This window comes from Grampus griseus, assembly GCF_964374135.1.
Source record: "Grampus griseus genome assembly, chromosome: 6".
Taxonomy (NCBI): domain Eukaryota; kingdom Metazoa; phylum Chordata; class Mammalia; order Artiodactyla; family Delphinidae; genus Grampus; species Grampus griseus.
This window is the reverse complement of record NC_139000.1, coordinates 18,318,793-18,390,881: the sequence shown is the minus strand read 5'-3', so window position 1 is coordinate 18,390,881 and position 72,089 is coordinate 18,318,793. Positions and strand designations below refer to the sequence as shown.

The following is a 72,089-nucleotide window of genomic DNA, read 5'->3' as shown; positions in this document are numbered from 1 at the left end:
GTCATACAGTGAGTTTCTAACAAATCAAGGAAGGACATCCCGGTTTCCTAGCTAAGTTTTACTAATGATGTGAGCCTTTCAGGCACTGTCACCATGGTTGATTGCAGAGGCCCTGTGGACAAAATAGGGCTTGGTCCTTTCTCTTTCATTGCTTTCCATGCAAAGTATAAGGTCTTTTGCAGTTAACTCTCGTTTTTATGGCTAGAAACTCTTCCAGGGCTCACTCTGCTACTTTTCCAGGGTCTGCCCCTTCACTCTCTACTTTCTTCACAATGTTGCAACTTCCTCTATTTTCCTTAGACTTTCTTTAGAGTTACATTTAGTTGCGTCCCTGAAAAGCCTCTTTCCTTCAAACACGAGAGACTGAGGCAATGCTTACGTTCTAACACTTTCTTGCAACTTCCACCACAAAGGAGGGATGGAGGGAAGGAAGTGAGGCAGAGACAAAAACAAAGCAAGGACAAGAGGATGAATTATTGAGTTATCCACAGCTTCACAAGAACGTCCAACTGAGGGCTAGCTCATGGAGGTTGTCTCTGCAGAGGCATATAGAATCACTATTTATCAGAACAATTCAAGGTTGAGGGAAGAGGAAGGAAAAGCAATTTATCTGTTTAGCCTTTACTTGTGCTGTATCTCACCGGTCATAATGTTCTCCAAAGAAGTTAATTCTCCAACATTTCCAGTTAGCGTCATCTGACACCTCCAGAGACTGCTGTAGCAGTCAGAGCATCTATCAGCTTGTGGTCCCTGAGCGAGCTGGAGGCTGGAGCTGCTGGAGCCCACATCACAATGGAGGGTGACAGAGGCCATGCAGCATCCCGGTCCCTGCCCCTGGGGAAGGCTCAGACACTCAGATGTCCAGAGCTGAGGTGACACAAAAATCCAGGAAATCCTAGCTCAGATGATTGTATCAAACAGATCTGAGATGTGCAACTATAATTGGAAGCATCTGCATCTCATGGATGGAGAATATCAAAGCCCATAACTTAAAGAGGGGCCTTGAGAAAGCATTTTTCTATTTGAATCCTATGTTCCGCCAAAATATATCAACTGTTTATCAACCATATGCAATGAAGGATGAGAAAGGGTTAAACTAGACCTCAGCAGAGGAAACTCTGCATAGAGTTTCTGAGACCTCAATGTGAACTGACCTACTGAAATACTTGGAGAGGTGTGGTAGCCAGGCCCCAAAATGATCTTTGGTGATTCTAGTCTCCTGGTATTTATTTATACTCTTGTGTAGTTTCCTCCTGCATTAAATAGGGTGAATCTGTGTAATCACTAAGATATTTTGAAAATGATAGTGTGTGAAATTCAAGGCCAGGTCAAAAGGACATTACAGTTTGTACCATGCCCTTCCTTGGATCACTCAGTCTTGGGGAATGCCAACTGCTATGTCATGGAGACACTCAAGTAGTCCTATGGAGAGGACCGCATAAGGAAGAACCAAGACCTTCTGCCAACAATGAGCCTTCCCTTGCCAGCCATATGAGTCAGCTCCGTTGGAGAAGATCCTCCAGTTCCAGTCCAGCCTTTAGATAACTGCAACCCCAGATGACATCTTGACTACAACTTCACAATATCCTGAGCCAGAGCTCCCCAGCTGAGCTGTGAGAGAAACAGTGTGAGATAATAAATACTTACTGCTTTAAGGCATTAAACTTTGGGGTAATTTGCTGTACGGCAAAGAGAACTGATACAAGAGGAAAGGGGGCATGCACTAAACCTGGAAAAGTAGGCAGGAGTCAAATCATGTAGGGATTTGTAGGTCCCATTAAGATGCTGGAACTTTTAGAATGGCAGCAAATCATTAATGGGCTTTAAGCAGAGGAGTGAAGTCATCAGGTTTATGATCCTGCAGACCCTTTGAGATCAACTGTGTGCTTAAATTTCTCTTTCTTCCATGGCGCTGAATACAATGCTTTTGCATCAAGCATGACAAATGTAAATTTCAACTGGAGAATGATAGATTGAAGACAGTATAGGATCACTCAGTAGCAGCAAGAAAGGAGGATCTCTGGTTCCCAGACTAAGTAAAATTGATGGAATGCAATGTTTCCACTCCCCACCAAACCCATATGTATGGATGAGTGAAGTGCAATGGCTGCTGTCAAGCATGTTCAATGCAGTCTCTTTACAACGTGGGTGTGTGTGGTGGGGGACAGGAAGAACATCTGCCTGACAGACGTACCATGATTTTTCCAAATATATTTATATTCTTGGTGTGGGAGTTGGAGTAATGATTTGACCCCAAAATGTCAAAATATGTGAAATAAAACTATAGAATCATGTGGTCTTAGAGTAATAAAGAGACTATAGAAGTACTTTAGCTCAACTTCCAACTCGGTGTTGGATTCGTCTGTGGAGAGACTAATAATAGCCCTGCAATCTATTAACTTAGGCACTCAGCTGAAACCTTCCATAACATGGTCTGATTTACTGTTGAGGCACACCTGAGAGGTAGGTATTATTTTCACTTTTTAAACAAATAAATAACCAAGCCAAGGTTTAGAAAACCTAGGTCAGTGCTTCTCAAACTCCAGCATGCGTGTGGATGGCCTGAAGACCTTGTTAAACTCTAGATTCGGACTCTGCGTCTGGAGCGGGGCCCAAGGTTCTTCATTTCTAACAAACTCCCAGGTGATGCTAGCACAGGATGGGTAACACAACGTCTCAAGGTTGGGATGCGGCAGATTTAAAGCCTCTTCCGTCTGACTTCAGAGAGTGAGCTCTTAACACCCTAACAGCCCCTTCTCCTTCCCACTGAAGTGGTGGGTTATCCAGTCTCTACCTGAATGCTTCCACTTATTTGGAGCCCTCTACTTCGCCAGGTGGCTCTCCTTTCCAATTTTGAGTACTAACTATAAAGTAAAAGTTTTTTTCTTGTGTTGAGGCAAATTCTGTACCCATGCAACCTCAGTGGATCACTTGTTGAACCATTACTAAAGACGCACTTTCTCCATGATTGAGTTATTATTCCTTTGACTGCTCCAATTGTCAGGGAACCATGGAGAGAAGGAGGGGAGAATTTGGATACCAGCATACCTCGTGAACCCATAACGTTAGCTAGTGAATGATCGGATGAAGGATGGGAGACAGAGGTGCAGCATTCTAGAACAAGTCCAGGCATTTACTAATCTGAGCCAGAACTAAAGCAATGGAAATGTTGCAGGAACCCATTGTAATCAGGACCAACTTCCCCTTTTCACACTATGTCCAGTCACCAATAGGGATATGGCCTTGGACATATTGATAAATAAAACATATCATGAGTCATATCAATTAGATCCTCTCCATAAAAATGAGCCCTCTTGATTAACTGAGTCTACTCTTGCCCCCATTCATATCAGATAAGGCGTAACAAGTTGCCCATGAGAAAACGAGTCAGAGCTCTGGTGGACGGAATTCACAAGTTATAGAGTAGTGAGAGTAACTTTCCTATAAACTGGCTGTAGGCTCTCGAATACTAAGCTAAATAATTTAGTCTCCAAGAAAACAGAGCAGTATATAGAAAAGACATTGGGCTGGGAGTCAGAAAACCTGAGTTCTAAAACTGCCTATAGAGCTAATTTCTTTATGTCATCATCTAACCTGCAAAAAGAGAGCCTGGGTGGGAATCAGACCAGTCACTCATTCCTCTTCTCGATCGGAAATTCTAGGCATCTACTTCATAGACAGCAAGCGAAGCTTTGGGTTCCAAAGGAGACAGGCACTAAATATCTCACAACCAAGATCCGAACCACCAATTACTTCTCTTTCTAACAACAGCAGCAGGAAGAAAAAAAAAAAAAAAAATCAGGGATGTTAGAAAAAGAAACAGAGATGTTGAAAAGGGTTCTAATCTGTTACTCAATTTTTCAGGGCAGGATGTATTTCTCTCAAAAGCCAGCTGAGATAAAAGGCTCTCAGACGGATGGTGGCAACGCATGCTGCCTTGCCACTCAGTTCAGAAAATACTGAATTAATAGACACTTGGAAACCTCTCTCCACTCACAAATAGGAATTACGAGGTCTTTGATGTCCTGCTGATATTATATTGCTTCTTGATGTTCTTTGGGGAAATTTAAGTGTCTCTATCCTCGGCTGAAATGATATCTTATAATTTTTTCCATCAATAATCCTTAGTGACTTGTAGAAGGTGAGCCCTAAAATGTTGCCACCCACCATAGGGGGACCAAGTTTCCATTTAGAAGATGAACCACAAGAATTTTAGAAGCTATGGGCCAATTTTTACGGAGAGTTCTTGTTAATATTACTCACGATATATTTTCCCTCTTATTACTCCAAAGCCCTATCCTTTTCAACGACTGGAAACAGTGTGTATTGTCTGAGTTTAGTAGAGACAGAGGTTTGGGGAAATTGAGGCTTCTTGGGTGTGGATTCAGCACCAGGAAAGTGTCCCGATTATAGAATTGCAGGATCAAAAGCGTAGAAGAGCCAGTCATTTTAAAATCAGATTTTAGAGAGTGAAGGGCAAAGAGAAAGGAGGGGCTAATGTCTGTCAACACCAGCTACGTGCCAAACACATGCTAGCATCTTTATCCATGTTTACCTACGTCCTGAGAGGGAGCTACTCTCTGCTGTCCAGGTAAGGACATTAAGTGAGACTGCCACAGTTTAAATAACAAACCCACGTTCACACAGCTAGCCAGTTGCAGAGAACCAGTGGCTCCAACAGGCCTTTGAGATTTAGAGTCTAGACTCCTTTCAACATTACTGGCTCTGCTGCTTGTTTGCTAAGTTCCCTTGGATGAGTTACTTAACCCGGGGAGCCTTTACTTCCTCATCTATAAAAGAAGGTGTGTAGGGTGCTTCGGATGGTTTTACCCCGAGGGAACAGAGTCCTTAGCAACAAATTAGCACACTAAAGACGGTAAATATTAAAGTTGTCAACATCATCATTATTGCAGCATGCTGCCTCTTTTAAACAAATAAACAAATACGTAAATAAAATATTAGAGTAATGCTAAGGCAGAGGAGGAGAGGAGAGGGAGAAGAATACAATGCCATTCTCTCCCTGAATCGTACGCCGACATGTGTTTTGACCCCAATGGTCATGAAGGTGACACTTCAGGACTCCACCATGTGCTCCTGGGACCATAGTCAAGACGAATGAGGGTAACATTCATAAATAAAATCCCACTTTGCTCCTTTTGTCCTTCCTCCAGTTACACCATCTCCTCCTCACTTCTTACTCTGGCCCCTTGTCTATTTGCATAAAGCCTCCTTATTCTCTCTTATCTCTGGATGCATCCTCATCTTGAGAGGTGGGCTGTAGAGTCAGGGAAGAGGTGGTCGTGATGTTGGTCAGATTCACGTGGGTGAGGAGAGCCCTCTACTCAGAGAGAGTGTAAAGGAGTGGATAGGTTGTACACTATCCAGAGTTACCTCAATTTAGCTTCCTAAACGGCCAGTGTTGAGTAGAACTCTGAATTATTTCCTAAAAGCTAAACCGGATTGAATAGGAGCACCCTTAGAAATCAACTAGTATCCTTGGTCCATTTTACACATGAGGAAACTGAGGCACAAGGCAAGGGGTTGGAGGCAAATGCTGTTCTGGCTGTCAATCTCTCTTTGATACACTCTAGCCCGCCAGCCCTATCTCATCTTCTGCTTGGAAATATATCAGAGTGACCTCAAGTATTTTGACTTGCCACTTTTGCTCTGTCAACCTTACCCCCAGGTTCCTGACTTGGGGGCTTCAAAAGATGCTCATCAATCTTACTTTCTTTGTCCACTTCAAAACCATCTAACTTTCCCCCAGATGGATTGCTCTTTTTTCCAATCCTGAAATTAAACCCTGGAACATTCTCCAGTAAGAACTCAACGGGGGGAAGTCAACCAACAAATACGTTCCAGACTTATAAAACTAATATCTTTGTATATATTTTATGGGGCTGTGTGTGTGTGTGTGTGTGTGTGTGTGTGTGTGTGTATTCCACAACATACTTCTTATCGGCGACCGACTTGCTTTCGAACACTGGACAAGTGAGTCCACGTTTCTTGTCTCAGGCTTTAAGGCCTTAAGGATGAGAGGGTTTGGCTAGATTGCTCTAAGCTTTCATCTTACCCTGGAAGTCCAGTGTACTTCTCAGTTGGTTGTTGTATTTGAGAATGCTCTCTTTTCTAACTGACCACCTTGGATCATCAAATGTACAAACCAAGTCGACTACCGAAAGGAGGTATAACCAGGTAGTAGAGGTGCATTTTAGGGAGCTCCAACCTAAGTTTTGCAGAATTGTGATAATTCTTTTCTTTCTTTCTTTTTTTTTTAAATAAGTTTTGAAGACCCAGGATTAAATGTCTTGGTAAAAATAGGTAGATAGATAGATAGATGATAGATAGATAGGGCAAGCTAATAAATTCGTTTTGTTTTCCATTTAGAAATGTTTGTGGTTTTGTTCGTGGTATTCCTTACCCCACCTGTTTTTGGAGATCAAAAGGTCCCCTTTTGGACCAAGGGAAAAAATCAGGTTTTAGAAATCGCCACACTTTCCCCACCCTCCCTCAGAACAGGCGGCAGCTTCGGCTCCTTGGATCTTGGCAAATTGCATTCCCCCTTTGTCCCTGAGGTTGTCCATGGGAGGACGTAGGCCATTGTCCAAGGCTTCAACCTTTGTTGGATTCTTGAGAAAGGGCTGCTGAGGCAGACGTGAGGCCTGCTTTTAAGTTTTCCCGCCTCAAGAAGTCTATTGAGAAGTTTTGTGTGGTTACTTGTGGGGGTCAGGCTTCTGATCTGACCCCTCGCATCCCCGGGTAATTAGAGCATGCAGAACAGCACCTCCTCCCTGGCTAATTGGCTCTCTCAATGAACCTTTCAGAGAGGAAGTTTGTCTATGACTCACTTGCCCTCTGCGGCAAACTTCAGGCCCCAACACATTCATTTGTCTATGTGATGGGATGGCGACTTAGGAAGTGATTAGAAGTGGGATCAAACAGGCTCCTGATTGCCCCATTAGGAATGGGGCCCATTAACTCTTTGAGAGCTCTCTACCACCCTGGTGGGAAACTGATTGCAACTGAAGACACTTTCTCAGGTTTGGTGATGCTAACAGGTTTATAACTCATTCCAAGAAAGTATGGTAGCTCCTGGAATCTACCTGGAAATCAACTGGCATGGTATAAAAACAGTGACATATAACTTGATATTAATAAACCCCTTAGAAAAAGACAGCAAGTGGCCAAGAAAGGGAGCTGAAGTTGAAACTAGTTATTTTAATGAATCGTAGCAGACACTGGGGTATAGGAGGCAATAAGGAGTCTGTCCTACAACTATCATTGTGGTCATCAGCTCTGTGGAGAGAGTTGTGCAGTTTGATTCAAGGAAGCGAGCGTGAGCGCTCCTAAAATATCCTATAGACACGAGACCTCCCTGTACACAATCCTTATAGACTGCCCTCAAGCCAGGCCACTCCATCTGGTAATGGCCACATTACATTTCCTGCTGGAAGAGTACGAAGGATTCTTAGCAGGCTCCAGTGCAGACAAATTAGGCCCCGGTTTTGTAGGTCATCTCTTGTTTTTCATGAATGATTTACATCTTACTTTCTTGGCCGATGACCAGTTCATTCACAGACTGTAACTTGAATCTTCCCTGACAGGTTGTGACTTTTAGGAGTTCTTAAGTGGTGACTTATGTGAGCAAGAAATGTTAACTGTTAAAAAATGAAGACAAACACCAGGCTGTGAAGGCTGGCTACTTCCAGGGTGCTGGGGAAGAAGGGAGGAGCGAGGGGGTGGGAAAAGAGTATTTTTTCTTTTTACAGCTTTGATTATATACTTCTTACGATGATGCAGTAATTTTTACTTTTAACAATGCTAAAAAAAACCTTTAAAATGTGTTTGTGTATTTTCATAAAGAGAATATACACAAGTTGGCTTTTATTAATCTTAGCTCTTTTACTCAATGCATCTTGTGTCACGTGGATTATTAAGCATGATATTTTGCTAATGACAGAAACATATTGAAGAGTTCATATAGGTCCACCAATGTATTTACATTTTTTTTTTTTTTTTTTTTTTGCGGTACGCGGGCCTCTCACTGTTGTGGCCTCTCCCGTTGCGGAGCACAGGCTCCGGACACGCAGGCTCAGCGGCCATGGCTCACGGGCCCAGCCACTCCGCGGCATGTGGGATCTTCCCGGACCGGGGCACGAACCCGCGTCCCCTGCATTGGCAGGCGGACTCCCAACCACTGCGCCACCAGGGAAGCCCTATTTACATATTTAATCTCAGTTCTACCTCTTAGTTGCTGGATAGTTTGGGGCAGGTAATTTATCCAATTTCATCAAAGATCCAAGATCTTCATCTACTAAATGGAGTTATTTCGTAAACGTCTTAGGGAGTTGCCATGTGGATTAAAAAAAGACAGTGCACATACAGTGTCCAGCAGGGCACAGGGTGCTATGGAATGGCTTTGTCAATGGAGCTAACGTTGGTGCTATCATTGTAGTTGAAAGGACCGCGGTCCAGGGGAGCTAAGCCAAGATAACCCAAGAAGAGAGAGAGGATACACTTCAGACACTCTGATTCCAAGTTTGCTGCCCTCCAGGACCCCAGGTGGGTCCTTCTGGATCCCTACTCTCATCTCGGGAGTTAAACAGAGCATGTCTGCTTTATTATCTCCACTTGATACAAGAAGAAATAAAAGAAAACTTTTAATCCTGGCTCAAATAGCCCAGAACGCTCTTCACAGCCTAACCAGTGCTACGTTGTCTCAGGAATCCTCCTGAGATTCACGAGGTACCAGAGATGATTTCCCCATTGGAGAGGGGGCAAATATTCTTGTGATTTTTCTCACCGTGGGCTTTTAACAAACTGAACCCCCTAGAGGAGATGGTTTGATCCCTTTCTCCTGCGTTGTGAGCTCTTTGGAAACATACATTAGTCATCTATTTACAGTGCCTATCACTTGTCTTAACCTTTGAATGGGCAATAATCAACATTTAAAATGAATAAATCCGTGAATATAGCATAGAGAATTTTCCCACCTAGATCTTAAACATTAACGGTGAGACAATCATATCCTTTCTTATATCCCAAGCAATGTGTGCTGTGCCTGGGGCATAGTAGAGACTCAATAAATGCCTGTTGAATGAATATAGCTACTATTCAAAAGTCTAAACAAAACAATGAAGGCATCAAGGCACCACCACTTCATTTGCTGCTTGCAAGGCATGTCCTTGGGTAATCACCCAGAAAGAAAGATAAGGCCGGACTTTGAATCTTTCTGGACCAAAAGAAAGACAAGGAGGGAGGGGTGGAGGCCATAGGGAGAGGAGGGACAGGATGGATTATGTGGACGGGGTGGAGAAAGAACGAGGAAGGAAGAGGAGAAGAAAGAAATCAGGTCGGTGCCCCTAAATCCTGCCTTATGGAAAGCGCACACAAGGGGCCGTCATGCAGATGAGCCTTGGCATGTGAAAGGGACAAGACCAAGGGCCAGAACTTTCTGAATTAACAATGGAGGTGCTTGTAACACACTCAGTGGAGTACGTGACAAAGACTTCTATTTTCAGCGCTTACTATGAATTCGTGCCAACTTTACACAGATGCACGTCAGCTTCCTGCCATCATTTTCTCTCTACACACACACACACACACACACATGCACACACGCATGCGTGTGCACACACACTCACACACACACACACACACACACACACATACATTTTTATCTTCCTATATATATACTTTGCAGGCAGCAGTATCTGCTGGAAACTTTTCTTAAGTTTCACATTCAGGCTCGTTTTCTCAGGTTCAGAGAAAAGACCAGGACTGGAAGCAGTTATGTTTCTCCCTGGCCACTTAGGACTGTGCTGGCTGGGAGCACTTAGATGCAAGATGCTCTGCTAGAAAGCTTACGGGCCCAGGGTCAGAAGACCAGGTTTCCAGGCCTTGGAGTTCTGCCACCACTTACCTGTAGACTTAGACCTATTCTATCTTTTTCTCTTACAGCCTCAGTTTTGCTCTTGTGAAAGGAAGAATTCAGAACAAAAAGTCTTTAAGGTTTCATCAGTTTAGAAATTTTCTATTTTGTCTTTTTTCCGTGACTACTTAGGCCCAGGCCTTGGAAGGACGGCACCCCATGGGCTGGTAGCTACTTTCATTGAGTGTGTTGTGTGGCTTCATGCTAAGGGCTTTATGTGCGGTATCTCACTGAATCCTCATAGCAACCTGGAAGAGGCCATTCGTCTTCCGTTTGGTAGGTAAGGGCTGGAAGCTCAGCGAAGTGAAGTTGGATCGTGCTCTTTTATTGTAACTCTTGAGATGTGGCCCCTTTCATAGGAATGCCTTCATTAGGTATCCACAGCATGAACTCTACACAGGTATCAGATGACTGCATTTCTTCCTTTCAAGTTCTCTACTGCATGGGGCACCCAGCTACACAAATAATGGTAGTGTAAAGGCAATGCCCCGTGAGTCATTTGTTGACGTCCTCTCCTCCAAGAAACTGTCTAGTGAGAAGTCCATACATATGCTGGGAAGTGGGAGACATACGGTTTACTCTTTCTCTTCGTAAGCTCACTGTCCATCCCTGAGAAAAACATTTCCTTTTCTTGGATTCAGTTGCCCCAACTGTAAATGAGGGGGCAAATATGGCACTGATCTGAGTCATTGTGGGCATTGGATAACAGCATACAAAGGCTCTGGTGCTTAGTTTAAATCCTAAGCCCTTCCTTTCTAGAGGTATGCCCTTTGGCAAGTTACTTAACCTCACTCAAATCCACTTATTCTAGCTATAAAATGGGAACAACATGACCCTGCAAGTTCTCTGCAGGACTTGTGTGAGTACTGAGTGAGCTAATGCATGTGAAACGATTAGCACCACCTCCGGATGAAAGTACTTGTGAGTTGCATGTTGTAGACCAGTTGGTTTCTAAGAACTCCCCGATACCTTTTAAGAATGGACTCTGTGTACAGATTTTGAACCCTGGGCCATGAGTAGAGTCATAAACTGGGGAAGGGCATTCTAGGAGGAGGGCTCAGCACATACACAGGGTGGAAGCAAGACAGCAAGTTACGTTGAGAAATAAAATAATTCCATACTGTTGGGGTACTGGGCATGTGTCCACGGAGTGGGGTGGGCCTCAGCGAGAAAAGAGACTGGGCAATCTGTAGAGCCTTAGGCCTCAGGTTACAGAAACAGGGCTGTATCCTGAAGGCGGCGGGGACCAGAGCGTCAGATCAGGTTTGCATGGTGAACTGAAGAACAGCGGTGACGTACATATTTCTACGGGGCACACGCTCAGCTGATGAGCTGGATTTATGTAGACTGTTGATTTGGAAATGATTTGGGAGGCTGGGCTCGAATGAGTGATGAGGTATCCTGGGGGCTCTCCCAAAACCACTTCTTGGCACTGTCACTGGTGGGATTCAGAGGGAAGAGAGAGAAACTGGACACTGGGAGGTCTGCAAAGAGCCTCTGCAGAGGGATGCTGTGAGCTGGACTCGGGCAGTGGCCCTGGGCACGGGGAGCAGCAAGTTCCAACCCACTTAGAGGCTGGAAGGGCAGCTGTCTCTAGCCTTGCCGCCAGTCTGGCCTTCATGCTTTGGTGTAGAAACCTGACCACCGAGACACTGATCCACCCCAGGGCTGCTCTGTGGACCTGAGGGCCAGCACCCGTGAAGGATGGTGAGCTCAGCTCCTGGGCCCCTAGGGACCATCGCTTGCAGGAGGAGAACAGACGTGCCAGGTAGGAGTTTCTCAACGCTCGTCTTCCCCCACCCCTTGATTTCGGGAATGCATAGAGAACCTCTGTGGTTTGGATGTGAGACTTGAAACTCAGGACTCAAATGAAGTCAGGCTGTCCGTCTGTTCTAAATTTAACTCCTTAACCACGTTTGGGCACAGTACCTTGTCTGAGGTTGTTTTCTACCCAAAATGTATAATGTCAGGGTGTGCCAGGGAGGGATGAGGGCGATGACGGCAAAGAGCCTAGGAGAAGAAAATACGAGCAGCTCCTGCAGCCAATCTGATTATCGCGTAAACTCCTAACTCCCCTCCGCCCGAAACCTCACTTGGTCAACAGTGACTAACTACAGGCAAGCTGCTTTCTTCAAACGGAATTGAACAAAATGACCATTTGAGTCTCTGCGCATAAGTGTGATTCTGTACTCTGTTCCTTTAACTTCTTTTAGGGGCATACCATTTGGAAAATATTAATAATTGCTATTTTAAGCATTCTCCATGTACAAAACACTGGGCTCAGCACTCCCTATGTGTTATCTCCTCAGGGAAACTCTATGGATTAAGTACTGTTATTAGCTTCCTTCTAAAGATTAGGGAAAATTAATCATTCAGTGATTAAATAACTTGCCCAAGTCCTCACAGTAAGTGAGGAGTCCTAGCCAGTGAGAAGGATCTAGACTTGAATTCAATATTACCTCAAACTGAACAGTACTGCATAGATTCCTAAGTTCAGTGAAGTACCTCTGTGGACCTCCTGAGCCAGCCCGCTACTCGTGCAGAGGTAAATAGCATCATCCCATTATAAAGATGGGGAAAAGGAGGACCAGAAACAGGTAGTGACGTGCCCTAAATCATGCAGAGAAGAAGAGAACAAAGGAGCAAGCACTGGAACCAGGACCCTTGTCTTCAAGAAAATGATGCAGAATAAACAGCCAGTTTGCTGTCAGACATCTTAAAAACAAACAAACAAAACCCTTTTTATTTTGAACTACTTTTAAACTTACAAAAAAATGGCAAAAATATATCAGAGTTTCCATGTATCTTTTTTTTTTTAACATCTTTATGGGAGTATAACTGCTTTACAATGGTGTGTTAGTTTCTGCTTTATAACAAAGTGAATCAGTTATACATATACATATATCCCCATATCTCCTCCCTCTTGCGTCTCCCTCCCTCCCACCCTCCCTATCCCACCCCTCTAGGTGGTCACAGAGCACCGAGCTGATCTCCCTGTGCTAAAATAGATAGCTTCCCACTAGCTATCTATTTTACGTTGGGTAGTGTATATACGTCCGTGCCACTCTCTCACTTCGTCCCAGCTCTCCCTTCCCACTCCTCGTGTCCTCAAGTCCATTCTCTACGTCTTCGTCTTTATTCCGTATATCCTTTACTCAAATTCGCCCGAGAGTAACATCTTATATAGTTAGAGTGCAACAGTCAGAACCAGAAAATGAACATAGGTACAACACCATTCACTAAAGGCTTTACTGAAGTTTCACCAGTTTGTCCACTTATGTGCTTTTTCTGTTCCAGAATCCTATCAGGTTCCCATGTTACAGTTAGTTGTTACTTCTTAGTCTCCTACAGTCTATAACAGTTCTTTAGTCTTTTTCACGACTTTGACACCTTTGGAAGGTATCAGTCAGTAATTTCATGACTGATGAACTGAGGGACTGTCCCTCGCTTTGTGTTTGCCTAGAGTTTTCACACGACTGGACTGAGGCTCCGCATCTGGGGCCAGACTATAACAGAAGTGATGCTGTTGCTTTCTTAGTGCACCATATCACCCGGCTGATGATATCTACGTGCCTTACTACTGGTGAAGTAACCTTGATCACTCGCAAAAGGTGGCTTCTGCTGGGTTGCTTCACTATAAAGTTGTTATCCTTCCCATCCCCGCCCCTGCAGGAAGCAAATATCTCAGAGGACGTACTTTGAGACTATATATCTCCTCTTTCTCCTCAAACTTTCACTCGCTGGTTAGCATCCATTAGTAAAACTTGTGTGCAACAAGTGCTATGCTGCTTGCTCACCACTGACTTTCAATCTCCCTTTCCCTCTACTTACATTAATGTGAATTCTGTTGTAAGGGAGGGCTGTCCATTCACTCCTGTCCATCTATCTAATCAAATATCTTTATATCCTCGTAAACTCATGGATATGTATTTTCGCCTATGGATTATAATCCAATACTATCGTTTTCTATTTTGTTGCTCAAGTTGTTCAGCTTTGGCCACTTGGAGCTCCTGTAGGTTTGCTGCCAGATCTCTTACATCACAGTGTTCCTCAACTTTCTTTTAATTGCAGCAGATGCCTAAAATAGAAATAGCTACGATTTCTTTGGTTCTCTTTTTCTCTTATTTCCTACACCCTCTTCCAACTTCATCCCTTGTTTCCAAAGTCTGTTAGTTTCAGCTCCAAAATGTCTCTCAAATCTCCCCTCAGGGTCTCTTCCCAGTTTGGAATGCACTACTTCTCATTTTAACCATGATGACATTTTGGTCTTTGTCTTTCCAGTCCCCACCCCCCCACCAATGAACCCGTTTTCCACACTGCAGCTTAAATAGTGTTCTGAAAATGTGAAGATAAGATTACCCCCCTACAAAGGCTCCTGCTTGCTCTCAAACAGAGAACTGGTGTTTTTTAGCTTGTTTGTAAGACCATCCATGATTTGGCCACAAGCAACTTCTTCAGTTCCATCTACTGCTTCTCCACCTGTTTTGTGCTCCCATCCCCTGAGTTCCTCACCTTTCCTATAACGTGCTACAGCATTTCATCTTTTCTGTTTTTGCACGTGCTGTTGCTTTCGCTTAGAATGTCCTTAATCTGGAAGATACGTTAGCACCCCAACTCAGAGCTGGTTGAAATCTGTGGAACCTTCAGTAGCTACCCATTGATTCAAAGGACCCTCAATTATTTTCACAACTCTTTGAAGACCTATTCTACATTTTTTTTTTCTGGAATAGAGAGAAGGAGGTCTTATGGAATAGCCTTAACTATTCTATTTGAGTTGCAATCTTGTGGCAGAGCCAACAGAATTGTGAACTTTGATGGAGGTTAAATCCATCTTTGTTGAGTTTTTCTCTCCTTTTAGAGGATAACACCATCACCACTCTCATTATTACCTCATCATTACCACCATTGCCTAGCCACTACTACCACACAAAGTTTAACACTACCACAATCACCATCAACACCACCAATAACTTTGCACTACCATTATGACTGCTACCACCAGTACCATCAAACCAACACCAGGACTAGACAACCATCACCTCACTACCACCATCACCATCAGTACTGGTAACCACCACACTACTAAACCACCAAGAACTAACTTTTACTGAGTGTCAAAAGGGTCCTAAGCATCTCACATATGTTAATTCATTTATCACTCTTTATATATACCTTTGTGCTGAGACATGAAGAAACTAAGCAATTGTTTAAGATTACTCAACTGGTAAATGCTGGAAAAAATAGAAATATTGAATATAAGTACTGAGTGAATTTAGATGTCTGCTAATTCAACTCTCATATTGTCTCGTATTTAACTTTCTTATTTTACAGGTGGGAAAAAACTGAGGACAAGAGAGGTAGGGAATGGCCCATATCTTGCTTTGACTCTTAAACCAGGACTATGTTCACTGTGCTATACAGACCCACTTTCCCTTCTGTTATTATCTGATATTATCTTTGGATTTTTCCCATTGTATAATTTTTTAAAGCATCTCAGACATGCATGTATTGGACCAAATAACAGACCAAAAGAAAATGAGTATAGAACCCCAGAAAAAGACTTAAAAGGTATAAGAGTAATTTTTCTTCTTCCCCAAATCCCAAAACTAAACTTGACAATAAATAATTTTTTATTCACTTGAATTCACCCCATTAACACTGCATGAATCTAATGTGCTATCTCAGAATGAACATGGAGGCATCACTTAGTGCCCCAGATCACAGCTTGGCAGCCAAAAGAGAATCCTGAGTCCACGACGAGGGAGAAGAGGTGATGTCTTCCAATGTGACTTACACAGATGGAGAGGCAATGAAGCAGAGGAATAAAGGATGTCAGCGCCAGAGGGCAGGGATGGGTTTGGAGAGCCCTCTTTAATCTCAGTGGTAGGAAAAGGCTTGGCCTTGAGTGACATGGATTAGTTGCATATTTGAGGGATGAAATGATTTGTAGTTTCTGAATGGTTTTCTTCCTCAGGTGAGGCACAGCCAGGTCTACAGGAGGAAGGAGCAAAGCTGCCACAAGTTGAAAAGAGTTTAGAACTGGGGCCTCCAGGAATTGGCTTGGACACAGAGCCTCTGGCTAGGTCTCAGAGATATTCTGCTGGGCAGGTTAGGAAATGCTGTCAACATCCTACTCCTCCTCCTTTTGTAAATTCTGGGCTATGCAAGGCACCGTCTGCACTCAGCCTTTCTAATGTGCTCATTCCTCTGGACACTGAAATCCCAGTTGAGGCAAAGTCATGACTTAATTGCCAACTCTAGATTCTCTGTGGACACCTGGTCTACACTGTAGTGATCCCTCATTTCTATATTCCGATTAGAGTATTCATGGATGTAGGAGGTAGTAGAAAGAGCACCAAACAGAAGGCTAGAACTTAGTTCTAGAATGTACATGGAATGAAGGAAACAAGAATCTACACACAAGGCCTCAGATTGATTTTTAATCTTATTGAATGTTGCAGTTATTAATAGTTGGATCAGCTGTGCTTATTGCTTTCTGGCCCGTGTTTCTCCATCCAACTTCAACGTATTTTCCAGGAAAGTTTACTGGTTCCTCATCGGGCCAGAACCCAGCAAAACTCTGCCTCGGTATTTTGGCCTTGGTCACATTTTGCACTACACATTGAATTTGTCATTCAGAGAGTCAATAAATATTTTTGTGACTCTGCTATGCACACATATATATATGTATATATACACATACAGAGAGGGAGGGAGAGAGGAGGAGGAGGAGGAGGAGGAGGAGGAAGAAGAAGAAGAAGAAGGAGAAGGAGAAGGAGAAGGAGAAGGAGAAGGAGAAGGAGAAGGAGAAGAAGAAGGAGAAGGAGAAGAAGAAGAAGGAGAAGGAGAAGAAGAAGGAGAAGAAGAAGGAGAAGAAGAAGAAGGAGAAGGAGGAGAAGAAGGAGAAGAAGGAGGAGGAAGAAAAGGGGGAGGGAAGGGGAGGCGGAGGGGAGGGGGAAGAGAGGAAGGAGGAGGAGAAGAGGAAGAAGGAGAAGGAGGAGGAGAAGGAGGGAAGGAGGGAGGTGAAGGGTGGTTTGCTGCCTTTAATGAGATTATAGTCAAAAGAGGAATTCAAAAAATAATACACAATTACAAAAATTCGAGTGTCCCAAGCATTGTGAAAGAGAAGCACAAAGAAAATTTTACTTGCGGACCTAATCTGGGTAGGAGAGTTAGGATGGCTTTTTCTGTGTAGTCACATTTTGACTGAGAGATGAAGGATGAATAGATTTCAGCCAGCTGAAAAGAACAAAATTTGTTGCCGGAAGAGCAAAAAATCAATGAGCAAAACCCACAAATGCAAGAGAACATTGAAGAAACTTCAGCTGAAGCTGTAGGGAATATCAGGGTGTGGGGGGGAGTGGTGAGAGTTGAGGCAGGACAGCTAAGCAGTGTCTAGATTGTGCAAGGCCTTGTAAGTGAGGTGAAGGATGCTAGACTCTAGTCTAGAGCTGTGCATGTGTTTACGGGTCCACTGCTGAGTAGAGCTTTGCCTACAGTAGTCTCTTAATAAATGCAAAATTCAATGTGCTGTGTGAGGAGGCAACTGACCCAGAAGAATCCACTGAAGTGTTGCTCTCTGTTCACCCCTCAGACTCCTCTACTGTAAGAGAGGTATTATGTGAAATAGGAACTTCACATACCCGGGCCTCAGTTTTCTCATTTGTTTAATGGGGCATTATGATAACTGCATGAAGCAGTACATGGAAAAGTGCCTAGTCCTAGGGTATTGAGTAAAAGTTCTTAACCTTTGCCTCCCTTCCATGCTTTTAAATTCAGATAATCATTGATACTATCATCTAAGGGAAAAATTATTCTAAATTGTTAGGTAAGGTATACACACCAGAAGATCCCAGGCAGAATGTCAGAATTAAACAATATTGCTAGTAATTACATATATATATTCCTTGGTCTCTTTTACAAAGCGTATTGATGTCAGAAAGCTGAGATTCAGAAAGCTGGAGCAACTCAACTGTCACTTAGCTACTTGGTGATAATACTGGAACAAGAACCCAAACTGTCTTACTGGTCTAGGCCTCTTCCCCTCTGGCCCCTTTTATGTCCAACTGCTCATCTCCAATCCCCTTCCATCTCCACCACTCATATCAATGCTTAATCCTCACTGTGCCTCTAAATTCGTGGCCCAAGTCTAGTCCCTCGGGTGTTTATTGTGCACCTCTGTTTTGTCTTCTGTAACGTAAGGACAGGAAGACCTTATCCATATGTTCTCAGATCAGCTAAGGTGGTCACAGGAAACAAAGCAAGTGAAAGAATACACTAGACTGTCCGTCCACCGTGAATCCTTTCATGACATCTGTGCTACCCAGTCCCGTAGGAAATGAGGAGAGTAGAAGGAAGAGAAAGGACATTCATTAAAATCCCAGAGAAAGATGTCTTATTACTTATATGTAGAAAAAGAATAACTTGGAACCCCAACAGTGCTTTGGCATGAATTCAAATACTAAATGTTCTAATCCTAACATTCTCTTCCAGTTGAAACCTTTTGTCTCTCTTTGGTCTATAAAACCTGGCTTTCCCCTTATACAGTCTCTCAGCACACCATTCCGATTTTACCCTACAAATACCTCGCCCATCAGTTGTTCTCCTCTCCATCTATTTGCTATTGTCATGATCCAAGGTCTCAGAACCTTTCCCTAGGTCTCTCCACTTCTGGTTCTTTCTATCTCAATCTATTGCTATACTTTCCCAGATGAATCTTTTTATATCCCAGTGCTGGTCAAGTTTTTACCAACATTAAGTTATGCTTCCCATTCAACTATAGAAGAGGTTACAAACTCAACTCCCAAGCCTGAAATCCCAGGCCCTTCAAAACTGTTAATGCTTTGCCCTTGTCAACATTACCAGGTGCTTGTCTCCTTTACCTTCCCTAAACTTGAGCCAAACTATTGTCTTTGTCTGCTGGTACTGCTCTTTTGAACAAAAGCTCCCTCTGGCTGTGTTCCTCCCTGCCCTCATCTCCAAACTATGCTTATTCACATGTTCAGCTCAAATGTTTCTTCTTCCATGAAGAGCTCAATGGTTATCCAGCCTCATTCCCAAACAGCACCCATTTCCAGCTGGAAATGTCTTCCGAAGTCTTTGTACTCCATTTTTTTTCCTTTCTCATGCAAAACATTGGTTTATTAATTTATTAAACAATTCGTTTGTGACAATTTTTTGTCTCTGACTTGATAATATGATCCCCTTGAGGGGAGGGGCTATATCTGATTCCTAACATCAGCCCCAGTGCCTACCATGATGCTTGACACATATCAACCCAATATACCTCCTGGGAATGAACTGGTTATTCTGAGTGCTTTCTGTAAATTGCAGCAAAGAGGAAGTCTGTGAAGAGAGCCAAAGGTAGCTCTCATAGAACAAAAATAATCCCTGAACAATGGTAATTCATAACGTAATTTCGACTGAGAAACGACAAGCCCAGAGAGGGTTTTCTCCCTTACTGTTTATCTTAGAGGCCTCATGTGAAATATGGCTATGAGAGTCTCGGGCTTGCTCAAAATTGTTTTGTTTTTCTTCTTTTTCCTGGCCCTCCCTCACCCCACTTTCTTTTTATAATGTTCTTAAAAAGTTGAGAATGGTTTATCTTAGCATTTGTAAGTTTATTTGTGGATGCAACTGCAAAGCTCATCATGTCATTTTTATGAGAATTCTGAGTCCATTGTCCTTAGAAAACGAAAATGATTAACATTGATTTGTTTTGTTACCCAACTGTTTAAATTATAATAACTCCCCATCAGGGTTTTTTAAGTACAGCTGTGTTTATGGATTAAGATCTACTGACTCAAATATTTACAGTGTTTCAAAAATTACGAGAACATACAGTGTCAGGAATTTTCCATAGGCTGCTCCTTTGAACTGGAGTGAGTTTCTGTTCAAATTGAAGAGGAGGCTTTAGACAGTTTCATGGACAGGTCCATGTAATTGCATCCCCAGACAGGCACCAAATGGAATAGCTCCAAAGAAGGGAGACATTGGCTAAAATGGCCATATTAACAGTTATCACAGGCTGTGTTAATGGAGCAAATATAAAAGGCTAGAGGCCCTAACACTATGAAGGATAGACTCTACTAGCTTATAAAATCTAGACTGTTGCTTTCACTTAACTTCTATATTGCTTAAAGACGCCTCTGCCTTGACACATTTGAAGTTCAACTGGCCTGGAGTGGGAACAGAGCTATGCCATTTTCTAGTTCTATGATCTAGGACGAAGCATGTTTCTAGACCTTTTGTTCCAACGTATGGAATAAAGGTACTTGGGGGAACATGAAAAGATAGCGTGATGTTCTGCATGTATACATGTTCAGTGGACTCTCAGTGGTCTCTTTTTTCTTTAAACCAGATTCTGCTCTTGGAAACACTGGCTTAGAAGTGGTACTTTCCCCAGAAAAATCATATAAACAGACAGAGAGAACACTATCTTGGAATTTGAAACTGAGGGTTTTGGCTGGTCTCTTCAGTTATTCCACTTTTCCTGCCTTGGTTCCGTCACATATCCGTCTACTCCTTGTGCCCAGTTTGAGGCTGCTTTATGACGGAGTTATGCCTTAACTGGCCTTGTGTGCTGTGTCACAGTGCCAAGTTCATGGTAAGACATAAAAATCAGTTCATTGAAAAAATAGAGAGAAGGAAGGAAGGAGGTAGAGAGGGAGGAAAATGCAAGGGAAGGAAAGAAGGAAGGAAGAAATATGCAAATAAGGTAAGCATATCTGTTCTACCTAATTCATAGGACAGATGGGAGATGGAGAGAGAAAACACACACATACACACACACACACACACACACAGACACACACAACCTACACCATCTTCATTGTATTTTATAGTTTACAAACTACTTTCACATCCATTATCTAATCTGATTCCCCAAAGTCCCTTGAACTAAGTTGGACAGGGAAAATTACCCCCACCTGGTGGGTGACTGAACTGATACTCAGATCACTGAAATTATTCACTCACGGTTACACAGGTAAATTGCAGGTTGGGACTATGGCCCCTATTTTCTAACTTAAAATGCAGAGCTCTGGCTAATATACTATGCTAGTTAGATGCACTTCTGGAATTCAGAGAAATAAAATATAAATTGGAACTAAAATAATGAGAAAGAAGACAGTGAGGAATCACATTTTAGATGAACCAGTCATCAAAGTGTTATTTGTCTGGAAAAGGAATTAAGTTCTATAAGAATTGCCAAAGGGACTGGCAGAACATACGCTTGTACTAGAACACTAAACAGATCCAAATAACCAGTACTGTTGTGGTATTTTGAGGGTAAAGAGAAAAGCCATTTGAAGTCAGACAGGTCTGCTTTTCAGTACGATTTCAGCCACTTATCCATTCTGTGACCCTGAATCATGTGAACATTGAGTCTCAGGTTTTCAATCTGTAAGTGGGTTTAATAATACCTGCTTCAGAGGACCTTCAAGACGGCAGAGGAGTAAGATGTGGACATCACCTTCCTCCCAACAAATACATCAGAAATACATGTACAAGTGGAACAACTCCTAAAGAACACCTACTGAATGCTGGCAGAAGACCTCAGACTTCCCAAAAGATATGTATGTTTTTTTCCTTTTTCTCTTTTTGTGAGTGTGTATGCTTCTTTGTGTGATTTTGTCTTTATAGCTTTGTTTTTACCACTTGTCCTAGGATTCTGTCTGTCCGTTTTTGATTTTTTTTAATATAGTCTTGAGCACTTGTTATCACTGGTGTTTTTGTTTTTTGGTTTGGTTGCTCTCTTCTTTCTTTCTTTTTTTTTCAATAGCTTTTTAATTTTTTTACTTTTAACAATTTTTTGTTATTTTAATAACTTCATTTCTTTTTATTTCCTTCCTTCCTTTCTTTCCTCCTTTCTTCTTTCCTTCCTCCCTCCCTCCCTCCCTCCCTCCCCCCCCTTTCTTTCTTTCATTTCACCCTTTTCTTCTGAGCCGTGTGGCTGACATGGTATTGGTGCTCCAGTTTGGTGTCATGCCTCTCAGGTGGGAGAGCTGAGTTCAGGACATTGGTCCACCAGAGACTTCCTGGCTCCACGTAATAACAAACAGTGAAAGTTCTCCCAGAGATCTCCATCTCAACGCTAAGACCCAGCTCCACTCAACAACCAGCAAGCTACAGTGCTGGACACCCTATGCCAGACAACTAGCAAGACAGGAACACAACCCCATCCATTAGCAGAACGGTTGCCTAAAATCATAATAAGGTCACAGACACCCCAAAACACACCACCAGACGTGGTCCCGCCCACTAGAAAGACAAGATCCAGCCTCATCCACCAGAACACAGACACTAGTCCTCTCTACTAGGAAGCCTACACAACCCACTGAAACCAACCTTAGCCACTGGGGGCAGACACCAAAAAAAACAGAAACTACGAACCTGCAGCCTGCGAAAAGGAGACCACAAGCACTGTAAGTTAAGCAAAATGAGAAGACAGAGAAACACACAGCAGATGAAGGAGCAAGGTAAAAACCCATCAGACCTAACAAATGAAGAGGAAATAGTCAGTCTACCTGAAAAGGAATTCAGAGTAATGATAGTAAAGATGATCCAAAATCTTGGAAATAGAACGGAGAAAATACAAGAAATGTTCAAAAATGACCTAGAAGAATTAAAGAGCAAACAAGCAATGATGAACAACACAATATATGAAATTAAAAATTCTTTAGAAGGAATCAATAGCAGAATAACTGAGGCAGAAGAATGGATAAGTGACCTGGAAAATAAAATAGTGGAAATAACTACTGCAGAGCAGAATAAAGAAAAAAGAATGAAAAGAATTGAGAACAGTCTCAGAGACCTGTGGGGCAACATTAAATGCACCAACATTCGAATTATAGGGGTCCCAGAGAAGAAGAGAAAAAGAAAGGGACTGAGAAAATATTTGAAGAGATTATAGTTGAAAACTTCCCTAATATGGGAAAGGAAATATGCAATCAAGTCCAGCAAGCGTAGAGAGTCCCATACAGGATAAATGGAGAAGCAAACCAAGGCGCATGTTAATCAAACTGTCAAAAAGTAAATACAAAGAAAAAATATTAAAAGCAGCAAGGGAAAAGCAACAAATAACATAGAAGGGAATCCCCATAAGCTTAACAGCTAATCTTTCAGCAAAAACTCTGCAAGCTAGAAGGGAGTGGCAAGACATGTTTAAAGTTATGAAAGGGAAAAACCTACAATGAAGATTACCCAGCAAGGATCTCATTCAGATTAGACAGAGAAATTAAAATCTTACAGACAAGCAAAAGCTAAGAGAATTCAGCACCACCAAACGAGCTTTATAACAAATGTTAAAGAAACTTCTCTAGGCAGGAAACACAAGAGAAGGAAAAGGCCTACAATAAAAAACCCAAAAAAATTAAGAAAATGGTAATAGGAAAATATATATCGATAATTACCTTAAATGTAAATGGGTTAAATGCTCCAACCAAAAGACATAGGCTGGCTGAATGGATACAAAAACAAGACCCATATATATGCTGTCTGCAAGAGACCCATTTCCGACCTAGGGACACATACAGACTGAAAGTGAGGGGATGGAAAAAGGTATTCCATGGAAATGGAAATCAAAAGGAAGCTGGAGTAGCAATTCTAATATCAGACAAAATAGACTTTAAAATAAAGACTATTACAAGATACAAAGAAGGACACTACATAATGATCAAGGGATCGATCCAAGAAGAAGATATAACAATCATGAATATTTATGCACCCTACATAGGAGCACCTCAATACATAAGGCAAATACTAACAGCCATAAAAGGGGAAATCGACAGTGACACAATCATAGTAGGGGATTTTAACACCCCACTTTCACCAATGGACAGATCATCCAAAATGAAAATAAATAAGGAAACACAAGCATTAAATGACACATTAAACAAGATGGACTTGATATTTATAGGACATACAATCCAAAAACAACAGCATACACTTTCTTCCCAACTACTCATGGAAAATTCTCCAGGATAGATCATATCTTGGGTCACAAATCAAGCCTTGGTAAATTTAAGAAAATTGAAAGCATATCAAGTATCTTCTCCAATCATAATGTTATGAGACTAGATATCAATTACAGGAAAAAATCTGTAAAAAATACAAACACATGGAGGCTAAAAAATACACTACTTAATAACCAGGAGATCACTGAAGAAATCAAAGAGGAAAGAAAAAAACACCTAGAAACAAATGACAATGAAAACACGACAACCCAAATCCTATGGAATGCAGCTAAAGCAGTTCTAAGATGGAAAATTATAGCAATACAATCCTACCTCATGAAACAAGAAACAACTCAAATAAACAACCTAACCTTGCACCTAAGGCAACTAGAGAAAGAAGAACAAAGAAACCCCAAAGTTAGCAGAAGGAAAGAAATCAAAAAGATCAGATCAGAAGTAAATGAAAAAGAAATGAAGGAAACGATAGCAAAGATCAATACAACTAAAAGCTGGTTCTTTAAGGAAATAAACAAAATTCATAAACCATTAGCCAGACTCATTAAGAAAAAAAGGGAGACGACTCAAATCAATAGAATTAGAAATGAAAAAGGAGAAGGAACAACTGACATTGCAGAAATACAAAGGATCGTGAGAGATTACCACAAGCAACTCTATGACAATAAAATGGACAACCTGGAAGAAATGGACAAATTCTTAGAAAAGCACAACGTTCCGAGACTGAACCAGGAGGAAATAGAAAATATAAACAGACCAATCCCAAGCACTGAAATTGAGACTGTGATTAAAAATCTTCCAACAAACAGAAGCCCAGGACCAGATGGCTTCACAGGCGAATTCTATCAAACATTTAGAGAAGAGCTAACACCTATCCTTCTCAAACTCCTCCAAAATAAAGCAGAGGGAGGAACACTCCCAAACTCATTCTACACGACCACCATCACCCTGATACCCAAACCAGACAAAGATGTAACAAAGAAAGAAAACTACAGGCCAATATCACTGATGAACATAGATGTAAAAGTCCTCAACAAAATACTAACAAACAGAATCCAAGAGCACATTAAAAGGATCATACACCATGATCAAGTGGGGTTTATCCCAGGAATGCAAGGATTCCTCAATATACGCAAATCAATCAACGTGATACACCATATTAACAAACTGAAGGAGAAAAACTATATGATCAACTCAAAAGATGCAGAAAAAGCTTTCGACAAAATTCAATACCCATTTATGATAAAAATCCTGCAGAAAGTAGGCATAGAGGGAACTTACTTCAACATAATAAAGGCCATATATGACAAACCCACAGCCAACATCATTCTCAATGGTGAAAAACTGAAACCATTTTCTCTAACATCAGGAACAAGACAAAGTTGTCTACTCTTACCATTATTATTCAACATAGTTTTGGAAGTTTTGGCCACAGCAATCAGAGAAAAAAAAGAAATAAAAGGAATCCAAATTGGAAAAGAAGAAGTAAAGCTATAACTGTATGCAGATGACATGATTCTATACACAGAGAATCCTAAAGATGCTACCAGAAAACTACTAGAGTTAATCAATGAATTTGGTAAAGTAGCAGGATACAAAATTAATGCACAGAAATCTCTTGCATTCCTATACACTAACGAGGAAAACTCTGAAAGAGAAATTAAGGAAACACTTCCACTTACCACTGCAACAAAAAGAATAAAATACCTAGGAATAAACCTACCTAAGGAGACAAAAGACCTCTATGCAGAAAACTGTAAGACACTGATGACAGAAATTAAAGATGATACAAACGGATGGAGAGATATGCCACGCTCTTGGATTGGAAGAATCAACATTGTGAAAATGACTATACTACCCAAAGCAATCTACAGATTCAGTGCAATGCCTATCAAACTACCAATGGCATTGTTCACAGAACTAGAACAAAAAATTTCACAATTTGTATGGAAACACAAAAGACCCCAAATACCCAAAGCAATCTTGAGAACAAAAAACGGAGCTGGAGGAATCAGGCTCCCTGACTTCAGACTATACTACAAAGCTACAGTTATCATGACAGTATGGTACTGGCACCAGAAAAAGAAATATAGATCAATGGAACAGGATAGAAAGTCCAGAGATAAACCCATGCACATATGGTCGTCTTATTTTTGATAAAGGAGGCAAGAATAAGCAATGGAGAAAAGACAGCCTCGTCAATAAGTGGTGTTGGGACAACTGGACAGCTACATGTAGAAGAATGAAATTAGAACACTCCCTAATACCATACACGAAAATAAACTCAAATTGGATTAAAGACCTAAAAGTAAGGCCAGACACTGTAAAACTCTTAGAGGAAAACATAGGCAGAACACTCTAGGACATAAATCACAGCAAGATCCTTTTTGACCCACCTCCTAGAGTAATGGAAATAGAAACAAAAATAAACAAATGGGGCCTAATGAAACTTAAAAGCTTTTGCACAGCAAATGAAACCATAAACAAGAGGAAAAGACAACCCTTAGAATGGGCGAAAATATTTGCAAATGAAGCATCTGACAAAGGATTAAACTCCAAAATTTACTAGCAGCTAGTGCAGCTCAATATCAAGAAACCAAACAACCCAATCCAAAAATAGGCAGAAGACTTAAATAGACATCTCTTCAAAGAAGATATACAGACGGCCAATAAACACATGAAAGGATGCTCAACATCACTAATCATTAGAGAAATGCAAATCAAAACTGCAAAGAGGTATGACCTCACACCAGTCAGAATGGCCATCATCAAAAAATCTACAAAAAATAAATGATGGAGAGGGTGTGGAGAAAAGAGAACCCTCTTGCACTGTTGGTGGGGATGTAATTTGATACAGCCACTCTGGAGAACAGTATGGAGGTTCCTTAAAAAAACTAAAAATAGACCTACCAGATGACCCAGCAATCCCACTACTGGGCATAAACCCTGAGAAAACCACAATTCAAAAAGAGCCATGTGGGCTTCCCTGGTGGCGCAGTGGTTGAGGGTCCACCTGCTGATGCAGGGGATGTGGGTTCGTGCCCCGGTCTGGGAGGATCCCACGTGCTGCGGAGCGGCTGGGCCCGTGAGCCATGGCCTCTGAGCCTGCGCGTCCGGAGCTGTGCTCCGCAGCGGGAGAGGCCACAGCAGTGAGATGCCTGCGTACCGCAAAAAAAAAAAAAAAAAAAAGTCATGTACCACAATATTCATTCCAGCTCTATTTACAATAGTCAGGACAGGGAAGCAACCTAAATGTACACTGACAGATGAATGGACAAAGAAGATGTGGCACATATATACAATGGAATATTACTCAGCCATAAAAAGAAATGAAATTGAGTTGTTTGTAGTGAGGTGGATGGACCTCAAGACTGTCATACAGAGTGAAATAAGTCAGAAAGGGAAAAAAATACCGTATGCTAACACATATATATTTATATATATATGTTAACATATATATTTAAAGATGCAGATGTAGAGAATGGACTTGAGCACATGGGGAGAGGGAAGTGTAAGTTCAGACGAAATGAGAGTGTGGCATGGACATATATACACTACCAAATGTAAAATAGATAGCTAGTGGGAAGCAGCTGAATAGCACAGGGAGATCAGCTTGGTGCTTTGTGACCACCTAGAGGGTTGAGCCAGGAGGGTGGGAGGGAGTTGCAAGAGGGAGGAAATATGGAGATATATGTATATGTATAGCCGATTCACTTTGTTATAACGCAGATACTAAGACACCATTGTAAAGCAATTATACTACAAGATGTTTAAAAAAATAATACGTGCTTCATACAGCGCTTATGAAGCTTAAATATAATAAGCTATGGAAAACATAATGCATGTTCTTAATATGGCCATTACCCAGAAAGGGAGAACTGTTACCTTTGGGAAACTCCTTGCGTTCCTGGGGTGAAGTCAGATTTTGTTCCTCTGTGCTATCATTCTAGGTGAGAACAGTGCTTTGTCCAGGCATTCTCTCCATAGCCATATAACAACATGCATAATACTCGTCGATCCACCTAACAACAGACGTAATCCTGAAGAAGGCTAAAACATGGGTAATTCCCCTCCATGGGAACATTCTGTGCCTGGCAGTAGGAAAGAGTTCAAAGGGCAGCAGTGGAGGCTTGTGGAACCCAGCTTACATCAACTACCTCCTCTTCCTAGAGACACTCCCACCCAGGAGTTCCAGGCAATATCCTAGCCCCTGGCTTTGGCCACCTTTTGTATCAATCTGTGTCTGCTTCTGACTTCTTTACGAAAGTGAAACTCCCCTGCAAAAATTTGTTTGCTCATTCATCCGTTGATTGCTTCAATCATTCATTCATTTATTCAAACCATCTTAACTGCATCCGTGTGCATGGTCCCTTGCTGATTTTGCACATCAACAATGATTTTAAGGCAAGGGTCACTGAATCCTCCTCCTAATAGCTGAGGACTTAAAGACAACCTAGTTAAAGGAAAGGCTGCAGAACTGAGGAAAAGAGAGCTGAATCTGAATTCTCACTAGCATTATGAATTCGGAAAAATAAGTTATTTTATGTCTATGAGCCTCAATTTCCTCATCTGATTAAAGGATGTGATCCCTTCCCTTATGGGCTCCTGGAAGAATTGTTGAAGAGATGTGTTTAAAGCACCTGGTGGATATAAATATTCATCATATGTCTCTTTTTCTTTGACATAATATTTCAGAGGAAAAGGAAACTGGTTGTTTTAAAGGAGGTGATCAGAAGACTTAAGAGCTGGCTAAGACATTTATCTCTCCTTGGCATGTTCACAATTAAATATTTTTGAAAGAATTATTGAAAGAGCAAGAGTCTCAAAGACTCTTGGTGTGTCTTTACCTCTTTGTGTTCTTCAACATTTCTACCAAAACTAACCACTCAATAAATTTCAAATTGTAAAGAGTTCATGCATTCTGAGAACCAAGGAATTACAACATTCTAAATAGATAAGGTCCACAGAAATGATCCAATACATCTCGATTTTTTTCCAGGCAGGATCAGCTTGGCACACATAAGAGGGATAATGCAGGAGTGGTTAATGAAGAGATGATTTATGAAGGCATGACCAGGGTCAGAGAAACCAGCAAGAGATGGTGCAGCACCACAAGGCTAGCAATAGTGGGGAGCTACTAGCACCCTTAGGCCTGATGGGACAAGTAGAGGGAACAGTGTTACTGGAGTCTAGAGAGAGCAGACTACTGTTGTAGGAGATGACCTCTTAAAGGGGCTGTGGGCTTTAGATGAAGGACTAGCCACTGCTCATATGTGACTTGACAAGGAGCAGAAGAATAAAATCCCAGTCTCAGTCATCTCCTTCCCTTCAATCTCTTATCTCTTCTTCCCAGTGGCCAAATCCAAGTGAACATCAACGGGCAAGGGACCTCACTGATGCAGCATGTAGAGGTCTGTGTCTCAGCTCAGAGCGCAGAGGGGAAAAGGGAAAAGGGTGGTGATGCAAAGGAAGACTTGGGGAGGAATGGCAACTTGACTTGCCCATATGAAGTTTCCTTAGCAGAGTTGAGATGACAGTTCCTGCTTATAGAGCAGTTACTTTGTGGCAGGCACTATCCCATATGCATTTACTTGCATTGATTAACCCACTGAATTCTTATAACAATCTTATGAAGTAGCACTCTCATAACTACCAAGTGAAATTGAAATAGTCCATATTAAATTGTTCTTGATTGGGTCACATAAAATGCCAGAAGCACTTAATCAGAGTTGACAAAATGTTGATGGGGGGGAAACAGGAACAGATTGTGGGAAGTGAAACCCCAAATTCCAACCTCTTCATCTACCAGAGGTCTGGGCATAAGTCACCTAAAGGAGCTGCGGTAGGAGAGTAACATCTCCCCAAAGAAGTCCGTGCCCTAATCCCTGGATCATGTGAATATGTTACCTTACATGGCAAAAGAGACTTTGTAGATGTGATTAAGGTTACAGATTTTAAGGTAGAAAGATTATCCTGGTTTATCCAGGTTGGCCTTAATGACATGGGCTCTTCAAAGCAGAGAACTTTCTCCAGTTAGAAGCAGAAGAGTTGTAGCAGAAGGGTAAGTCAGAGAGATTGCAAGTATGAGACTAGTTTCTGTGAAGGAGGGGGCCACGTGGGAGGGCTAAAAAGAGGCCCTGAAGAACTAAAGGTGGCCTCCAGCTGACAGCCAGGAAGGAAATAGGAACTTTAGCTCTAAAACCTCAAGGAGCTGGACTCTGCCGACAACCTAAATGAATTCTCCCTTGGAGCCTCCTGGTAAGAGCCCAAGCCAGCTGGCAACTTGATTTCAGCCTTGTGAGAACTGAGACAGAGAAACAGCTGAGTCTACCCAGATTCCTGGCCTAGAGGACAGTGAGATAATAAATACGTGCTGTTTTAATTCACTATGTACATGGTAGATTTTTTTATGGTAGCAATATAAAGCTAATACAGGGATGCATGTAACCTGGATTGGATCCCCAGGAGCTCTGAGCTCTGTGGAGACATTCTTCTTGTCCAAGCTCCTCATTCTACAGGGATCCTTGCTACTATATTCCTGTTAAATATTGCTGGACCCACCAGAATAGCCCAAATTTTTTTAAAAAATGACAACACCAGGTGGCTGAGCGTGTAGAGCAACTGGAATGCTCATACAATGTTCATGGAAATATAAAATGGTAGGACCACTTTGGAAATATTTGTTGCAGTTTCTTATAGAACTAAACATACACCTAATACTGTCCCCCAGGAATCCTAATCATAGGCACTGTCCCAAGAAAATGAAAACATATGTCCAGAAAACACCTTTTACATGAATATTCATAAAAGCTTTATTCAAAACAGCTCAAAACTGGAAACAGCCTAGGTTTATGTCAACAGGATAATGGAAAAATAAACTGTGATAAGTGCATACAATAGAATACTATATGAAATGTCTAGAATAGGCAAATCCGTAGAGACGTAAAGTAGAATAAAAGTTGCCAGAGTCTGGGGTGGAAAGGGGGACTGGGTGTAATGGTTGATGTGTGCAGGATTTCTTTTGGTGGCAGTGAAAATGTTCTGGAATTAGAGAGTGGTGACGGTTGCATAACACACTAAAAACCACTGATTTGTACACTTTAAAAGGGTAAGTTTTGGTATATTATATATATCTCAAATTTTTAAAAACAGCAAAAAAGAGAAAGAGCAAATTACAGATACATGTAATGACACAGGTGAAACTCAAAAATTTATTGTGAAAGAAGCTTCACACAGAAGAGAACTTTATAATCTCACTGATGTGAAAACTTAGAAGAGGCAAAATTAAACTATGGTGAAAACAATTTGGAAGAATGGTTGCATTTACGGTGATAGAAGTGAGGACTGACTGTGGAGTGGTATGAGAAATCTTTTCGGTGTCTTTCTGTTTTATATCTTGATAGGTGTTCGGGTCACACAGGTATATGCATTTGTCAAACCTCATCAAATGGTACACTTTAGATTTGCGCACCCACTGCATGTGAATTTCACCCCACAGAAAAAGAAACAAATACTGAACTTCAGTAAAGGAATGTAGGCTAGAATATTTAGAGGGAAGTGTATCGATGTCTGCGACTTAATTCGAAATGCATAAAAAACAACACTGCACTGTCAGGTAAACAAAGGGATGAATGGATGAATGGTTATGGGATAAAGCAAGTATAGTAAGATGCTAATTTTAGAATCCAGGACAGAGGCATGTGCTATCCCTGCTACTTTTATGTTTGAAATGTTCTTAGTAAAATGTTAGAAAATACTCCTTGGTCTTTGCTTGAATATTTATAATGAAGGGTACTCATCTCATAATACAGCCCATATTATCGTCCATCAGCTCTTGATGTCAGAATCATCTTCCAGTTAATCAAGATTTTGCTTTAATTCCATCCAGCAGCTCTTGTTTCATCTTCTGGGGTCCCCTAGAAAAGTCTACTCCCCAAACCCTTTAGAAGGTTGCCTGGGGTAGTGTAGGAACATGGGCTATGGAGGGTTCAAGACCTGGTCCTGCCCCTAGTGCCTCACTACTCTAAGTGCAGTTCTCCGACCAACAGTACAGACATCACTTGGGAGTTTCTTAGAAATGCATAATCCTCATCCCAGAGCTACTGAATCAGAATCTGCAATTTAACAAGATGCTTGAATCTTCTGGATGCAAGTCAAACTTTAAGGTATGAGCAGGGCAATAAAGCAAAAATATAAATGTGACTTGTGTCAGGGTAATAGCACTAGGGAGAGTGAATTCAACGGAATAAAGACATATTTAGGAGAGATAAAGAACTAGGAGATTAGAGTGAGAGTGGGGAGGGATGAGGGGAGTTGAAGATGATACAGAAGTTTACAAGTGTGGGTGACTGGGTGGGTAAGAGGGAATCTGGACCTGAGGAGGCATAGCGTCTGCTGTTTGGCTGACACGGATACAATGCCAGACTTACAGGAATATGTCCATCCTTAGCTGCTATACCTCTTGAGATTTACTTTGATATCCTCTCCAAATATAAAACCTTCTCCTAGTCTGGTGCTTCTATGAGCAAAACTCCCAAAACCCTCCTTGCCAAGGTTTTGCCCTTGTTTTGCTCATCCAAAAGCACTTTCCAAGAGAATAATGTGGCTTTCCTTCCATTTCCCGCCTCCTCCTTCCAATTATGTAAACATACCACCAGTGTTTTAAACATTAAAAAAACAGACCAAAAAATCCCGATATAGATCAATTCATCAATACTTCTAAATGAGGCTTTTTCACGACAGAACATCTGCCCAGGGACTAGGGCTCTGCTTTCTTAATACTGATGACTTTGGTTACCAGGACTTCCCAGAGGATCTTTTGTTTTGATGTTGTTTTAATGAACACACAACACTGTTTTCCAACTCAGAGCAAACATCCAGGAGCACTCCCTTCCTCACCCTTCATGAGCCCTTCACTGAGTCTGCAACTTCTATTAACTCTAATGGTCCTTGCTGGTGGTGAATGTTCCCTCTGAGCATGCTGGGAGCTCACCTAATTGGGTCTATCTCATTGCGGCCTGAAATAGCCCTGAGGGGAGCAGTGACCTAGGGCTGACTACCTGGTTATCTCATCCTTCAAGGTTCAGCTCAAATAGCTCAAATAATATATGCTTAGTGAAGCCCTCTCTAACTTCCCCACCTGCCTCTTAATGTGGCTCAGGTAGTTAGTAACCTCTTGAATTATGTACATCCTTCTAATTGTAGAGGGAAGAAATATATACATTAACCAAACAGTTGGCAAGAAAATCCCTCCTGGGGTGGGAAATGTTTGTCTATTAAAGTACCCTGATTAACTCCTCGAAGTGGAAGGTGAGACCCTGAGGACATGGTTAGAAAAAGTCAGGAAATAAAAGAGATTCATAAATTCCTCAGTATTGGAAAACCAGTGAAGCTGAGGAATAGAAGAGAGAAGAGAAGTGAGGGGAAAAGAGCAACGTGGCAAAGGATCAGAGACTAAATCCTGAGCATGTCTGAAGCTTGAAGCTTGAACTCAAGTCATCCAGATACCATAACTGATGGCACAATGGCCATCTCCACCTCTCCTTGGACGAGAAAGAGCATGGGATGTCTTTATGGAAATGGTGCTATGAACATGCACATACATTTATAAGCACAATATCTCACTTATTCAAAAATAACAATTTCTAACACAGTGCATGACCTATGGATAGGCAATGAAAGGCTCTGAGTAGCTGACATAAAGATATAAATAGCAATTCTCAATAATAAGGCATAGCTGTCATAGACAGAGCTTGCACAAGGCATCAGACATTTTGTTGAATTCTTCCTCATACATTATATCTTGTTATATGTGCAAAAATCACATACGTATTTGCCATATTTCTGATAAGGAAACTAAATCTTGGCAGGCTAAATGGATGCCGAAGTTCTCTGAGTTAGAATACGATGGAGCTGGCTCTAGCACGCTGATTCCAAAAAGCCCATTCTTCACCAAACATTCTTCTTTTTCAAAACTTTACTGGAGTATAATTGCTTTACAATGTTGTTAGTTTCTGCTGTATAACAAAGTGAGTCACCTATATGTACACATATATCCCCATATCCCCTCCCTCTAGCGCCTCCCTCCCACTCCCTATCCCACCGCTCTAGGTGGTCACAAAGCACAGAGCTGATCTCCCTGTGCTATGCAGCAGCTTCCCACTAGCTGTCTATTTTACATTTGGCAGTGTATATATGTCAGTGCTACTCTCTCACTTCGGCCCAGCTTCCCCTTCCCTCACTGTGTCCTCAAGTCCATTCTCTATGTCTGCGTCTTTATTCCTGCCCTGCCACTAGGTTCATCAGTACCGTTTTTTTAGATTCCATAATATATGTGTTAGCATACAGTATTTGTTTTTCTCCTTCTGACTTAACTTCACTCTGTATGACAGACTCTAGGTCCATTCACCTCACTACAAATAACTCAATTTCATTTCTTTTTATGGCTGAGTAATATTCCATTGTATATATGTGCCTCATCTTTATCCATTCATCTATTGATGGACATTTAGGTTGCTTCCATGTCCTGTAAATAGTGCTGCAATGAACACTAGAGTACATTTATCTTTTTGAATTATGATTTTCTCAGAGTATATGCCCAGTAGTGGGATTGCTGGGTCATATGGTAGTTCTATTTTTAGTTTTTTAAGGAACTTCCATACTGTTCTCCATAGTGGCTATATTAATTTACATTCCCACCAACAGTGCAAGAGGGTTCCCTTTTCTCCACACCCTCTCCAGCATTTATTGTTTGCAGATTTTTTGATGACGGCCATTCTGACTGGTGTGAGATGATACCTCATTGTAGTTTTGATTTGCATTTCTCTCATGATTAGTGATGTCGAGCATCTTTTCATGTGTTTGTTGGCACTCTGTATATCTTCTTAGGAGAAATGTCTATTTAGGTCTTCTGCCCATTTTTGGATTGGGTTGTTTGTTTCTTTGATATCGAGCTGCATGAGCTGCTTGTATATTTTAGAGATTAATCCTTTGTCAGTTGCTTCATTTGCAAATATTTTCTCCCATTCTGAGGGTTGTCTTTTCCTCTTGTTTATGGTTTCCTTTGCTGTGCAAAGGCTTTTAAGTTTCATTAGGCCCCATTTGTTTATTTTTGTTTCTATTTCCATTACTCTAGGAGGTGGGTCAAAAAGGATCTTGCTGTGATTTATGTCCTAGAGTGTTCTGCCTATGTTTTCCTCTAAGAGTTTTACAGTGTCTGGCCTTACTTTTAGGTCTTTAATCCATTTTGAGTTTATTTTTGTGTATGGTGTTAGGGAGTGTTCTAATTTCATTCTTTTACATGTAGTTGTCCAGTCTCCCCAGCACCACTTATTGAAGAGGCTGCCTTTTCTCCATTGTATACTCTTGCCTCCTTTGTCAGAGATAAGGTGACCATATGTGTGTGGGTTTATCTCTGGACTTTCTATCCTGTTCCATTGATCTATATTTCTGTTTTCGTGCGAGTACCATACTGTCTTGATTACTGTAGCTTTGTAGTACAGTCTGAAGTCACGGAGCCTGATTCCTCCAGCTCTGTTTTTCTTTCTCAAGATTGCTTCGGCTATTCAGGGTCTTTTGTGTTTCCATACAAACTGTAAAATTTCTTGTTGTAGCTCTGTGAAAAATACCACTGGTAATTTGACAGAGATTACATTGAATCTGTAGATTGCCTTGGGCAGTATAGTCATTTTCACAATGTTGGTTCTTCCAATCCAAGAACATGGTATATTTCTCCATCTGTTTGTATCATCTTTAATTTCTTTCATCAGTGTCTTAGAGTTTTCTGCATACAGGTCTTTTGTCTCCTTAGGTAGGTTTATTCCTAGGTATTTTATTCTTTTTGTTGCAGTGGTAAATGGGAGTGTTTCCTTAATTTCTCTTTCTGAATTTTTGCTGTTAGTATATAGGAATGCAAGAGACTTCTGTGTATTAATTTTGTATCCTGCTACTTTACCAAATTCATTGATTAGCTCTAGTAGTTTTCTGGTGGCATCTTTAGGATTTTCTATGTATGTCATCTGCAAACAGTGACAGTTTTACTTCTTTTCCGATTTGGATTCCTTTTATTTCTTTTTCTTTTGCGATTGCCATGGCTAAAACTTCCAAAACTATGTTGAATAATAGTTTCACCAAATAGTCTTAACCAGAAGCATCTTTCTCTAGATAACCAAAAGTGCCTACTAAACCAAGTCTCCATCTTTTAACCATAAAATAGTCCCTTGGGTTCCAGAGGAGAGCTTATTTACACTTTATATAACAACTTACTTCTGTGTGACTCTTTGGTTGATTTATTAAAACAACCAAAACTAAACATTCAATGAGGAATGGTGGTAAGGGAATCTGAGGAGTAGATCCATCAACAACCTCAACAAGTGGCAGGAAACTGAATACCTGAGTGAAGATAAAAGGAACAAAAACAAAACAAAAAAACACAGCCCAAACAAACAAACAATCGAATGTGAAAAAATTGGGTTCTAGGTCAAGCAGTCGAAGTTGTCACTGTACTCTGGTACAGAATGTGGCCGTGAAAAGTGTTAGAAAGAAATCTCGTTATTCTATTTCCCATTTCGAAGTAGCATGAAAGGATGAAATACATTTCAGGGGACAAAAATCCAACACAAATGGCTAAAATTAACAGTGGTGCAGTGGAACAGCTCTAGCTATGGAAAGAGTAGACTTGCGTGCTCACGCTGGCCTTGCACATGCTAGTGCTGTGACAGGGGGCCTCATCATTCTGAGTCATACTTTGCTCCTCTTTACAGCTCGGATACTAATTGTACCTGTTTCTGAGGGTCCTTGTGAAGAAGAAATGAATGGCATCTATAACATGCTTGGCACATGGTATGTTCAGTACAGCTCTATTAAATCACACTTAAGGACAGACTCGATGCCCAAATGGAAAAGTTCTGGCATTTGGAAGGGATTTCCAACATGGAGCAGGTCTTGTTTGAAAATGGTGCATGTGTGCAGTATTCACTCATCATTAGGAGGAGAAACAGGAGGCGGCTTTCCCACTCCTGGGTTATCTATCTCCACTCTGTGAGGAGAAGCTGTAACATGTCTGATAGACTAGCTCTCGCTCTTCACATCCCAGCCAGCATAGCCCAGGAGACAGAAATAGCATTCATCGAAAGCCGCAATTACCTCATTTCACTGGCCTGTTTGTGTGAGATGTGCCTTGCCTCACAGTGACTGCACGGGGCCAAAAGTCCAGCAAACAGAGCCACTGCTTGTCCAAGAAATGGCCCTGCAAACAGGAGAGGACAGCATGTTCCCTGAGTAGATTGGGACCCTTGGCTGTTTTGCGGGTGTTTTTGTTTTTCAAGCCAGAAACAGTGTCTGAAAACTGCTGGGGATTTCCCAAGCCCCATTCGTCAGATGGCCAGGCTTCCTCTGACATCATCTCTGAGTGATGCAGTGCAGAGAGAGGGTCACACACGAGGCAATCGCGGGGCAACCTTAGCACGATTGCGGGAAAGCAGAGAGTTAGTGCCAAGGTGGTCAGAAAAACAAGGCGGACTTTCTGAAACAGTGTGTGGCACATGGTGGGCATTCAGGGAGTACTTCTTGAACGGAACGTGGAGGGATTAAATAAGTGACTTCCAGATTGTGCAGCTAGTACATGGTAGAGATGAGATTTCAGCTAGGGTGACCAACTGTCGTGGTTTACCTGGGATTAAGGGGTTTCTCTGGATACGTGACTTTGGATGCTAAAATCAGGAAAGTCTGGGGCAAACTGGAATGAGTTTGTCACATTAATTTCAACCCAGGTTTGTCTGACTCCAAAGCTCATGCCTTTAAACATAAAACAAAAACCTGTCCTCAAGGAGACTTAAGTTTAATAGGAGATTAAACATGGGAACAGACAACTGTAATATACATTGAAAGGGCTTACTTGCTCCAGAGAAGGATTAGCAGCTTAGTCAAGCACCATTCATCAACACCCATGACTCCTCCTTTCTAAGAGCAGTCCAGTTTTGTTCAGGAAATCCTTCTACTAAACATGTGCTTCAATGAGCCAGTCCCAGAAACTGCACTCCCCTTGCCAGTGAATGGTTTAGGAATGAGCATGTGACATAATGTTGGCCAGTGAAACATGAGAAAAAGTCTGATGGTCAGATTCTTGGAAAGATTCCCTTGTTCTTAAAAAGAAACCAACGTCAACAAAAGCTCTTTTCACCCACTGGACATAGTCATGTCTGTAAGTGACAGAACTGTGGTGGCTGTTTTAGATTTACCAAGGGAACCAGAGCTAGGATGGAAGATGCGGAAGGTGGAAAGGGCCTGTGTCTTTTATGATATTGTTGAGCTATTCGATGAACTGACCTGCAGCTGTCCTAACTCAGGATTGAGGTGCATCGTCTTTATGATTGAAACTATCTGAGACAAGGCATTCTGTTCTGCAGTCGACAATATTCTATGTTTTTTTCAACTGTTCTTGCTTTAAAGAAATGATCATCCATCGTTAAACACACAAATCCCTCTGTGCCCTGCCCTAGAGCTCCTTACATGGAGTTGCCTATTTGAAAAGTAACTCAGATGCAAAATAATGCTTGTGATTCAAGAGTCTGGTATTTTGATTTTTCCCTTTAGCACTAAGGTGAATATGTATTACAGTTTGTTCAGGAGAGTGCTGGTTTATACCTGTGCAGTCGACAACATTCTAAAAAGATACAGCGTCCAGAATGGGACATGCCATCAGAGGAAGGGGAGATGCTCACCAGTTGACGACACAAGGAAGGCTTTATGAAGGATACAACACATGAATTGTGCTGTGGAGGAAGGATATTCTTTCAATAGACGAAAGCAGGCATAGGAAATAAAACTATTAAAACTAGAGAGGATGTGTCATCTAGGAATAGCTGGAGAAGAGCAAGTAGTCTCATTTGGCTAAAGCAAAGGTTTATGGAAGTGATTAATGGAACAGAAGCAGGAAATGTACTCAGGAAGTAAAGCATAGAAGACTTTTAATTCCAGGCTAAGTAAACTAGATTTTCCCCATAGATGATGGACAGTCACTTAAAATGGGTGGCTAGACCCAAATTACTGTTGACCACCTGGACTTCTCCTTCATTTAGATTTACTGAATACTTAGAGCCATAATTCTCAACTTTAGAAGCATGCTAGAATCACCCAAAGGCCATTAATCACCTCTTTCTCTCCCTATATGCCACATATAAGGGATGTGAGCAGACTGTATTGCTCTGGGGAGAGAGGCCTGGATGTTTTTTACTTTCTGTTAAGCTCCTTGGTGATTCTGAAGTTCAATCATGTTTGAGAACCATTGACTTAGCCATCTATTATTCTGTATATTTTCGGTGTACTAATATGAGAAGTCTACTAGAAAGTCAAGCTGTAAGGAATATTGGAGAATTTCTAAGTAAACACCTTTCATTTTTGGCTAATCACTGTCCTGCCTACCTCTAAAATAAAGGCATTATAAATGCTTAAGGGCCTTGAAAATGTACCATTACCACCACCACTATTATCATTTTAATTGGGATTAAAAGGAAATACATAGCAGTTAAATGATTTGTCCAAAGCCAACCTGCATATTAGTATCAGATCTGGGACTGGAAACAAGTTTTCAAAATTACCTAGCATACTTTCCACTAAACTGAGTTGTTTCAGTAATGTATGTTTCCCCAAAAGTTTTAAAATTACTCTTTGTGTAGAAAACATGTGTTATATTTCTTTGTATCCTCCCAGATACATCCTCCTCAGACTGTAACCTTCCAGAGTAACTGCCTCTGATATAATTGATGAAATACCAACTTATCCGGTGATTCCAAAGCAGTAGTGGGCATCAGAATTACCCAGAGGGCTTGTTCAAACAGATTTCTGGGCTTCACCCTCAGCATTTTTGATTCAGTAGGTCCGAACTGATTCATATTCATAGAATATTCTCAGGTGAGGTCTATGCTCCGAGTCCAGAGATAATACTTTGGGAATCACTACGCTTGTCCAGATCCAGAGGCAGATTTTTTGTCTAAAGTTTATTTTTTAGTCAAATAAGGCTGGTCTGGATTCCAGATCTGGCGCTCTCTATCTGTCTGACTTTGAGCAAACTGCCTCCTCTGTTTAAGTCTCTGTTTTCAGATCTATAAAATGGAGCTGTTAATAAATACCTAGGAAGTATTATCATACAGTGGTTAGCACACAGAAAGGACTCGTTGACTGTCCATTTCCTAGCTCCTTTTCCCTTTACTGACTTTCTGTAAGGTTGACAATCTACCTTTTCCAGGAAGAGAAACGCTGCCTGGCTCCAGTGGTAGATTCATGACTCCTCTCGTAGCTGGCTCTCCTTCAATGAGCTTGAGTTTCTTCCACCAATTGCTAACACACATATGGAGCCTATTTCTAGGAAATGTTATACAAATCATTTCAAAGGGGGAAAATGTGATAGGCAAATTATGTCAATATTATCCTCAAAGCAGTATTTTGGAGATAAAACCTATCCCATATGTTCTGTTTCACTTACTTTGGAGTTTTTAACAGTTTAACCATAGCAGCTGCTCCTGTGATCTCTAATTGCCTGCAACATTAAACAATGGATGCATATCAGTTCCCAGACTTTTCCTTCTGTGTCAACCTCAGAGCTTCCAGATATTTACAGATTTCTCCAGGTCGTTTCATTCCTCTTGTGCTGAACTCTGTCAGCCTATGACTGAGCAAAAGATGGTATGGGATGGATCCAGGTGACCTTGGGCATCAGCCTTGGTGAAACCAGAGCAGTAACAGATGGGGTCCCAGACCCGGAGACAATCTGGCTCCACGCAATCTTCCCATGACTCAAAGGACCTTGACTAAATTTCCGTCACCACTCCTGGCTGATGGGTGATTTTCCATGTGAATTTTCTGGGACCTTCTTCATCAGAAACTATGTACAGCCATGTACCTTATTGTGTATGCAAGGAACCTGAAATTTGCTGCTTATTCCTTTTTTTTTTTGAATCTGCTATTTCAAGTCAGTTTCCAAGTCCGGTCAGTGCTTCCACCTAAGCTCTTGATTCTCTCTGTTCTCTCAGTCTCCACTGCTCTTACATAAGCCACCATCTTTTTAAGCTAAGGTCACTATACTATCATCCCAACCAATATTTCCTGACTTCTATTGAATCCCATTCCACCTATGCCTTCCCACAGCTGGAATGATCTTTCTAAGACACAAATTGTACCATGTCATTCCCTTGAAGCCCTTTCCAGGGACTTCCAACTAGACTCAGAAACTGAGTCCAATCTCATCACCCTGGTTGACTCTGAATCTGCACTGTTCAATATGGTACCCACTAGCCACATGTGGCTATTTAATTTACATTTAAATTAATTACAATTTCATAAAGTTGAAAATGAAGCTCCTCAGTCACACTAGCTACATTTCAAGGGCTCAATAACCATGTGTAGCTAGGAGCTACTGTTTTGGACAATGAAGATACAGACTATTTCCATCATCACAGAACTTTCTATTGGAAAGCGCTGCTCTAAATATTGAAAGCTGGTTAACATTACTTAACCTTACTGTGATGCTATACACGGCCATCATATTGGGAAACGGTGCCTGTGAACACTGATGAAGGGAATGTAAACTGATGTGAGCATTCTACAGTGCAACAGTTCTTAATGAAATTAAGGATGCTTATAAGCTCCAGAGAACTATCACACAGCTCTCAAAGGGAATACACTCAAGGTTGGTTGTCACAGCATTATTTGGGCTAGCAGTTTATGGAAGACAACCTAAGAGTTCATGACCAGGGGACTGGACGAGTCAAATATGGAAGATGCATATTGCAGAATACTGTGAAGCAGCGAGAAGCAAAAGACTAGATACACACATACTTATCTTTAAAACATATTGTTATATTCTTATTGTGGAATATGAGTTAGCAGTAAAATAATTTTAGAAGTACTAATATATGCCGAAACTTGGATGGATCTCACAGATAGTAAGTTGAATAAAAAAAGCCAGACAGAAGAGGGTACATACTTTATGATTCCATGCTTATGAAGTTCACTGAACATGCAAAATAATTTTTGGTGATAGAAATCAGAACAGTGGTTGCATCTAACTGGGGATTTACTATAAAGGGACAGAAGGAAACTTTCTGGGGAGATGGAAAGGTTCTATATTTTGATCAGCGTGTCCATTACATGGAAATATACATTTGTCAAACTTATTTAACTATATGCTTAAGATCTGTGTGTTTTACCGTATGTAAACAGACCCCAATAAAATTAGTTATTTTTTAAAAATATATAGTTTTAAAGGCAAAAAGATTAGTTTCAGATGAGATATACAGCCATGTATATATGCATTCAAAACCACAATAAGTATTTTATAAAGTTACTCATAAACAAAAGGATACATAACTAAAACTTTGAATCAGTATTTTTGCTGAGAATCAGGGGACATAAATGCTAGTAGGGATTAGGGATGAAAGAGATATAAATTAGGATAAAGTAAACTAGTGAGGGTCCTTAAATGGACTAGAGGCAATTGAGCCGTGACTGGGGAGTGTGATCAAGTCAACTCAACTCTCTGTACCAGAAACCAATAAGACCTTCACTGGGAGAGAGCTCCTCTCTTTTTTTCCAGGGGTGGCTGAACTAGGATTGTGTAATACTTGTACGAGGTGGAGTCTAGAGGAGAGAAAGGGGAGGAGCTGCACAGGAGGGATGGAGATACTGAGGGCGGGGAAGAGGGAGATGGGGAGAGAGAAGGGGAAGAAATGGAACATCTAGACATTTGAATCTTCAGAGTTTCTGAGACAGCTCCATCTCCGGAATTTTCAGGAATATAAACACATATATTTCCTTCCCCCCCCCCCCCGTTAAACTAGTTTGAGTGGGTTTCTCTCATTTGCTTTCAAAAATGTACTAATATCCTAAAGTAGTTTAATATTTTAAAGAATCTGTGTTAAGTCCTATTTTAGCATTTTAAAAACTTTTTATCATGGAAATAGTCAAATATATACACAAATTGAAAGATTAGTATAAAGAGTTCTCAGCTTTAACAAGTTTTAGAATATTGCTAATATACTATATATCTCACACAAAAATACTTATGTATGTCTAAAGTTAAGAACAGTTTTTAAAAATATAACCATGATACTAAGATTACACCAATTTCCCCCTTAACATTACCAAATACACAATGTTCAAATTTCCCTAATTGTTTAATAAATATCATTTTACCATAGTTTTTCAAAGCAACATCCAAACAATACCTAAAACAATTAATATTAATATGTTTCTTGAATTTATTTTAATTTACAGTTTCCCCATCCCTCTGTGTGTACGTGTGTGCCCATACATGGGAGCCTGTGTATAACTTATTTGTTGAAGAAACTCGCACTTTGCTCCCACAGAATTTTCCTTATTCTGGATTTTTAGACTGCACTCTTGCTTCATCTTACCCTGGTCCTGTATTTTCTATGAACTAATAAGTTTTACTTTAATTCTTAGGCAAGAATACTCTATGGAGGTATTCTATAGTTTCTGTTGCATCACATCAGAAGAAAATTAATGTCTGATAATGTCTCTTCCAGTGATGTTAAGAGTGATCAGTACGTTCAGGTGTTTTCAGCTGGATCCATCTATTTTAAACTTCCTGATCAGCTTTTTACCTAAGGTTTGAGAATCCATTGATGATCGTTCATCATTTCATGAAAGGTGCTAAAACGTTGATTTCTTTTTAATCCTGTGTTTAATAGCTGTACATGGTCTATAAAGAAAGCTTTTCTTTTCACATTATTTGGATACGTGAGGTACAGTTCTTATAGGAAAGATACATTAATGCTTGATTCTTTCCCCATGTTTAACAGTTTTCAGAGTAAGCTGACACTTATAAAGGCAATAAATGAGAGTTTGGGATTTTTGTTTAAAAATATCTTTATGAGCTCATGGATTATAAAATATTTTATATGTTTAAATCTACTTCATTTATTATTCTCTTTGTGGCCCAAATGTTCTATTTTTGGCCAATGGCAGCTCATGAGTTCTTTTGATCCAATGTCATTCATTGATAGACCTACTTTTTTTTTTTTAATTGGAGTATAATTGCTTTACAATGTTGTGTTAGTTTCTGCTTTACAATGAAGTGAATCAGCTCTATGTATACCTCTATCCCCTCCATCTTGGACCTCCCTCCCACCCACCCCCATCCTACCCATCTAGTGTGATAAGATGTCCCAGGCTCCTCTCATGTTCCTGACCCGAGACCTGGGGAATTAATTATTTCTCCAAGGTACACTTTTTCTTTTTTTGGTGGGAAATCGCATTTTGAAACAACACCATCTGGGAACTAACAGGGATCGTCACTGCTAGTCATTATGGATCGGACATCGCTTCTCAGTATTTTCAGTGGACAGAGCTAGGAAATATATATATTTTTAAGAGAAAATATTTTTCTATTTCCTACCACATGTAGACAATTTGTGGTTTGGTTAACATCTTGATTTTAAATTTTTATCTCATCTGCTGAAAAAATATTGATTTTTAAATACTTACTTGCTTTACACAACTATAAGATAATAGTATTGGAATAAGGAGGCCAATATTATTACTATCAATATCATTGTTGCAAGCAAGACTGTTATGGCAGTTCATGTTCTCCTTGGTATATGTTACCACATTATCCTATTTATAGTCAATTAAAATGAGTCTTCCATGTGTAGCTAAGTCACTGACTTAACACACAGATCCATTTGTTACATTTTACTTTTTGGTGGATTGTTATTTGATTTTTATGGATTGCCATTTTTATTTCTGATTTAAAAAAAAATATTTAAAATATTTACATGGCTCCAAAGTCCTGTTTACAAAATGAGATATATTCAGATATATATTCAGATATATTCAGTTAGATTTTATTTTAACCTTTACCTGTCTCCCTCCTCCTCCCTATAGATAACTGCTTTAATTTGCTTATTCTTCTATTTTTATGTATGTGCATATGTGGATCTTAGATAAGAGGTAACATGTGCGATCCATGCTGTTCTGCACCTTGTCAAGACTTATTTCAGAAGTGAAGAATCCTTCCTTTGAGATATTCTATTTTCCTGCACCTACCTCAATTATTTAAGTAAAAGTAGGGGTTTATGTAGAGCAAGTTTTCTTAACAAAAGGCACACTTATATCTTGTAACCAATGTGAAAAGGACTTGAAAAGTTAAGAAGTTCCTTTGAAGGCTAATGTCTAGGACTATTAAGATTCACAGCAGAGTTTCTTTCCTCTTTGGAGTTAAACAGATTTTAGATGAAGAAAGTGTAGGCTTTGCTAATGGAGATGGCCTTGTGTATATACTGAACTGGGTTTGTGGACATTAAAAGCTACTTGACATGCACCGATCTTTTACTGGTAAGAATTTGGGAATAGCAATTTCTTTCCTGCTTCTTTGATCTCCTCCCAAATCCCGTGGTGGTACATTATGGCTGCAGAGAACTGTAAATATTAGCAAGCAGCAATTTGAAAGAGCTAAAAAATGTAGTTACAGAGGCAATTCAAACATCAGGTACCCTTCTCATCATCCGGACTCTGGTTTTAGAGCTATTGAGGGAATTCTGTCAAATCTCAAACTGCATCGGATCGCTGATCTGGTATGAATACTCAAGTTACTCTGAATAGCTGCATTTTCAATGCATGAAAGCAGCTGTTACTTCCTCCTGTCCTTTCCTTAAAACAAAAACCAAAAAACATACATATACGTACATATATGTGTATATATACATATACACACACACACACACACACACACACACACACACACACATATATTTCACTGAAAAGGCATTTCTATCTGAGGACAAATACAGCAGTTTTGAATAAGGAGGTTGAAATATCTACCCAGACTAGATGTATGTCTGATCCTTAGTGTTCTCTCACTGAGGTCTTTTCATACCCATTTGCAGTTTGGGAGTCCTATTCAGTAAGTGTGCCTGGGTGGTTAATGACAAAGAGAGACATTGTACACCTCCTACTACAATCACTGTGAAGAGACTGAAGGTTAATAAGAAGGGCAAAGGTACAGACTGAAAATCCTATGCTCTTTTTCTCTTTCCTATAAATTGTAGTATAGAAGATAAATGCATAGTTTAGTTTTAGCTGTACAAAATAAATTTCATTTTACTAACATTGTTCACATTCAAACACACACACACATTGTATGTTAATTATCTCTAATTCTGTCCATGCTATTTATTGGGGTTTCCCATCTTCCAGCATTCTGAATTATCAAAAAATGATCTGTGTCTACAAAAATGGAAGCTACTTGCCTCAAGAAGACTGAAGAATGGGGAAGAGGGTGTTGGGGAGGATTCACCTTTCCTTAAAGATCTTTGTCACTAACACTTAAGGACCTTTTTGACCTCAAAACCTTTCAGTATCAGTCACCATCCTTCTGAGGTAAATAAAAGAGAAACTGATGTCAAAAGAAATGGCTGTCTCCATAAATTCTAACCAAGTCAGTAATAATTCCAGAAGAGAATGAGCTGCTGCTTGCTGTGTCCTTTGAGATTTTAAAATTGTCTGGCTGAGTATTTAAGCTGACCTGCCCACACTCGACTCCTACTGCATCCCTGCCTACCTTCGCCAAACCTTCCTTCTCCAGAATTAATGGAGGAGACACGATCGGGAGAAACAGCTGAAGTAGGAGCTGCGTGAAATTTTTGTTCATCTAGCAGCATGCTGTGTGACCTGAGGCCAGCTTTTTTCCTCTCTGCACCTCAGTTCCTCTCACCATAAAATGAGAGGCTTGGAATAATCATCTCCATGGCTCCTTTCAACTCTGACATTTGGGGGAATCTACAAAAATGCTCCAAGATATTAGAAGAGTTCCATTTAAACACCTGGCCACTTTAGAAGCGTTTTGCATATATATTGTATTTCACTTGCTAAATCGCCAAATAAACCTGATGTGAGTGATCCCCAAGAGGACACGAGACCAAATTGCAAATGTCTGTTTGTGATGATGAGGTCTTGTAATCTGAGCATTGATCCTCGAAAGCCTTTGGGTGCTTCTCAGAGTAACGTAAGATTATAAAGTGATGTATTACCCACGAGAAATCCTTTCCCATTTACATTTCATTTTTCTCTGTGGTATTTAACTTATTTTTTTATTATGTGCCACCATCATAAATATTTATACTGCAATGTATGATTGGTCAATAAAGAAAAATCAATACTGGGTTTTTGCTGCCCAGGAAAGAGATTGTTCTTTACCTGATTCTAATCAAGAATCTCAAAAAAAAAAAAAAAAAAAAAAATCACAGGTGGGAAGGTGGAATAGGGACTCAACTGGGAAAAGGAAAACATGTATTATTTATTTTATATTTTTATATTATATATATTTTATACTTACACACACTCACACTGATACACAAAGGCTTTTTGTTTAAAACTGTCTTGTTAGCAACCTTCAATTCAGTCTAACTGCCTTCCTATAGTGCCTATGAATTACAGAAAATGATGAACTTTAATACAGAAAGCCATCACAGTTACTCCATTGTGGTTGTATCTGCCATTATATATAAGGGAGATGAACTTGGAAGTAAGAAAAAAAAGTTTGCTCATCACTTCCATAAACCATATTTACCAAGTACCGACTCTATGCCAGGTAATATGCTTGTGTTCCAGCTGAAAGGATCACGCTCTTACTTTATAATAAAGGGAGTAGACAAACAAAGGGGATAAGTCCTGTTAGGCGATTAAAACAAGCTTAGGTGATAGAGAGTCACCGAATGTCTGTTTAGATGGGTTAGAGAAATTCTTGAGAAGTAACTGTAGAAGCTACAATCAGATCATCAATAAAATTACTACAATCCAACTGAGCAAGTCAGACGCACAAACAAGTAATTGTAATACAGGCAAGAAGTGGCCAGTGCTCCAAAAACTCTTGCTATACTCAGTGGGTGGTTTATGGACCAGCAATATCAGCATCACCTGGGAACTTTATAGCAATGGAGAATCAGAGATCCCACCCTAGATCTGCTGCATTTTAACACATTTTCCAGGTAATTCAAAGGCACATGAACGTTAGAGCAACACTGTTCTAACAAAACAGAATTCAGAGGAAAAAGAAATCATATCTAGCTTGCAGATGGAAGGGTTCCTGGAGGAAGAATTATAAAGGCAACCTAAGAAAATGGATAAGATTCAAGTCATTCTTTATCATTTCTTCTCCATGTTATTTAGAGGGATTCACAACTAGACCATACAATGAGACACATCATGCTAAAATTAACAACAGCATCAAAAAGAATAATATACTTAGGAATAAATTTAATCAAGGATGTGAAAGATATGTACACTGAAAACTATGAACACTGAGGAAAGAAATTGACGAAGTCACAAATAAATGGAAAGATATCCTACTTTCATGTATTGGAAGGATTAATATTGTTAAAAAATTTATACCACCCAAAGAGATATAAAGATTCAATGTGATTACTACCATAATTCCAATTGCATCTTTCACAGAAATAAAAAAAAAAAATTCTAAAATTTATATAGGACCATAGAAGTCTCCAAATAGCCAAATTAATCTTGTGAAAGAAGAATAGAGTTGGAAGCATCACACTTCCTGATTTCAAATTACATTACTAAGTTATAGTAATCAAAATAGTATGGTACTGTCATAAAAACAGACACATAGACCAATGGAAGAGAATCAAGAGCCCAGAAATAAACCTGTGCATATACAGTCAACTAATTTTCAACAAAGTACCAAAAGTATACAATGACAAAAGGATAGCCTTCAATAAATAGTGCTGAGCAAAGTGTATACACATGTGCAGAAGAATGAAATTGGCCCCTTATCTTACACCATGAGCAAAAACCAACTCAAAATGGATTAAAGAAAATAGAAGACCTGGAATCATAAAACTTCTAGAAGAAAACATAGGATAAAAGCTCCTTATACTGGTCTTGGCAATGATTTTCTGGATATGACATCAAATGCTTACATAACAAAAGGAAAAATAAACAAATGGGACTCTATCAAACTAAAAAGGTTCTGCACAGAAAAGGAAAAAAATCAATAAATGAAAAGGCAATGATGATTGGGAGAAAATATTTGCAAACCGTATATCTGAAAAGGGATTAATATTCAAAATATATAAGAAACTCATACAATTCAATAGCAAAAAACAACACAATTAAAAAGTGGGCATCCTGGGTCGGCATAGTCAGGGCAGCTAGTGTCCTTTGCGCCTGTGTCCACCGACTGCCTGCGGCCTTTGTGCTGCTGCCCAGGCTGCTCATGCTGGCCATGGCCCAGCCACTCAGCACTAACCTTTTCCCCACGGGGGCCCAGAGGAGGCCTGGGGCTCCGCAGTTGGCCTCACTGCTTGTGCAGTTTCCAGTTGGAGTTACACAGCTGTACCCCCAGTACAGTGAGGCACTCCTTTGACATTAGAGGGAATCAAGAACCCTGTCCTCTACGTCTTGAAACTCTATGACAAGATTGACCCAGAAAGGCTCTCAGTAAATTCCCATTTTATGAAATATCTGGGCTTAGACAGTTTGGACCGAGTGGAGATTACAATGGCCATGGAACATGAATTTGAGTTTGAAATTCTTGATGTAGATGCAGAGAAGTTAATGTGCCCACAAGAAATTGTAGATTACATTGCAGATAAGAAGGATGCATATGAATAAAATATCAGACCCCCCCTTTTTTTAACATCTTTATTGGAGTATAACTGCTTTACAATGGTGTGTTAGTTTCTGCTTTATAACAGAGTGAATCAGCTATACATATACATATATCCCCATATCTACTCCCTCTTGTGTCTCCTTCCCACCCTCCCTATCCCACCCCCTAGGTGGTCACCAGGCACCGAGCTGATCTCCCTGTGCTATGCAGCTGCTTCCCACCAGCTATCTATTTTACATTTGGTAGTATATATATGTCCATGCCACTCTCTCACTTCGTCGCAGTTTACCCTTCCCCTCCCCGTGTCCTCAAGTCCATTCTCTATGTCTGCATCTTTATTCCTGTCCTGCCCCTAGGTTCTTCAGAATCATTTAAAAAAATTTTTTTTAATTCCATATATATGTGTTAGCATATGGTATTTATTTTTCTCTTTCTGACTTACTTCACTCTGTATGACAGACTCTAGGTCCATCCACCTCACTACAAATAACTCAATTTCATTTCTTTTTATGGCTGAGTAATATTCCATTGTATATATGGATCTTCTTTATCCATTCATCTGTTGATGGACACTTAGGTTGCTTCCACGTTCTTGCTATTGTAAATAGAGCTGCAATGAACATTGTGGTACATTACTTTTTTTGAATTATGGTTTTCTCAGGGTTTATGCCCAGTAGTGGGATTGCTAGGTCATATGGTAGTTCTACTTTTAGTTTTTTAAGGAACCGCCATACTGTTTTCCATAGTGGCTTTATCAATTTACATTCCCAGCAACAGTGCAAGAGGGTTCCCTTTTCTCCACACCCTCTCCAGCATTTATTGTTTGTAGATTTTTTGATGATGGCAATTCTGACTGGTGTGAGATGATACCTCATTGTAGTTTTGATGTGCATTCCTCTAATGATTAGTGATGTTGAGCATCCTTTCATGTGTTTGCTGGCAATCTGCATATCTTCTTTGGAGAAATGTCTATTTAGGTCTTCTGTCCATTTTTTGATTGGGTTGTTTCTTTTTTTGATATTGAGCTGCATGAGCTGCTTATAAATTTTGGAAATTAATCCTTTGTCACTTGCTTCATTTGCAAATATTTTCTCCCATTCTGAGGGTTGTCTTTTCGTCTTGTTTATACTTTCCTTTGCTGTGCAAAAGCTTTTAAGTTTCATTAGGTCCCATTTGTTTATTTTTATTTCCATTTCTCTAGGAGGTGGGTCAAAAAGGATCTTGCTGTGATTGATGTCATGGAGTGTTCGGCCTATGCTTTCCTCTAAGAGTTTTATAGTGTCTGGCATTATATTTAGCTCTTTAATACATTTTGAGTTTATTTTTGTGTATGGTGTTAGGGAGTGTTCTAATTTCATTCTTTTACATGTAGCTGTGCACTTTTCCCAGCACCACTTATTGAAGAGGCTGTCTTTTCTCCATTGCATATTCTTGCCTCCTTTATCAAAGATAAAGTGACCATATGTGTGTGGGTTTATCCCTGGGCTGTCTATCCTGTTCCATTGATCTATATTTCTGTTTTTGTGCCAGTACCATACTGTCTTGATTCCTGTAGCTTTGTAGTATAGTCTGAAGTCAGGGAGCCTGATTCCTCCAGCTCCATTTTTCTTTCTCAAGATTGCTTTGGCTATTCGGGGTCTTTTGCGTTTCCATACAAATTGTGAAATTTTTTGTTATAGTTCTATGAAGAATACCATTGGTAGTTTGATAGGGATTGCATTGAATCTGTAGATTGCTTTGGGTGGTATAGTCATTTTCACAATGTTCCTTCTTCCAAATCCAAGAACATGGTATATCTCTCCATCTGTTTGTATCATCTTTAATTTCTTTCATCAGGGTCTTATAGTTAGGTTTATTCCTAGGTATTTTGTTCTTTTTGTTGAAATGGTAAATGGGAGTGTTTCCTTAATTTCTCTTTCAGAGTTTTCATCATTAGTGTATAGGAATGCAAGAGATTTCTGTGCATTAATTTTGTATCCTGCAACTTTACCAAATTCATTGATTAGCTCTAGTAGTTTTCTGGTAGCATCTTTAGGATTCTCTGTGTATAGAATCATGTCATCTGCATACAGTTATAGCTTTACTTCTTCTTTTCCAATTTGGATTCCTTTTATTTCTTTTTCTTCTCTGATTGCTGTGGCCAAAACTTCCAAAACTATGTTGAATAATAGTGGCAAGAGTGGACAACCTTGTCTTGTCCCTGATCTTAGAGGAGATGCTTTCAGTTTTTCACCATCGAGATGATGTTGGCTGTGGGTTTCAGACCCCTTTTCTTCATTGAGAGAACAACTCAGGAGATGCTGGTGCGTGTCTGGAAGTGAGAACGCATTTCTACATCATTGCTGACTCTGACAGAGTAATTCTGTTTAGACTTGTACTTAAATCGTCTTAAGTGTTTTTGCCCTTTGAAAATAAATCTATAAAACCAAACAACAACAAAAAAAGGGGGCAAAGTACTTGAATAGATATTTTTCCAAAGAATACATACAAATGGCCGATAGGTATATGAAAAGATGCTCACTAACCATCAGGGAAATGCAAATCAAAATGACAATGAGATACCTGTTAGGCTGATTATTGTCAAAGAGACAAAGGATAACAAGTGTTGGTGAGCATGTGGAGAAAAGGGAACTCTTGTACACTGTTGGCAGGAATATAAATTGGTACAACCATTATGAAAATATAGGGAAAAAATAAAAACAAATAAAAATAAATAAAAGAAAAAGTATAGGTTTCCTCAAAAACTTAAAAATAGAACTACCATATGATCCGGCAATCCCACTTCTGGGTATATATCCAAAGGAAATAAAATCACTATATTGAAGAAATATCTGCACTTCCATTTTAATTGTAGCATTATTCACAGTAGCCGAGATATGGAAACAATCTAAGTGTACCTTCACAGATGAATGGATAAAGAAAATGTAATATTTGTATCTGGGTAGCTAGCTAGCTAGAATAGGATATTATTCAGGCTGTAGAAAGAAGGAAATCCTGCGATTTGTGACAACACAGATGAATCTGGAGGACATCATGCTAACTGAAATAAGCCAGACAAAGAAAGAAAAAACTGCATGATCTCACTTATACGTAGAACATAAAAAGTCAAATACATAGAAGCAGAGAGTAGAACGGTGGTTACCAACGACAGAGAGTTGGGGGAAATAGGGAGATATTGGTCAAAGAGTACAAATTTGCAGCTGTGTAGGACGAATAAGTATAAATATTTAATATACAGCATGATGACTATAGATAATAATAAACTTAATATTGGAGATTTTCTAAGAGAGTGTATTTCAGATGCTCTATGCATAAAAAAGGGGAAAAAGGGGTAACTAAGTGGGGAGATATGTTCATTAGCTTGACTGTAGTAAGCATTTCACTATGCATATATATGTCAAACCATTATGTACACCTTAAATATATACAATTGTTACTTGTAAACTCCCTGAGAAAGAGAGTATATACTGGGAATGTTTGGTCTGTCTATACCTGGGGATGGAAATATAAACCCCAAATATAAAAGTTTTGTTTTGTAACAAGAATTTGGTGATATCCTCAGCTCTGGCAGTACCTTATCTATATTGAGAATGGTCCCTAAAATCTGTCTAATTAGGGCAAAGCCATCTTGAGACATGCTTCATTAACTACTGCACTATGGGACTCCCTTTGTAAACTTGGGTAAAAAAACTTGACATTTTATTAGGGAAAAAGGGACAACTTATGTGTCTCACCAACACATTTAGGTATTTTGGAAGGATCACAAATTAACATGGTGTGGCCTGTGTGTGGCGACTTCTGGATGTGTGATCCTGGAAGAACGCAACTAAGTGGATCGTTCAACATATTCTACCTTATGTCAAATCAGAAGAATTTCAGCACAAATACAAATCGACACATACGTGTGTTTGTGTGTGTGCATATGCACTGTGACGTAGAAGAAAGAACACAGCCTTGCAAATCAGATAAATCTGATTCCAATCATCTTCCTTCTCTAAGCTTCAGAGTTCTCCACAAAATGGGATTCATAAAAACTACCTCATAAGGTTTTTGGAAGAATTAAATGAGATAATTAGAAGTCACTTAGTCCCATGCCTGGCACAGTGTATGTGCTCAACACTAGTTACTTTCTGTTTAATAAAAATATTATCTATACCTCCTGTTCTAAGAAAAAACATCTAGACATATTATCTCTACAACTAGGAGACATTATTTGGAATCATCTCACCACAGATTATGAGAAATAAATAAGATTTCTTGATACTGATGTTATTAACATTGGAGTGCCAGATAGATGTTTTTGGACAAAGGTATGGCATAAATAATAAATATATGAAAGTAATACATTATATGAACAAATCAACATCTCTTGGGCTTTCCTTGTCATTGTGGCACAATTCCATTTGGGAAAGGAACAGAAGAAATAATGCTCTGTCAGTTCCTAGGTTAATTACTAGTCATCATGTTGGCTGTTTTATGAGGAAAACATGTATTGTAATTGTCACATGTTCAGCTCTAACTTTGCTAATAACCCTTTAAGAAGATCTCTGTTAATTATCTAATTTGTCTGGCAAATTAGGCTGATTTAAGAACCCAATATGCCTGCTACAATCTCCCTATAGTTCAAAATTTTCAGAACTTATGTGAAAATATGATTGGCTTAAGTTTTCCATTATGGTGGTATAATTCTTTATTAGCTTCTACCCCATCACCCACCCCAATTCCTAAATTACATTTGATGAGGCATCAAGAAAGACAGGACTTTGGAGAGGGCCCCTAGGGCCCTATGCTAATTGAATATTACTATCAAAACAAAGCAATCACGAGTCTTGAAGGTATTAAAATCTGGTGCAGAGAAAGTGACAACAGCATAGCCAAGAACAAGAAAAAATGAAAATGAAACGAAGACACATTAGAGGAAGGGCAAACGTAAGCACACCGTTCTGGCTCATCTGCCCTTGTCCAGCCAGAGGAGTCAAGGTCTTTATGAAAGAAGCCAAGGTAACTGATAAACAGTCTCTGCTGTAAGCAGTGGTTAAAAGGGAGAGAGTGGTGGAGTTCTGCTGCTGGTAAACATTGAAAGACATTCTAGGCTCTTTTACTTTCTTTTCTTTTTTCTTCCCTCCCACCCCCCACTCCCGACTCCTGCATAGCAAGACAACGGCATCCTGAAGTGGTTCCTTTCATGGCATGTTTTTTTGGGAAAAGGAGGAAAATTCTTGGTATTTTAGCCTTGCCTGAGATATGACAGCAATGCATCCCACTGCACCTCTATCACCTCACCGGCCCCCTGGAATATTTAAAGTGTATGCTCGTCTTAGTCTTGTCCTTTCCTAGACTGAAATAGAATTAAGTTGAGGAGGGATAAAGAGACAAGTTTCTACACAGCCGAGCAGGAGACCTGAGCTGGAGTCTAGGGTGGGATGAACCGGGAGGACTCCCTGTCTTCTTGGCTGCAGGGCCCTCATCTGTTATGTGAAGGGGGAAAGTAGTTTCACCTGCTATGTCACAGGGCTACAAACACTTGACGGCTGCCTGGATTTCACCATGGAAGGATTATAGCTTTCAGCAAAGTGGTTTTATAGCTCTCCGGTGGTTAAAGGCCCACCCTTTGGAATATTTTAGACCTGAGTTTTAATTCTGGGCCCATATCTTGGGCAAATTAAATAATCCTTAGATTGCCTTATCTGTAAGGTGTAGACAATATTATAACTTTTTCAATGTTATTTGCATGTGTGTGTGTGAAAATTAACTGAGATAAACACAATGCCTGACACAGAGTTAAGTCTCTGATAAAAAGACAGAGCCTTTTACAGAACCCTTTCTCCCGCCTTAGGACACTAGTGTGAGCATTTGGGGCCTGGTGCTACAGAAACCATTTTAAAATCATGAGATAGCAAGCACATAGATAAAATCCTGCGTCCTCATTTTCTTTTTAAAATTAATTAATTAATTTTTATTTATTTATTTTTGCCTGCATTGGGTCTTCATTGCTGTGCACGGGCTTTCTCTAGTTGCGGCGAGCGGGGGCTACTCTTCGTTGCGGTGTGTAGGCTTCTCAATGCACTGGCTTCTCTTGTTGTGGAGCACAGTCTCTAGGTACGTGGGCTTCAGTAATTGTGGCATATGGGCTCAGGAGTTGTGGCTCGCGGGCTCTAGAGCGCAGGCTCAGTAGTTGTGGCACACAGGCTTAGCTGCTCCGCAGCATGTGGGATCTTCCCGGACCAGGGATCAAACCCGTGTCTCCTGTATTGGCAGGCGGATTCTTAACCACTGCGCCACCAGGGAAGTCCTGAAATCCTGGGTCCTTGATGGCATCACTGAGCCACAAAACCAGCCCTGGAATTGTCAACTACCAGACTTCTTAATAAATCAATTAATAAATACCTGTATTGTTTTAATGACTATTAGTCAGAACTTGCTTATTTCTAATTGGCACCCTAGATGGTACACAATAAGTGTTTAATTGTGGAGAGCTCATTGTAAACACTCAAGTATGGCCTTTTGAAATTGTAAGTATTCAGAATGGTAGTTGTAATTTAGGTGCTGTATTAAGGCTTCTTTTTTCTTCTTCCATTTCCCAACTTGACTCAGAGCTCCTTGGGGGCACTGAGCTCCAACACTGCAGATGACACATTGTAAAACTTCTGGTCCATTGGCAGGAATCAAATTCACCTCTATAGTACAATTTTATTACAAAGTCTGATGGAAAGGGGGGTACGTAAATCTGGGTTAGAATCCCAGTCTCACTAAATCTTTCTTGCTGTGTCACTTTGGGTAAGTCACTGGCCCCCTCTTAGTTTCCCCCGTCTAAAAAATGATGACAATACTTTCTATGTCTCAGGGCTATAGGGATTCAAAGACATAAAATGAATAGAAGACGTTATAAATATTACAAATTTTTAAAGTGTACCCCCACTCCCATTTGAGTTTTTACCCCAAATCTGGCCATTGGAACAAACTAGAAAAGTGAGGGTCCTCTTCAAATCTGCCTCTCAAATGTGGCTGAGCTGTGGTCATCATTGTACATTCTCTAGCGTGTTCAGAGGCTTTGCTCCAAAACATCTGGGTGTTTTATGACTTTAATCCCAATTTAAAATTCCACAATGCCTCACACAGTCATCTTTCTTTATCCAGAAAATGCTTTGCATCAGACCAAATAAGAAAAGCAAGAGCCTGGTGTGTAATCCTTTCAGCTGTCTTTTGATCTCTCTTCTGCTTCTACTAAGAGTTCAACACACAAGTCACTTCTCCACCACTAAAACAAGGGTTGTACCATAAAGGCCAGTGACTCTTTTATTTCATAGTGGTAAAAGCATTTTAGCAAGTAAGCTGGGCTTAGGTCTCTGTTCTGACACATATTAGCTATGGTATCCTGGGCAGATAACTCATTGAACTACTGTCTTCTCATGAATAAAATAACATGAGAAATACAGGCTTTGCATGGGAACAAAATGAGATCATGCATGTGAAAGAAAGGTCCTGGTAAACAAAGAAGTTCTGCACGGTATCATCCATATTAAAAATCACATGATTTGTGAATCGTTTCAGTGGCCTGTGTCTTGTTTTACAAAAAGCAACTGGAACGATGGTTTAAAATTCGCTGTAGGTGCTCCCCCTAATTTTTCCAAGGAAATTTATTTTAAGAACTCTTGCTTGTGTAATTGAATCAACGGATCCAGATAAGGCTTGCAAAATAGCCATCAGTTATCAACTGTTTTCTTTGAATTCTTTTTCTAACCGGTACCTAGAGAATCTTCCTATTGAGGGACTACTTGAGACTAGGAAGTAAGCTAAAGAAAGAAAAGTATATAGAAGAAACTATAAGATGTAAAAAAAAAAAAAAAAAAAGCACAGGTGTAGTCATTTCCTAGGACTGCTGAAACAAATTATGACAAACTTGGTGGTCTAAACCAACAGAAATTTATTCTCTATAGATCTGGAGGCCAGGAGTCTGAAGTCAATGTGTTGGCAGCGTTGGATCCTTCTGGAGGGTCTGAGGACGAATCTGTTCCAGGCTTTTCCCCTAGCTTCAGGTGGCTGCCAGCAACCTCACACTCCTCGCCTTGTACCCACATCACTCCAATCTCTGCCTTCACCTTCACACCACCTTCTCCTCTGTGTGTCTGTGTCTCTATCCGGACAGTTATCATTGGATTTAGGATTCACCAGTAATCCAGAATGATCTCATCTCAAGATCCTTAGCTTAATTACATCGGCAAAGACTCTCTTCCCAAATACGGTCACATTCACAAGTTCCAAGTGGACTTATCCTTTGGGTTCCATTCAACCTACTACAATGCTCTCAGTTATACTAGCCTGGATTTGAATCCCAGCTTATACACTAACTATGCAACTTCTACTCTTTGGAGAAATCACATCCTCACTTGTAAAATGTTGTCATGTTAATATCTTTACAGGATTGTTGTGACCTTAAAAGAAACCATGAATAATGAGTGCCTGCCAGCCACTAGCCACTCAATACATGGTAACAATTTTTTTAAATAAATGCTGGCTTTGGCAGATCTAATATTCATGAAATAAAAGCCACTCCAAAGGGAGAAAGAAATAACTCAGATTTAGCAGAAAGTGCCCTGGACTAGGTCTCAGAAGTTCTTTATCTAAATTCTGCTACTCACCCATTAATTCTAACAACTTTGAACAGTTTTGTCTCACTTAGTGGTGCAGAAATTTACTCTCCCCACTTGTAAATCGTATGAGTTGAACTAGAAAACCTTTGATTTCTTCCCTTTTTCTGACATTCTGGAGTTTTACAAGTATAACATTTTAGATTGCATTGGGAATAACTGGGTGGGAAAACATCCCAAAATTCCTACAGTCCAACAGGAAAGGAAACCTTTAGCCACCGTCTTGACTTCACATAGTTTGGAAGGTTTGTTTTTAGGGATAGACTTTAGTTAGGCGCCCCTCCTATCCACTTCTGGAAAGTGCAGTGAGCAGGCTAAAGTGAAACTTTGGGGACAGCTCTTATCTTTTCAGACTTTCAGCTGAGATCCTCCAACCCCCAACTGCCAATTGCTCCCCCACCACTCTTCTGAACCCTGTCACTGCCTTTGAGAAATGGTCTCCCTGTCTTCTTGGGCAGGTAAAGTCTGGGGGTAGGAATGCAGAGATGATCTGGCCAGTCAAAAAACTATGCATGCAACCAGGGCTGGCTATATAATTTGTGGGGCTTCTTGTTCAAAATCAGGACAAAAGTGCCATTAAAGGTACAAACCATAGCTTCCTTTCTTCCACAGTCTCTCTCCCAGGCTGTCAGGATGTTTTTTGTTTGCTACTGAATGCTGCACTCCCTCTGGCAGGAACAACTCACAGTGTGAGTGCAGACCTTCCTGGGTGCACAGGGCCCCAGGCCACACATTTCTGTATTCACCTGGCTGTTGGCAGGATCCTCCAGCCTGATGTAGCATGCCCTGGCTGGACGCTGAGATGCAACCTTCCCTTCCCAGGGTCCCCTGCTCCAACACCTGGGGGTGTGCAGCCATCCAAGAACTGCAACCTCCACACTGGGTCACACTTGGTACCTGGATCATGGGTGGGTGAGAGGCTCACCCCCACCACTGACTCACCTGCAGAATGGGCAGAGACGCTGCCAACCTGGGGCAGGGAATGCTGCTGCCATGCCCCTCCCAGATTCACCATGGAGCCTGTGTGCTTGACCCCCAAACATCCTGGACTCAGGACCCCGCAGGAGGTAGCGGGCAACAGTGGAATACGGGCCTCACCCCACCCATCACTACCTGGAAGGTAAAGGACAGCGCTGGGAGGGGGAAGCCTGCTTGGAGCTCAGGCTCCAAGCCCCTGGGGCATGATCTATTGTCCCATCAGACTTCACTTACGCGATACAAATCCAAACAAAAAATTAAGGATTTCAAGACAGTGACTGGGGAGCATTAAACCCAGATTGTGTGGCCCTTCCGAGTGCAGGGTCTGTGTGGCTGCAACTGGTCCCACACCCATGGAGCTGAGCCCACCAGCAACACAAGCCTAAACATACGTCCGGCAACTGACCTCCTCTGGGATGTGACTTACTTGGTCTTCCCCTCCAGACTAAAGAACATGTTTCCCTGGGATTAGGGAGAGTTTCCAGAAGCCCCTTTCCATGTGGAGTTCTGCTAGGCTCTAGGAAGGACTCAGCTATTTTCCAGCTACTGTACTTCGCTCCTGGAGGGACACAGGAAGGATTGTGAGGGTTCTGAGAGACTGAAACTACTTAGCCAACTCAGCCAACTACTGAGCTCCCCGAAGGTCACTCTGTGTCCTCTCATCTCTCTGTGAGCTGTTTACCTCTGGACAAGCAGCCTTCGACTCCAAAATTAGCAACACTTCTTTTTATACCCCAATTACTGTAGCATGTACTCCAACCAGTCTAAACCCCCAAAGTGGTACACCACCCCACCTAGTGTTTCTTGGCTGTTGAAGAGACCTTTGCAGGTTACACTCTGATACGTACAGGCGGAGGGAAATCCTTCCTTCTTCCACACCATCTGGTTGTGACATTATCTAAATTTGTAGGTTGCCTTGAACCTCACTAGACTGCCATTCCACTGGGCACAGCTGTCCTCACTGGGCTGGGTTCATTTCTACCTCCTGCTCTGACCAAGGATGAGGAAACACTCTTAGATACTGAGGATAACAAAATGGACATAGGACACAGAGTGTAACATATAATTGCTCCCAGAAGTGGCTTCATTCAAAACCCACTGGTCAAGTACAACTTGATGGTCCCTTAGGTAGTCATGCTTGCCTAGCTCTCAGTCTTACACAGGAACCACTTCCCGGCACGCCCCCCTCACCCATCACATCCCAGTTGCCGGGCGTTGCTAAGCATCTCCCCATCACAGTCAAGTCTAATGAAGCCTGCCTCCGTATAAAAGTGGGCACTTTTCCCTCCTAGTTTCTAAAGCGTTCTTGACCCAGTCCTTATCTTCTGCCACAGGATTAGATCGCACCCTGGGTGACTGACAAAGGGGATTATACATTCTCTTCAGGGAAAACCTCACATTCGCCCCCAAGCGGGTATTGTGGCCCCTTGAGCTAGAGTAGACAGTCTTCATTGTTTGGTACTTTTCTATGCACTAGTAAATAACATCAGGTGAGGGTAATTCAGTCTATCTTCTCTCTGCTGCTGAGTTCCGTTCTGTCCTCTCTCTCTCTCTCTAACAAGCTTCCCACTAGATCAATATGATGAATGTATCAGATCTACACACCCCTTACTTATAATTCCTTTTTATCTACTCTGCTTCTCCTATACGCAGCTGCTCATAATTCCACAAGAACACTCTATGATTTAGGAGAATATTTTTTCCAGGGAAGTAACTTTCTGAAGCCTGATTTTATTTAAAATACATATAAATATTATGTATGTGTATGTGCGCTCATCAACTTGTCATCTAAGTCTGAGGAATTTACATTAGGTGGGTGGTGGTGTTCAATTGACATCATCTTGAATAACTAGGAGTGAGTTTTGGAGTTTTTGTTTTACGTTGATACCTAAAAGGGGCTATAAAGTGATTTTCTCAGTATAAAAGGGTCTACTTCATCCACTCTAAACAGAGTGATTGGGAGGTTCTTTTGTACTAGATGCTATTCCATGCCTGTGTCAAGGTGAGACTGGCAACCAGGTAGAGTATGGAAGTAGATAAATAAGAAAGATTCCTGTTTTCATGGAGTTTCTGGTATAGGTGGAAACAGATAACAAAGATGTAAACAGATAAACAGCATACTTGCAGATAATGATGAATGCCAGGAAGATAAAAGGTAGCATAGTGAGAAAGTGACTAGGCCCGTAGTCCTTAGACTGGGTGGTCAGAGAAGCATTTCTGAGGTCAAGATGTTTGACTGAGACTTGACTAAGAAGAAGAGGAGGCAGCCATGCAAAGATCTGGGCTCAAAGCTTTCAGGCAAAGGAAACAGCTAGGGAAATGCCCTGAGGTGGGAATAATCAGCTCTTAAGGAACAGAAAGAATGTTGGGATGACTAGAGCAGAGTGAAAATGTGGAGGATGAGCTGAGTTCTGACTAGAGACAGAGCCCAGTCCTGCAGGGCATGAGTAAGCCATGTTAAGGAACTTGAAATCCAGATAATTGGATGCTTTTTTTTTTTTTTTTTTTTTTGCAGTACGCGGGCCTCTCACTGTTGTGGCCTCTCCCGTTGCGGAGCACAGGCTCCGGATGCGCAGGCTCAGCGGCCATGGCTCACGGGCCCAGCCGCTCCGCGGCATGTGGTATCCTCCTGGACCGGGGCACGAACCCGTGTCCCCTGCATCGGCAGGCGGACTCTCAACCACTGCGCCACCAGGGAAGCCCAATTTGATGCTTTTAAGCAAGAAAATGGCATGGTATATTTAAAAGATCCTTTTGACTGCTTTGGAGAAAAGATATGGTAGATGATAATAGTGGAAACAGAGAAAGCAGTTGGAAAGCCATCATGATAGGCAGGGTGAGAGATGAGTATGGCTTGTGTCTGAATGGTAGCAGTAGAGTTGGCCACGGAGGAGAGATTTCAGGATATTTTCTGCAGGTGAGGGAAGTAGGACTCAGTGATAGACTAGATGTGGAAGAGGTAAACGAAAGAGAAATCAAAGATGACTCCTACAATTTTGACTTGAGCAATTGGGTAGGTGTCATGTGAAAGCATCTTCTGAGATGGAAAGACTGGAGGAGGAAGGAGTGTGGCTGGATAATGAGTAACTGCCTCCTAAGGTGAGGCCAAAGGAACCAGGGAAACTGTTTACACCTTTCAAATGACCACTATTTTCACCTTTATAAGCAAACAAAACCATTTTAAGTTTCTGTCTCGACTGGGTACTTCGCTGTGGTTCAGTCTCCAGACTTAGAACAGGGCCATACACAGAGTGAGTCTTGAAAATAAATATAGACACATATTAGTTGAACGGTATGAGAGTAAAGTAAACTTAACACTGGCAACGACTTCGCAGTTTACAAAGCACTTTCCCATTCTGATCCTCACTTTAACCCTACAGAAGAAATAATATTGCGACCCCTATTTTACAGAAGAGAAAACTGAAGCCAGAGGAAGAAAGGGACCATTCCAGGCTTACGTCACTCCGCTGGATCCTGAAACACAGGTATCTTGAAACTGCGGTCCCAGCCTTTGTCAATAAGACAAAGAGTCCTGGAAAATCTCCCTGTGTATAAACTCCCAGGAGCTTTTCCCTCCATCACTTTACATCAGCCAGACTCTGACTCACAGCTGGAGAATTAGCCTCCTTATTATGTAGTTAATTCCATGAGTACACACCAAGGGTTGTTTTCTGTAACAGGCTGAAGTTGCCACCTCTTTCAGTCTCTTTCTTCCATTAAACATGGGAGTATTTTTCCTTGGAAAACTGTGCCCAGGTTAAGGGGGCTTCTCCCTGGTTTTGTGTAGATGCTTTGATATGCTCCAAACTCAATAACTTTCCTTCAATCCCTGGGGCCTTGGGAACAGCCAACCCACATGTGGTGGGAAGCGAGGCAAGAGGGAAGGAGGAATGTGAGGGAGACACAAACACAGCACAATGTTTTCTTTCTGAGAAACTTCATCAAGGCTCCGATTCCAGTGACCTCACCTTCAAGCAATGCCAGCTCCTTTGCTCTAAATCAAAGTTGACTTGTGGTGGTGGTTCACATGCTTTGAGTCTAATGAGCCTACAGCTTCTGATGTTGCAAAAGAATTCCTGAGGGCAGTTAGCATCTGCCCTCTGAGATCAGGACAGTCAATGACCCTGACATATGTCAACTTCCATGTTTCAGGGGAGAATCCTGAAGGAAGGTGTACATGGGACATTGGGCTGTCCATGTGGTGAGCCTCATTCAAACTGGGACGCTTGCTGCAAACTAGCAGGGTGTATTCTGTACTCTCCTTTCAAGGAAATGAAACTAAATTATAGAAACAGGCTCTCAAGGGAGCTCCCTGCTTTTGTTCTTGTCTCTCACCCTTATGTCTTTTCTCAAAGCACTTCATGTCACTTCTCTGCTCATAATCTTCTAGTGCCGACTTTTCAGAAATAGAATATAATCCATGTGTTTTTGATGTCCTACAAGGCCATTCATGATCTGACCCCTGGCTATATCTGACTTCTTTTATCACCGTTTTCAGTACTCATTCCCATACAAGCTACTCCAGTCTTCTTGCTATTCCTAAAGCATATTAAGGACTCTCTGACTCACAGTCATTGGAACTGTTGTTTCCTTTCTAACTGAATGGAAGTCTCTTTCCACATAAGAGTCTCACGGCTCATTTCTTCAGTGCATTCAGGTTTCTGCTCAAATATGACATCTTAAAGAGCATCCTGGCACTGCCATTGTGGTCTCTTTAATAGTCCTGTGATGATTAATTTCATGAGTCAACTTGACTGGGCCATGGGGTGCCCAGATATTTTCTTAAACATTATTGTGAGGGCATTTTAAAATTTATTTATTTTTGGCTGCATTGGGTCCTCATTGCTGCATGCGGGCTTTCTCTATTTGCGGCGAGCAGGGGCTACTCTTTGTTGCGGCGCGCAGGCTTCTCATTGCAGTGGCCTCTCCTGTTGCGGAGCACAGGCTCTAGGCACGCAGGCTTCAGTAGTTGTGGCACATGGGCTCAGTAGTTGTGGCACACAGGTTTAGTCGCTCCATGGCATGTGGGATCTTCCTGGACCAGGGCTTGAACCCGATTCCCCTGCACTGGCAGGCAGATTCCCAAACACTGTGCCACCAGGGAAGCCCACTGAGAGCATTTTTGATGAGATTAACATTTAAATCTGTAGACTGAGTGAAGCAGATTGCCCTCCCTAATATGGGTGGGTCTCATCCAATCAGTTGAAGGCATGAATAAAATAAGAAGGCTGATCCTCCCTGATAAGAGAGAATTTTTCTTGCCTGATAGCTTTTGAACTGGGGTATCAGCTCTCTTCCTGCCTGATACTCTTCAAACTAGGACATCTGCTTTTTTGTGTCTTCAGATTAAAACTGAAACATTGTCTTTTCCTGAGTCTCAAGCCTGCTGCCCTTCTGACTAAAACTATACTACTGGCTTACCTGGTTTTTAGACCTTGATATTCAGACTGGAACTAAACCATTGGCTCTCATGGGTCTCAAACTTGCTGACTTATCCTGTACATCTTAGGACTTACCAGCCTCCATAACTGCATGAGTTAATTCCTTATAATAAATCTATCTATCTATCTATCTATCTATCTATCTATCTATCTATCTATTTATCCTATTTGTTCTGTTTTTCTGGATAACCCTGAGTAATACAAATACCAAATTAAGAATAAAATAGGATAAAATATAACAAATTTAAAGAGTTTTTAATTCAATACCAATATACCCATCACCTAGATTCCATTTGTAATATTTTATAATACTTGTCTCCTCTGATATGAACTTGAACGCCTCAAAGAAGTCTAACATGTCATCAGCAACTGTGACAAAGTTATTCCTTTTAATGAATTTAAATCTGTCTTCAAGTGTCAATTTATTGCTCTTAATAAGTTTGTCATTTAAATATTAAATTGTAAGAAAACATCTTTTAAATGCCAAACCATAAGTTGAATCTTTATGACAAAGTAAATTAATTCCTCTTTGTCAATTTTATATAAATTTAAATATATTTTCTATAAAATATTTTTCTACTAAAATGTTTGCTAGAACTTTTATTGGGATGGCATTGAATCTACAGATCAATTTGGGAGCACTGACATTTTAATAACATTGAGTTTTTGACCCAGAACACAATATATTTCTATATTTATTTAGTTCTTATTTAATTTTCTCAGCAATGTTGTGGAAGTGGCAGCATACAGGTCTTTTGTCAGATTCATTCCTAAGTATTTCATATTTAAATGGTATTATAAATGGTAGAATTTCTTTAATTTGAATTCTGGTTTGTTGCAAACACACACACACACATATATAATTTTTTTAACCTTTTTCTTGTATCTTACAACTTTGCCAATCTAATTTATTAAGTTCAGGTTTTAAAAAAATATAGGAGGGGGGGTTTTCCCTGGTGGTGCAGTGGCTAAGAATCCGTCTGCCAATGTAGGGGACACAGGTTCAAGCCCTGGTCCAGGAGGAGCCCACATGCCACAGAGTAACTAAGGCCATGCGCCACAACTACTGAACCTGCGCTCTAGAGCCCGTGAGCCACAACTACTGAAGCCCGTGCGCTTACAGCCCATGCTCTGCAACAAGAGAAGCCACCGCAATGAGAAGCCTGCACACTGCAACGAAGAGTAGCTCCCACTTGCCACAACTAGAGAAAGCCTGCATGCAGCAACAAAGACCCAATGCAGCCAAAAATAAATAAATAAATAAATTTTTAAAAGGAAAGAAATATGGGGGTGTGTAGATTTTGTTGAATTTTCTACTTAAAAGATCATGTCATCTGTGGATTAAGCAGTTTATTTTCACCTTTTAATCTAGGAGTTCTTATTTTCTTTTTCTTGTCTTATTTCACTTGCTACATACAACCTCCACTACAATGTAAAAAAATAAGGATAAGAGTAATCATTGTTATCTTATTTGAGATCTTAGGAGAAACCATTCAGTCTTTCACCATTAAGTACGATATTAGCTTCAGGGTTGTTTGTTTTATTTATTTGTTATCAGATTGGGAAGTTACCTTCTATTTTTAGTTTGCTTAGAGGTTTGTTTTTGTTTTCTTTTGTTTAATTAGGAATAGATGTTTGATTGTGTCAAATGCTTTTTCTGCATGTATTGATATGATCATATTTTTTATTCCTTTAGTCTGTTAATATGAAAAATTATATGTTTATTTTCAAATGTTAAACTAACCTGACATTCCTGGGATAAACTTCACTTGGTTATTGTGCATTGTCTTTGTCACATATTGTTTGTTTGATTTACTAAACATTTATTTAGAATTTTGCATTTATATTCATCAGGGATACTGGAATGCAGTTTTCCTTTTATTTGTAATGTCCTTTTTTTGGGTTTTGGATAAGAATAGTGTTTGCCTCATAGAATGAGTTGGGCAACAGTCCCTCCTCTACAATTTTCTGGAAGAGGTCATGTAGAATGGCAATTATTGTTCCCATAAATGTTTGGTAGAATCATCAGTGAAACCACTGGGGACTGGGGTTTTCCCTGTGGGATGTTTAACTACAAAGTCAATTTATTTAATGGATATGGATTATTTCCTTTTTTCTTCTTGAATGAACTTTGGAATTTTCTGTCTTTCAGAGAATTTTTCCATTTCATTTAATTGTTGAATTTGTTAGCATAAAGTTGCTATAATATTTCCTTATTGACCTTTTAAAATCAGTAGACTCTATAATGATGTCAATTTTCTCATTCACAAATGATGTGTGTCCTCTCTCTCTCTATCTCACTGTCTCTTTGTCTCCATCTGTCTCTCTATTTCTATCTCTATCTCTCAAACAGTCTTACTAGTTATTAATAAATTTTATTGATATTCTAAAAGAAGTAGATATCTGATTCAATGAGTTATCTCTATTATTTTTCTGTTTTCTAATTTATTGATTTCTGTGCTGATTTTTAGTATGTCCTTTCTCCAACTTACTTTAGCTTCAATATAGTCTTCTTTTTCTAGTTTTTAACACTGGAAATGATGTCATGGTATGGAGATCTTTCTTCTTTCCTAATTAAGGTATTAGTGCCATAACTCTCCCTTGAAGAACTGCATTAGAAGTAACTCACATATTTTGATATACTGTGTTATTTTTATTTAGCTCAAAATTTTTCCAATTTACCTTTTAATTTTCTTTCTTCTATGGTTATTTAGAAGTGAGTTATTTATTTACCAAATGTCTTTGGATTTTCTGGAGATCTTTCTAATTTAATTCCATTCTGGTTAAAGACAATACTTTGTATAAATTTAATCTTTTAAGATTTATTGAGACTTATTTCATGGCCCAGAATGTATTCCATCTAGGTAAAAAATTTTGTGCACTTGAATGTTTATCATTCTGTTGTTGAGTGGTGTAGTGTAAAAGTCAGTTAAGTCAAGTGGGTTGATAGTTCTGCTCAAATCTTTTCTATCTGTTCCTGTTTTCTGTCAACTACTTCCATTAATTATTGAGAGGTGAGTGTTGATATCTTTAAGTATAATTGTGGATTTGTCTACTTTTTAAAATTTTTTTATTAGAGTATAGTTGACTTACAACGTTGTGTTAGTTTCAGGTGTACAGCAAAGTAAATCTGTTATACATATACATATATCCACTCTTTTTCAGATTTTTTTCCCATATAGACCATTACCTGTGCTATACAGTAGGTCCTTATTAGTTATCTATATTATATAGAGTCATGTGTTTACGTCAATCCCAATCTTCCAATTTATGCCTCCCCCACTTACCCCCTGGTAACCATAAGTTTGTTTTCTACATCTGTAACTCTATTTCTGTTTTGTAGATAAGTTCATTTGTACCCTTTCTTAGGTTCCACAAATAAGCAGTATCATATGGTATTTGTCTTTGTCTGACTTACTGCACTTAGTATGAGAATCTCTAGCTCCATCCATGTTGCTGCAAATGGCAACATTTTGTTCTTTTTTATGGCTGAGTAATATTCCATTGTATATACATACCACATCTTCTTTATCCATTTCTCCGTTGATGGATATTTAGGTTGCTTCCGTGTCCTGGCTATTGTAAATAGTGCTGCAATGAACACTGGGGTACATGTATCTTTTTGAATTATGGTTATCTCCAGATATATGCCCAGGGGAGCAGACACCTAAGGGTGGCCCACACGCAGAGGTGGGGCTGAGACCAAAGCTAAGCCCCAAGGGCTGTGCAACTAAGGAAGAAGAACTGAAATCTCTCCCTGCAGCTGCACAAGCCATGGATTAAACCCCCACAACTGGCTTGGTAAACTCAGCACCTACAGAACATCTAAATGGACAGTGAGTGCTCCCGCAACTGAGATGTGTCTAGCTGTAGCAGCTGTGGACTTTGTGGGCATGTAAATGTAGGGGTTGGGCCAGGTGAGAGTCTGAGCTTCCCCCACAGTGTCCACAATGGGTTCAGAGACTTCCCTAGAGGTTTGGAGGGTCTTCTGGGAAGATGGGGGTTTGCTGTAGCTCACCATGGGGGCAAAGACACTGGTAGTGGAGGTCCCAGGGAATTTGTTCTTGTTGTTTTATTTATTTTATTTATTTTTATTAAAAATTTAAAAACATTTAAAAATTTTTATCTTTATTTTATTTATTTAATTTAATTAATTAATTTATTTATTGCTTCTTTCCTGTATTTTTTGTTGTTGTTTTTGTTTTATGGGTATTTTTCCTTTTCTTTTTGTTAGTTGTGTTTTTATTGTTTGTTTTGGTTTTGTGTTTGGTTTTTTTTTGTTTGTTTGATTCTTTTGCTTTTATTGTTTGCTTTGGTTTTTGTTTGCCTTTTTTGTCTACTTTTTATGGCATTACTTTTGATTTTTGCTTTGTGTATATTGAAGATCTGTTATTAGGTTTAGGATTATTATGTTCTTTTGATGAACCCCCCCCTTGTATGGAATGACTTTCTTTATCCCTTGTACTATTCTTTATTCTGAAATCTACTTATCCTGGTATCAATATAGTCACTTTCGCTTTCTTTTAATTAGTGTTAGCATGGTATGTCATTTTCCATCTACCAAATTTTAACCTATTTGTCTTTTTATATTTAATAAATTGTGTTTCTTATAGGATTTCTCATCTGTTTTATAATCTTTGACTTTTAATGAGGGTATTTTGATAATTTATATTAAAATTGTAATTGATATTAGTATTAAATTGACCATTGCTAATTAAATTGCTATTTGTTTTCTGTTTGTCACATCTGTTCTTTGCTCCCTTTTTTATCCCCTGCCTTTATTTGGAATTAACTGAATATTTTATGATTGTATTTATTTCCTTTATTGACTTATAAATTATAATACTTTATTTGCTATTTTAGGATGTATATGTTTTAACATATTAGTCTACCTTCAAGTGATATTGTATCACTTTTCTGCTTCTGAATTTTATTTATTGTTGGCATACATTTTACTTTTACATGTCATAAATCCCATTATTATACTATTATTATTTTTGTTTAAAAATTAATGATCATTTAAAATGCTTTAAATATTCAATAGTAAGAAAAATTCATATATTTACCCACATAGCTGCCATTTCCAGTGTCCTTCATTCCTTTGTGTTGATCCATATTTCCTTCTGGTATTGTCCTACCGCCTAAAGGAATTCCTTTGACGTTTCTTTTAACTCGTGTCTAGTGGTGATGAGTTGTTTCAGCTTTTCTATCCCTGAAAATGTCTATTTTTCCTTTGTTTTACAAAGATATTTTCACTCTGCATAAAACTCTAGGTTCTGGGTTGACCTAATTTTTAAAAATTATAACTTTTTAAAAGTTATAATTTCGGGCTTCCCTGGTGGCGCAGTGGTTGAGAGTCCGCCTGCTGATGCAGGGGACACGGGTTCGTGCCCCGGTCCGGGAAGATCCCACATGCCGCGGAGCAGCTGGGCCCGTGAGCCATGGCCGCTGAGCCTGCGCGTCCGGAGCCTGTGCTCCACAACAGGAGAGGCCACAACAGTGAGAGGCCACGCACACACACACAAAAAGTTATAATTTCACTACTTTAAAGATGTTGCTTTCCTGTCTTCTTGCATGACTTCTGACTGTTTTAGCGTCTTTGCCTGCTACTTTTAAAATCTGTGTCAGTTTTGGACTGGTTTCACGTGATTGATTTTTCTCCTCATTATGAGCCATATTTTTCACTTCCATTTTTTAAAAATTAATTAATTAATTAATTAATTTTTGTCTGCATTGGGTGTTTGTTGCTGTTCACGGGCTTTCTCTAGTTGCAGCAAGCGGGGGCTACTCTTCGTTGCGGTGCATGGGGTTCTCATTGCGGTTGCTTCTCTTGTTGCAGAGCATGGGCTCTAGCTGCACGAGCTTCAGTGGTTGTGGCATGTGGGCTCAGTAGTTGTGACACACGGGCTTAGCTGTGGCACACGTGGCATGTGGGATCTTCCCAGACCAGGGCTCGAACCCATGTCCCCTGCATTGGAAGGTGGATTCTTAACCACTGTGCCACCAGGGAAGTCCCTCTCTTTCATTTTATGCTTGGTAGTTTTATCCTGGATTCTGAACATTGTAAATATTACCTTATTGGGGGCTGGTTATATTTATATACTTGTAAATATTATTTAGCTATTTTCTGAGATACAGTTAAGTTAGTTGGAAATATTATGATCCTCCTATGTCTTGCTTTTAAGATTTGTTGATTGAGATAAGAACAATCTTCAGTCTAGATGCAATTATTTCCCACTACTGTGGCAACACCCTTTTTTGTTTTCTACCTAATGTCCCATGGATCACAAGATTTTCTATTCTGGCTGATAGGAAAATGCACTATTTCTGGTCCTGAATGAATATCTAGTACTGTTCCTTCTAAATTTTTTGGTTGTTTTCTCCCAGTTTTCAATAGTTTCTTTACATGAAAGCACTGTTCAGTAGTCAATTAAATACTAGACAAGGATCCTCTGCATGTCTGTGAATTTCTCTCCATGTACTGCTCTCTCCTCATCAATATTCTGTTCCATGAACACTAACCACTTGGATCTCTCTGGATTCACCAGTCTATTATCTCAATTCAGAGAGTTCACTGGGCTTTGTCTGTGTTTCCTCTCATTGTGCTATGACCCAGAGAACTTCTCAAGACAGTAAACTGAGGCAATTATAAGACTCATCTAATTTTTTTGGCCTAATATCCAGTGTCTTGAAAACCATGATCTCATGTATTTTGTCTGTTTGTTGTTGTTTTAGTGCCTCTAGTACTCCATCTTTGCTAGAAGTGGATATCAGACTGTCAGGAGAAGGAAACCAAGTAGAATGAAAGGATTTAAGGATCAGGTTTAACTGGATTTTTATTTCTGAATTTTCCACTTATTCTGTAAGCTTGTAAATATTTTTTCTCTTTTGAAGACTTCAGTTGTCCAACTGCAAGATGAAGAAAATAAAACTTGTCTCAAATGGTTGCTCTGAGGACTAAATAAAGTGCTGGTAATAATCCAACAGAGTGCACAATAAATGTCTGTGACCCGTTCTTTTGGTGGCACATGGTACGTTGATTTGTTGAGATTGTGTCAACTAATCATAGCTTTCTCTATCAGTGGTTCCTGCTTAGAGACAACTTCTCAAACAGTTCTTGTGGAATCACTTATTTGTACTTGACAGCAAGAATTCAAATTCATTTCTGCTAAATATTATTCTGTTAGAATCAGATTTATCCTTGTCTCACTCCATTCCTGTTTCTCTGGATATTAACTCTGATGGCTAACCATTTTCTCTACAGCTTCCAAAGAAAACTGTCATTTACAAATTGGCTAAGCACACCTTTCATCTAAGGTGTAACTCTCCATCTTGAAGTACTATCTTGTAATAAACACCTAAACATCTCCATTTGCCTCCCATATTCTGGTTAAAAAAAAAAAAGGTACACATATTGAGTGTATTTATAGTTTCTAAAAACTGTAAAGCCAGAAAAATAAGACCACTTGTTATGCG

The 72,089-nt window shown here is 40.2% G+C and overlaps 1 pseudogene across 1 annotated transcript; it reads left to right on the top strand.

Annotated features, from left to right (window-relative positions):
* Positions 1 to 14,916: 14,916 nt before the first annotated feature.
* LOC309823750 (acyl carrier protein, mitochondrial-like) lies at positions 14,917 to 49,548 on the top strand (annotated as a pseudogene). The gene is made up of 4 exons: positions 14,917 to 14,998; positions 36,663 to 36,741; positions 45,804 to 45,916; positions 49,077 to 49,548. The product of its transcript is annotated as an acyl carrier protein, mitochondrial-like (transcript).
* The last annotated feature ends 22,541 nt before the right edge of the window (positions 49,549 to 72,089 follow it).